The sequence below is a fragment of the Chinchilla lanigera genome, unplaced genomic scaffold, assembly GCF_000276665.1.
Source record: "Chinchilla lanigera isolate Chin_1 unplaced genomic scaffold, ChiLan1.0 scaffold00003, whole genome shotgun sequence".
Lineage (NCBI taxonomy): Eukaryota > Metazoa > Chordata > Mammalia > Rodentia > Chinchillidae > Chinchilla > Chinchilla lanigera.
In genome coordinates, this window is record NW_004955404.1 from 33228687 (window position 1) to 33300775 (window position 72089).

Below are 72089 nucleotides of genomic sequence, written 5' to 3' on the forward strand. Positions count from 1 at the left end.
CCTAACACAGACAACATGTCACATGCTGAGTTAGAGACTAAAACTTGGAGCAGGCCAGTGCTTGGGAAGCCAGGCTGAACATCAAGTCCTGTGTAGGAAGCCAGAGGTGGAGTAGTGCAGCAAGGCCAGAATCAGTTTCTGAATATTAGAATGGGGACAGGCCAAGAGCAGAATTATCTGGAAGATTCCAGAACCATAGTCTGAGGAAAAACATGAGGCACCAGTGAGAAGATGGAGGAAATGGAGAAAAGAACTGCAGAAGGTAAGGGCAATACACTTAGTTGCTGTGGATGGGTCTGAATGTCTCAGGCAACTTCAAAGAATCCAGTCATGGGCCCCCTGGGCAATGCTGGGCCTTATGCCCCGGGTTGGATGAATAGACAGCACATAGAAAGGAATGCTGCCCATTCTCCCCCTGACCAATCGGTGCTTATTAAGAGTCAAGGTTCATTAATCTCTTCACCTAATTTCAAGAGTTCAAAGATAATTTGGGGGGCAAGTAAAAGAGAGGTGCTGAAAAACACAAAATGCAGCAGGATTTGTCTATGTCCCACCCACTTTCAGATGGGCCTACAGGGGGAAAAAGGTGCTTAAGGAAAAAAAAAAAAACTCTAAATTGAACATCAGACCTAGATTATTTTCCATCTCCACCCAGTCTTTTTATATATAACCTTTGGCTGGTCCAACCTTTGGTTCCCCTGTGGATCAATTTCCTTACAATTTTCAAGGACTTTCAATGTTCAAGCAAACTCATTGAATAAAGACAGATATTTTCCTACCCTTGTATGATGACTATTTATTATTGTGATTCTCAAAATTATCCCATGAACTTATTAAAAGTTAACATTCACTGTGCACATATCTGAAGACTAAGGTTAATCCAAAGGACAAAACAAAATGAACTTTAATAAATCATTTAACTACTTCAAATAAATCAATTCCTTGACTATGAAATGCTAAAGGGCAAATTTCCTCCTTTTCTCACACCTGTCATCCTGAGAAAACTGTGGTAGTCTCTGTGGGGCAGGAGGGCACCAGAGCCCTAGAGCACATGACAGGCTCAGCAGACATGGGGAATGGCCCCATTCGTTCTGCAGTAAGGGAACATTATAAATACAGTAGTGAAGAAACACCCAGAGTCCTTTTGTTCTGGGAGCTTACAGTCTAATGTGGAATAAGGGAGCTTATATTTTAATGTGAAATAAAGTAGTAAATACAAATGAAACAGGATGGAGAGACCCATGAGAAGTTATAGGAAGGTAACAACAGTAACACTGATATATAATGAAAGAGTTAGAGAGGAAATGCTCCAGAATGGGGAACAATTTTTTAAAAGTGTGCAGATATATACACATGATTTATTACATGTCAGTGCCAGCTTATGCTTTTGTCCACAGTCAGCGATGTGGTGCTCATACTGTAGCCTCCAGCCAAGAAAGAAGAGTGATCCAGGCATCTTCCCAGGGCTCTGCCTTGACCCTTCTTCCTCCCTCCTTGCCTAAGGTCCCCTTTTCTTGTCCCCTTTGCCTTTGTTTTCTATTTCTGCTGTAGCAAAGTACCACAAATGAATTGGTTTGAAACAACACATTTATTACTTCACTGTTCCAGAATTCCAATACAGTCTCACTAGGGTAAAATCACGGGTCAGCATAGCTACATCCCTTCCAAGGCCCTGGGGAAGAACTCATTTCCTTGTGTTTTCCAGCTTCTGTGGACTCTGATTCTCTGGCTCATGGCTGCCTTCCTCTATCCTTAAAACCAGGGTTGTGGCAGTTCCTTCGTCCCATTTAGTCAGTATGCCTCTTTCTGATCACAAATGAAAAAGAAAATCTTCATTTTTAAAGATTCAAGTGAATTAGACTGGTTCTATCTACATAATCTAGGCTAACCGCCCCATCTCAAAATCGTGTCTGCAAAATCACCGTTCCTGCGTAGGGTCACATGTGCCTGGGCTTGGACGTGGACGTGGTTGAGGACCATTATTTTGCCTACCACACTAAGGTAACTAGGACTTTTGTGTGCTGTACCAGAGCATTAAAGCCTTTTAGAGACAGTGCATCATCCCTTGCTGTAGCTCTCTCAACTCCTTCTCTACATAATTGAGAATATTCTAAAAGCCCTAAGCTACAACAGAAAATATGATCAAAATTGTTTCTATTCTTTCTCTATTTTGACATTCATTTTGAAATATCAGTTCCATTGGTTTATTGGTACATGTTCGGGATACGCACTGAATTTACTGTGGGAGTTTGTACATGGTCATAGTCCATCAATTTAAGAAAATAATTTTTGGGCTTCTCCTTTGCTGTTACTCCTAGCACGTGCCAACAGCGCCTGCTAGGTCATCCCACGGTGAGCTCTGCTGTTAAGTTGCTATACCTGTAGTGCCTGAAAGGGAGCTGGGAGGAAGCCAGGTACTCAAGTGAATTGTGCAAACCCAGGGACCCCTTGAGTCCACCTATGGTTGCTTTACTATTATTTTCCTACCCATACCATTCTTTCACATTCCTTATTACAGAAGTGAGGTTTGTAGTATACGTCACAAGAAACCATTTTCCCCTTATTTCTTTAATGCTTATATTTGTACCTGTGTTTTCGTCCTTGCATTTGCCATCAGTATATTCATGAAGGTTCCTTTTTCCATGGAGTTTTTATAATGAATAGCCAGTTCATAAAAACTCCCAAGTGGCTTGCAAATGCCAAGCAATAATTCAGTCATGCTAATCTTTTGTGTGTAATTTTTGTATTTTATTGCAGGAGTGGACATAGAGAATGATAGGAACACTTCTGGTTTTGCATTTAAGCATCTCAGGAAGATACACTGGATGAAAACCAGTCTTCACTTCAATAAGCACTTACTGAAGTGATCTTAGACACCAGGAGCCGTATTAGGCCCAAAGAACACAAAAATGTTCTCCAAACTGATCAAGATTCTGGTTTCCTCTGAAATCAACAAATCATTGGCTCTCAATTTCTTGAGGCACATACAAATAATTATAATTTCATACATACACAAAATATCTCATTGTTTTTGTAATGTTCTTGTTGATAAAATAACTGAGATATAGAGTCTTAGAGTTTTTGTATACTCAGCCAAGCCAATATTTAACTATAAAATAATAAAAAACATAGCAGCAAAAATTGAATCAGGCTAATTCATGATGATTAATCCCTGGGGTGTTAGCTGAAATGTTATCTGCCCATGCAAAAAAAGAAAATAAAAAACACATTTGCTGAGAGAAGGGGAGGTCTGGAGACCAATGGACAACAGACCCCCCTAGCTGAATGGTATTTGTGACCTGTTCATGTCCATCTGCTACCCCGGGTGCTTTGTTGTGCCTTTGTGCTGTAACGATGGCCTATGTGTCACCGCGAGGTGAGATGAGGAAAAGTCTCACAAGAGTGAATGCTAGAAGTGCTAGTAACTTAGTTACTTCTGTGAGGCTGGGACACAATACAGGACACAGACAGCTTCAAGCAGGGAAGGCTCATTGCGGCTCACGGTTGTCCCACATTGACCAGCTCCAGAATGGCATAACAGAGAGGTAGAGCCGAGGAAAGCTGCTGACCTCGCTGTGCCAGGAAGCAGACAGCGAAAGGAGGGAGATACCCCCTTCCAGGGAACCCGCACTTCCAGCCAGGCCTCACTTGGTGACAGCACACTCAGCGGCTGAACTCAATATGGATGAATCCAGCATGAGTACAGCACGCCATGATCCAGCCACCATCATCACCCCATGATCCTTCCAGAAGCCCTGCCTCTGAGTGCATGAGGCGTTGCAGGGACATCTCAGAGCTGAACTACAACAGCTAGGAAAAGGGTCAGGGAGGAGGTGTGCCTATTGGTGGAGGTGCAAGACTCTATCCAGACACTGGAGAAAAGGGTAAGAGAGGATGGAAAAAGAGCCAATGAGTACAAGAAGGAGGGAGAAGTGAGCCAAAAGGAAGGCGTGACAATGACAGGAAAGATATTACACGCATGAGAATGAGAGGGGAAAGGGAAGTAGGTGAGGGGAAAAAGGAAAGATGTTTGAAAGTGGAAGACCGGCATCAGTGAGAGAGACAGAGTGACAGGTTCCCACGTTCTCTCCTCGCGCTGGATTCTGGGAGCAAAGGTCCACTGTTGCTACAGTCAGCTGACAACCTAGTTGTGGGCGTTCATGAAGGGGCAAGTCCCAGTCCTTCACAAGAGCAGTGCCCTCAGCTCTTCCTGCGAGTCATTTCCCTAGCCGTCCAGGAAGCAGAGCTGTCCTTAGGCACAGGGCAGTGCTCTCTCGGCCTACCGGGTTGAAGGCAAGGTGGATCATGCCCGGCTAGAAGCACATCTACTCCTCGCCAGGTAGAAATCCATCCTCATGCCAAGGAGTGGATAATGGTCAGCTTCCCCAGTGATTGTAACAAAACAAAACTTCCTCTGCCTCTTACCTTGAGAACAGTGAGTACTCAGCAAATCAGTGCAAGAGAAAAAGCCAAAGGAGAGGTTGTTTTGTAGTTCTGTTTGACCAACAAGCCTCTCCTCTGACTCAAAAATTCCCCAAGAAAACAGCCTAGGAATAAACCGAGGAGTGTTGTGTATTGTTCTGGAGGGCCAGTTGGTGTGAGAAATAAATAAGTAAATAAAAGACCCTCATTGTGTCTGTTTAAAAATTGGCACAATTTAAACTAGGCGTGGTGGCCCATGCCTGTAATCCCAGTACCTGGGAAGGTGAGATGTGAGTTTGAGGTCAGATTGGGTTACATAGTGAGTTCAAGGCCAGCCTGAACTACATAGCAAGACCCTGTCTCAAGAAAGAAAAAATGGGCATGATTTGATCTGGCTCTTATGAATATTATTGTAAAAGTGTGTAGATAAGATCAAAGTAAGTTTTTAGCACATTGGTTATAATATAATAAATCATGACATGGGTCAGGCTCTACATAAGATTGTGGCTGCATTATAAAAGAATTGACATCATTTTTAATATTGATTCTTCTCACCACTGGACATTGTGTCTCTCCATGTAGTTAGAGTTTCTGTAGTATCTTTTCATAATTTTATAATGATTTTAATGGTCCTGTACATTTTTGTTAGTTTTTTTCTATGTATCTTAAATTATTGTTGTTAACATTATCTTTTGTAAAGTTACATTTTCTCTTTTGGAATAATGTATGGTCCAGTTATTTCATTTCTTTTGAGTAATGATTGTTTATCCTGTAGCCGCTCCAAAATCCCTTTTTTATTGTATAGTTTTCTGCAGGTTATCTTTTATTCTGTGTATTTATTCCCCACCATCAGTAATCATGACAGATGTTTTTTCTTATTAATTTATTATTGGTCTTATTGTGCTAGATGAGACTCCAGCATGAGTGGTTATGTTGGGTATCTTTTCCTTGTTCCCTATTTCCCTATTTTCACACTGTATTGGAGCACTTTATTCCTGTAATGCATGTTTACTATGAGTTTTTGAAAGACATTTATTATAAAGATGAAGAAATCACTCTTAATAGTAGTTTTCTAAGAGTATTTGTCAAATCAAAAGTTGCTACATATTGCCCATTTTTCTTGTACCCATTTGGATAATCATACTATTTTTAATTTTTTAAAAAATCTGTATTGTACAAAACACATATAAACAAGTGCATTGCTATGTTTGGCCTCCTCTGTTCAAGAGAGAATTGATGTTTATGAAGATAAAGGTGCTTAATATATAATTTTTCTTTTTCATCATACACTTTTCTGACTTAGGGGTCAAGTTGTATATGAATCTACAATTAAGGGTTAAGGAGTTCTCTTGTAGAGTTTTCTAGAGTAAACTACATATGAAACAAATGATCTAATTCATGAATATTTGGTAGAATCTATACAATAATGTAGGCAGTGTCTACTGTGTATGAGTGTGTGTGTGTGTGTCTGTGTGAGTTAAGAGTAATAGTCATATACACTGTATTATATTTTTCGTAAGTCAATTTTGGTGAGTTATATTTTTCCAGGAAATTATTCATTCACTCAGGCATATAAAGTTATTAATACAAAATTATTGATAGTATTTCCCTATTATTTTATATCTAGGCTACATCTGCCAACATGGTCCTCTTTCTATACTTAGAATATTGTGTATTGTTTTCAGTGTTTTTTCCTTGAGGAATCTTACACAAGATTTAGCGATTTTATTAGCTTTTAAAAGTAAGTTATTAATTAGGTATTTTTCTGTAAGGTCATAGATTATTTTAAGTAATTTTTGCTCTTTTTTCTCTGTTGTTTTTCTTTAGCTATCTTTTTTTGCTAACTCCTTGAGGTGGCTGCATACCTCACTTTCATCCAAATATAACATTTAAAACTAAAACTTTCACTACTGCTTCGGTTGCTTCCCATACATTTTGTTACATGGTATTTCCTTATATATTTAATATTCAGAATAGATTCTGATGTACATTTTTCCATAAATGTACATGTATATATATTTCCATGTATTGATTTTGAAGTGTATGACTTTTAAAATTCAGATATATTTCCATTTCCAACTTTTAAGCCGTAATCAGAAAACGTAGTTGCTTAGAATATGTCATGATTTCTAATTTGGATGAGGTTGAAATGTTGGCTAGTGTGATTCTAGTTCAAACTTTGTACTGTGCAAACTGCTACATTTCTGAAATGAGAAGACTCCTGCATTATCCTACAATATATAGAAGGATCAAGGATATTGAAAGGACCTGCCTGTAACCTTCTCTATAGTAAAATGGCTCCCTGTGTCACCTGCCATACAAATTCTCCCTCTTTTCCCTTCTTGCACGGGTCCGAACTTTGCTCATCAGGGTTGGCCATTGACTGGTTATAAATTTTAAAATTTTCATTTTTGCACACTAGCTTCAGAGTAGTAAATGTTCTTGGATTTTTCTTCTCCAGGTAAAAACTCCTTTTCCTTTATAGAAAGCAGAAGACTTTTTCTTCAAGTTGTGAGCCAGATTGTTAGTGTTGATAGTAAGGTCAGTTAGTGAGAAAAAAAATGAATATCCCTCAATTTTTCAGTAACTTTTGGGAAGAGGGGTTGAACTAGGGATTGAATTTGGGGCCTTCAAGGTGAACTAGATCCACTGCCCTTTTTTAGTTCTTATTTTGAGGTAGGGTCTCGCTAAGTCACTAAGTTGCTCAGGTTGAGCTTGAACTTGTGATCCTCCCATCCCAGTCTCACAGAGTGCTGGGATTACAAGTGTGCATCACCACACCAGACGTCAGTAACTATTTTAAATTGAGCATAACTGCATTTGTAGGCAAATGAAGGCCTTAATGACACTTCATTTCAAAAAGCCCAAAAACCTACTTTATTTCCCCTCCCTGTGAAGGAAGTATTCTATAGTCAGCTAGTGGGGCAGGAGTTTGAAATGAAATTGTCAAATTTCTTGTTTTGTTCTTTGGTTTTAGTACTGGAAGTGATTTAAGAGATTAGTAAAGGGTTTTATTTAATAGATGAGGAAAATAAGTCTCAGAAAGATTAGCCAAGGCTGGCATTTAACAAATGAGGAAAGTGAGTCTCAGAGAAAGACTTAAGAATTTGTCTCTGATCAATACGCCTTATTCCTGGAAAAGCTTGAGATGAAATCCCACGGATTCCCTCCCTTACCACCACACTGCCTAATATGAATGCTCTTTGTAAAACTACTAACTAAAGATGTGAAGATTTCTTTTTTCCACAGTTCAAAATTTAGCTTGTAAATGTCCTGATGAGCTTCAAACTTGGCAGAGTTACAAAGTCTAAAGAAGAGTAGGGTGGGAGTGAATTTTCCATACTTCTTGAACTATCAAAAGCTGAAATTAATGGCATATGGTATTGCTAGAGATCCTCAGATCCTAACAATATGATGGTAAATGCTTCTATTTTTGTGAGAATATGGAACAGGCTTCTTTACTCATGGGAGCAAATATCAGGTATGATGTGAGATCAACAAATGGATCCTCAACAGCTAGTGTAAATAAAAATAGAAGACTTTCAAAAGAATAATCCATAATGACAAGATTTGACACAATATGTAAATCAAAGTGCATGCTGATAGAGGTAAATGAAATATCAAACTTAATTATTCTTAGCCACCTGAAACTATCGTTTAAGATGTGGTAAAAGCCTGAAGCATCCTTCAGTTGAGTTGTTCCATTCATGACTTTCTGCTGGGCCGAGGATGAATCACATCCTGTAAGAAGAAGAGATATGGGAGTCAGGTAGAGGGTGGGCTAAACAGGCCACCACAGCATGTTAGGGGCATCCGGTGTCCATGAAGAGGTTCAAAGTAGAGAAATAGTTAGATTTAGTTAGATTTGAAACTGTCATTCTGGCTAAAGTGTGGATAATCAATTAGCAGTATGCAGGAATAGTGGCAGGAAAGCCAGCAGGGAAAATATTATGATTCTCCCAAATAAAAAGATGAAGAGGCTCTATTTGAGGCCTAGAAATGGGGATAGATTTGAGAAGACAAGATTGGGAAACAGCAAGGTGATAAAGGTTTGAATATGATAAATGAAAGAAAAGGTGAATCTAAGAAACTCTGAACTGTCCAAGTACTGTTTTATTAGTTACCCAAATCACCATTATCTCATGTTTAACATGTCACAGCACAATGAAGTTATTTACTGGCTAGACCGAGCAATGTGCAGATTCCACCAGGAACTCAGTTTCACTGTATTGCTCACTTTGGGTTGCTGTACTTAGAACAGATCATCCAGCTGTTGTTCGTCTAGGGCGGTCATCCCAGGATCTTGGCATCAAATTTTGGGGTTGTCCTCTATGTAGTTTCTGGCCAGTGTGTCTGAACAGGAACCTCCCTTGAGGGTGAGGGGTGCAATCAAACGGGGGGAGCACCTTGTATCACAGGCACAACTAAGTCACACCTGGGTGGGTGCAGGGCAAGTCAGGAGGGAGCTTTCTGTCCTCCCTCAGGTGTCCATTTCTCCTTTCTGCTTACCTTTGATCTTTCTTCTCTTCTGTCTAATTCTCTCCATCTTTTGTTCGTTTCTCACTCACTCTTCCTTTTCAACCCTATCTTTGCCTACCTGTGATATTTTGTGTGGCAAAAAGACATCTAGACTCATCATCTTATGGAACAGCTACAATCTTTTCTCTTTGATGATGAATTTTCTTCCCAGGCTCACTGAGATGAACTTCGTAGTAAGAATTTAACATCCTTTTACTTCATGTGCTCATTGGAAGTGTGAAACTTTTTGGACTGTTCAGGCAGCACTCCCGTATGTAACCCTCTCATGATGACCCTGTTTCCTTCACTGAGTTTTCACCGCTTCTACCACAGAAAGACACCAGGCTCTGTGCACACAGAATTGCCATGCGGGGGTCAATTCTGAGTTGGGAAGAAGGTCTCAATGCTCATTACATGATGAAAAGCTTTTTTTATGAAGGGAAAGTCATCAAGCCATCAAAAAATATTTATGATAAACTGTATAAATTTTGGCTCATGTAAAGTTCTGGAACATAACAGACACTCAAAAGATATTTGTAAGATGGTTGAATAAAGGATTATTTTGGATCACTATTATTAGAAATATTAAAAACATATTAAGGTTGTCTTACCGAGCACATAAGTTCTCCAAAAATATTTATTGCATCTTTTCAGATAATCTTAAAGCAAACTGCATACTTTGTGGGATGATTTGTTGCTTTTAATTCTTTTTAGAAATGTTAAAGATATTAATTTTGTGCCTTAAACTTGTGAATAGCTCTTAGCTAAACAGGGGAGTAGCTTGGAATTTCAGTTTATTACACCAAGTCCTCAGCTGTGGCTCCCCTCTTACCTCTAACATGCAACCCCAAAGTCACATAACCTCATCATTTATCCCCAGGACACAGCTTAGAGTGTGTTTGTTTATGAATTGATCTGTAATAGGCCCAGAGGAGCTCAGCAGTATGAAATTTGGACTAGATTACACCCATGGTCAAGAGTTGTCCACAAAATGAACTTCACTCTGCTGTTTTCATAAACCTCCAGCCCCCACCTGCTGATCTCAGATCTTTTTCGCCTTCAGGAGAGCCAGATGTTCTACACCCTGTGTACCGCAAACCACCACTTTGAGCCCCAGGACAGTGAAGAGGGAACATGCCTCAGTGTTCACCGCCAAGGGCTTTCCACCAGGATCCAGAAGCCTGGGAATTCCACCCTGGGGAAAGAAAGCAGGAGCTTTCCTGCCAGATTCACCTCCCACCACGGGAGGCTGTTTATAATTGTTCTTTGAAGAGCCTGTCCAAGTATTTAGAACTCTTTCCACCCACGCAGGCCAGGCTTGGCTGGACTGGGGAGCCATCATCATTTCTTTCCTGCTCCCGATCACAGGGGTGCTAAAGCTGTGGGCAGAGCCTTTTCTTTCCACTTTGTCTTCTAGGGACAAGACCCAACCTACTCCAGATGTGGTGGTGACAGCTGAGATGTTTTCCATGGCAAGGTTTTAGCTTCGATTCACTTATCATTTTCAAAACATCCCTGGGGAATTCGTGCACATGGCATGGTTTCCCTTTTGTGCTAGTAGCAAGCATGAGTTGAGCAGCTTCTGAGTAAACATGTCCACTTAAATGGGTTGACATATCCACCCAAGCGGTTATTTGACAAAAAGTGGTGACTTGTCCACAAGACTATCTTTCCTCACCTTTTTATTTAAATTTGATTATAGCACAAAATCTGCAACCTATACCTACCACTGTGGTTCTCTTACTTATGACCTTTTTTTAATGAGGAAATTGAGGTTCACATAGGTAGGAAATGAGAGGGCTGAAGTTTAAAATCTTCTCTATCCAAATCCAAAACCTGTCATTTTATTTCCCCAGAATTCAGAAGAGCTTAGTAGAAATATTAGTGGGTTCATATCCAAATCTAGTGTAATGTGTCCTTTAGCCAAACAAATGGCCTCTTTATTTAGATTAGTAGTTGAAATTAAACTTATTTAAAATCATCCTTGAGGAGAAATATTGTGTGTGCCACAAGAGAAAACATTTGCTATTTTCACTTTTATTCTCAAGCCATTTCAGTCTTGCAAAAAACTTGTAAGGAGACTATACAGAGCTTTTCCTGTATATCATTTCCACAGCTTCCTCAGAAGTTAACATCTTATATGATTCCAGCACAATTAACAAATTCACAGAATTAACATTGACCATGATATTGTTAATCTACAGATCTTATTCAAGTTTCACCAGTTGTTCTATTAGTGTCCTTCTCAGAGGACGGAATTCAGGACCCCAAACTGAACGCAGTCATCATGGTTCCTTAGTTTCCTACCTTCTGAGCAATTCTTCCATCTTTTTGTCTTTTATAGCCTTAACACTTTTGAGTAGTACTAGTAAATTATTTAACAGGAGACCTTTTGCCTTGGGTTTGTCTAATGCTCCCCCCTGATCCAGGCTATGTACCCTCGGCAGCAATTGTACAGAAGTGACTTTTGCTTATCCAGTGCATATCAGGAGACACATGATGGTGCGTTTCCTTATTGGTGAAGCTACACTTGACTACTTAATAAAATAGTGTCTACCCATTTCTCCCCTGTAAAAGGACTTGTTTCCCTTTGTAGTTAATCAGTATCTGTTCTTTCAATTGAATCTATCTGGTAATCATTTGTAATTATATCACTTGATCTCTTTGAACCCCCGTGTCCTCATATTTTAATAACATAATCACTATTCTACATACCCATCAGAGCTGCTGTGAGACACAAATAACATACAAAAATACTTTGCAACTATGAAGTTGTATAGCACACCGTATATCCTTCATATTGAATCGAATGTAAAACAAGAAGCCACTAATTGACAGATTACACAACAATGATTTTTTTTTAAACTTCCACTTAGAAGAGAAATTTAAAAATTAGTCTCTAGGCAGCCGTACAAGGTAATTTCTGTGCTGTCTTACTCTCACAGACCTCCCAGAAGGACCAAATCTTATTTGAAGATTCCAGAGTGTCTGCTAATCTGAGGTTCCCTGGACTTCTCATTCAAATTAATAAACATAAAGGAGAGATCACTGTGTGTATTGTGATTTGGGATTAGACTATACAGTGTAACATTGTGATTTCTCTTTAATTTCACAAATGTAATAAGCATATCCTGGTTCATTAACACAGAGGCACAAAGCAGTCATATTCTTTCCTATTTCCAGCATGCATCCATATGACTTGTTAGTGGGAAGTCTAGCAGCTTACTCTTGAGACCTCCCCAGGAAAGCCTTCCCCTCCCACACACGTTCAGAGCCTTTGTTAAGTTGCAGAAGCCCAAGCCTTCCTCAGCCTCATGGGGAAAGATGTTTGATCCTTACTGCTCTTCTGCTTCTTTTTTGCACGCACTGAATTTCGTCGCTAAAACTAGCTCTGCACTGAGCTGCAAAGGCAGCAATGACCCCTCATTCCTAAACCAAAGTGCACCCCATGTCCAAATGCTGTCTTTGCTCTCAAACTACAATAGGCTAAGAGAACTAGATCAAAGGGGAATTCCTATCTCAGCCATTACCACCCTTACACACACACACACACACACACACACACACACACACACACAGCCTCCCCCTTGTATAGACCAACAATCACCACATCACATATTGCATTCCTGTTGGTATAATTCTCTTGGAAGCCCTTAATGTCTTCTCTGCAAATTTTTTTTTTTTTCTCTGCAAAATTTTGTCTCCTCATCCGAGTTCACTATAAGATGTGAGAAGGATCTGGATTCATTTTCTCTCAAAGGTTTCTAGATTCCTTATACTAATTCATCAGGCTCCTCTTTAGAGACCAGTCATGCTGATTAAGAGGTGTGATGAAGAGGTCGTCTTGGTTAGGACACAGAATATCCCCATCATATTCTTCCCCCAGGCAAAGATTACCCAATAGTCACCCTGTACTTATTTAGCTAAGGAAATTATTCTTGAAATTCTGGAAAATGATCTGTTGCATGATAATTTACTATGTTCACCAGTAGAAAGAAAGAAAGAAAGAAGGAAAAAAGAAGGAAAAGAACAGTCTCTGGTACTTATTACACAAATATGTATAACTAAGTGTTCAAACCTCAGATATATGTGAGTCTAAAACAAGATCTCATTTTCTTTTAAAGTTCTGAAATGATAGCTTGGATCCTACCTACTTGTTTTCCATAAATCAATCAACTTAAAAATGTCTCTGGGCTATTTTTGAGACATGATCATGGTGTTCTCTCACACTTTCTTGGGTCTGTCTTTTCCTTCTCCATGTGTTTACTCATCACTGTCACTTTGTTGCTTTAGGGCTGATAACCCATCAGACGCTCTCTGGATGAGGCACAACTCTTTCCTACTGAGGACCAGTACGTTGGGCCCTGCTACCTCTGAGAGAAGACACTGCTTGTTCCCTCCAGCAGTGCCCAGCTTTATTGACAGTTTCTGGGGAATAGCAGGGACAATCCACTCCCAGAATAAATCACAAATTACAGTGGAGGGCCCTCTGCACTAAGACCAGAACAACATTCTTCAGGGAGACCCTGAATAGTACTTCTTTATCTTCTTCCCAGCCTGACACCATCTGGAAAAAGAGCCAACCGCCATTCAACAGGTGTGCGTTCCAGCTTGTCTGCTTTACTTGGACCTTATCAAGTTCCAGAGAAAGAAGAAAGATCCCTCCCCCTTGCCCCTCAGACCTAATAGTCTAAAATTTACAATCATGAGTTGTTACTTATAGTCTCAAGATTCACCTCTTCTCAGGAGAATGGACAGAGGATCCTCCACTATTTTAGGAGAAACCACAATTCCCACATAGAGAAGTGTGGTCTTGTTCTACAGCCTCAGCCTGACCCTTATATGGCACACAAACTTTAATGTATTTCTCCAAATCTAGTTATGGCTTTAAATAGACCACAATCTTTCAGTCCAGACTGCCCACCATGAAATTTCTTGTGTTCTCCAGGATAAGGTAAAAATCAAGTCTGCACTGAAATGGCTCCAACTTTCCTGGAGGAGAGAGGTGGGAGAGAACCTAACACAAAAAGAAAAAAAACTACTCTTTAAGGTCGTGCAATAAGAAACCTGCCACAAGAATCCAATTCAGTATAGAGAAAAGAAATATTAGCCCCATGATAGCAACTGCTAAAACATACATTAAATTTGCATTAACAAACAGAATTTTTACCTCTTAGTTTGAAACATCTGAATCTAATTTAGTTCACTGTATTTAAGTTTCCCCTTAAGAACTATGATGAACTTCTGTGTTATCTTTTACATGTCAAACATGCCTATTATTAGGGCTTTACTCTGTTTGCTTTACAAGTTTGATTCTCCACCTCTAAAGGCAGAATATGGATTGCAGTTTTTGCATACTAGCTTTCCCACATCTGTTTTAATAAAGAAATGTTTTGATCAGGGGGAAAGAGTGAAACTAGGCCTTCCTTTGGCCTCACACCAACGACAATTACCTTTATTCACACATTTACTCACACAGATCCCTCCCTAGTGGGCCAGCTGGAAACCCTGTGGTCTACATTTTATCAGTGTTCTTAGGCACAGAAAAAGCTCCCAAGAAAACCTGTCACACCTTGACCAGACTCAGAAGCCCTCCAAGTGTTAGGATGCAGGTGGAAAAACGTCTGCCATAGAGGAGTTTCAGAAGCAGTCCGTAAGGTCAGACTCTACACAGAGCACAGCAGAGAAGAGGGTGTGTTTCTCTACTTTTATCACTGTAATTGGAAGGGTTTGGATGATGATCTCAATGGTTCCCTCAAAGTCCAAAACTCTATGACACTGAAATGTCCTCAAGGACATCTCATGGATCATTGCCACCCTGAAAACATTTAAGGAAGCTTGTTTGCTTCTTTTGGAGCCACTCTTTTGCAAAAGACTGGTTTCTAGCTAAAGTATGCTTTGCCACCCTGCAAGGGTGTGCTTCCATGTGAGCACATGGGTGAGTGATGGGCTGTGAAGCTACCTAGTTGAATTACATACATCATAATTATCTTCCTGCATCTTTAGAGCCCTCAAACCTTTAAGGTCCTTTTAAAATAGTTTATTTTCCCAGGTGTGAATGTGCATGCCTGTAATCATAGCACTTGGGAAACTGAGGCAGGAGTATTTCCATGAGTTCAAGGCCAGCCTGCGCTACATAGTAAGTGCAAGGCCCGCCTAAACTACATAGCAAGACCTTACTTCAAAACAAAACAAAACTTCATTTTGGTATAGTAATAAAAAGCATTTTTTTTCCTTTTTTCACTGTGGTACTTAAAATACCATAGAGTATTATAGTGATCCAATAGGCTATAAAGTATTGGGTTGTGTTTGTTAACATTACAGCCCACAAATCTCACTCTGCTTAATAACACTAAAAAAGAAGTTTAACATGCAGTATTTAACATATAAGCTTTCTGGCCTTCAAGAAAAAAGTGTCAAAAGGAAAAAAAAAAAGTCATTCACATTCCAGAAAAGCTGAGGAAACAAGTTTCTCTTTCAGGTGCTCCTTTTTTATATCCAAGATAATGTACTGCCTTAGAGGGAAATTACATGGTTAAGACAATTATGTGAGGGGAAACATTTTTACTTGTCATTCATATCTATAAATGTGAAACAGGTCTCGCCTCTTCTCCATTTTGCGATGCATCTGTGAAATGCTGTTGCCTCCTCCTAGACGTCTACCCCACGCTGCTTGCTGAGACCATCCTTCAGTAAGAAGTTGCAGTATGGATTCACTCCTTGAACCTTTCCCAACTGGGCTGTAACACTTCTTTTCATTCTTCAGTCAACTTATATTATGTTAAACTCAATACAAGGTAAATTTGGGGGGCTTTTATTAATTTGATCCTGTCAACTGAACTGTAAACCTGCAATTGACGATTGAATCTTCTGCCTCTTCGTATAATCCATAACACCTCGCATGGTGCTTAGCAGTAGAAGGTGCTCAGTAAAAATATTTGACCAGCTCATGCAGAAAGAAAATAAAGCTATTTATACAGATAGACTAAGACACACGTAACATTTTTTTACACTATCGCAGACCAGTTTAGCATGTTGGAGAAGAACGCGTGGTAACAGAAAATTCCCTATCAACAAACTGAAAGCTAATTAGTTGGCAAAGTACTTTATCAACCGATTAATTCCAGAGAGTTCTCATACTACTGCTTAAGTGAGACAAGACCTACTCAGAAAATTAGGTCTAATTTGGAGGATATAATTTTACTTGAAAACCTCCAGGTCAACTCTTGAAATGTGTCTTTAAGCCTCATTCAAAAGACTTTCTTTTCAGGCATAAAACAACTTTGGGGATAGAGAGCCCAGGAGGAGGTAAGGGGCATTAAAATTTCTGAAAGATATATTAGGCTTAGAGGACTTGCTGGGGTAACTGTGGGTGTTATGACTGAGCTTGGTCCTAAAGCTTTGAAGGATGACTGGAATCCAGAGAACAGGGTGTGGCCAGTAAATGCAAATATAGATGAATCTGAAACAAGGGGGTGGGGGTTAGTGGAATTTGAGAATGGAAGGCTCTGATGAACTATGGGCCTTCCTCAGATGGCATTTCCGTATGAACACCAGTGTACTTTAAGGCAGTGCTAAAGTAACAAGGCCCTCTAAGAAATTATACATACTGATAGCTACATATGAGCAGCAAAAATCTTACAGATAATGGAGTCTGTATATCTCTATAATAAGTTTTCGAGTATTCTGCAATATTTGGAAAATATTGCACTGGGAGATGCCATGAAAAACACGTCATAATTGGGTTGCAACCCCATTCCTAAAATTATCACCGTGTGCCTGGTACAATTTACTGCCACATTCTCTGAACTCTACAGAGGTAAAACTTGAAAATTATTTCAGCCATCTACTTCATACAGCACTGCTTTCAATAAGATCATTTTTGTGTTTCCAGTGTAAATGATTCAAGCCAAAAGATCTTTCTTTCAGAAGATTTCCATACAGCACTGGTAGTTTGTTCCTGCTTCATGTTTTAAACATGAGGCTGCCGCATAAGAAATTTTCTGTCAACTGAAAAAGTTCAATAGAAAATTAAAGACTTATTTTCTCTACAGAGAAAAGTGTGTGACAGTTGTTATAAATAAATATGCAAATGCACTTCCCATTGCCAAGATTTTCCAAAGAAAGCTGCAGTTTGCTCAAACAATAGGCTATCTCCTAAATCTTCCACATACAGGAACTTGTGATCTTTCATAAATACTAGCAGAACAGACCTGTTCACAAAGGCTGCACACCTGACCATCTGATCTGAAACACACAGTGTGCCCTCGTCTCTTCTGGGAAGAGCAGCCTGAATTTTTTTACATGTTGGACATAGTGAAAATTAACAGAGCTTGCACTTGTGTTTGCCCACATTTCCCTCAATGATTCATTTAGTAAACTCCGTTCATTAACAATGTGTGGCATAACCACTAAAAGAAAAGAAATTTTAAAATGTATGTTTGTCAAATTATTATTATTTGCAATAACAGGGATTGAATCCATGGCTTTTGCCCTGATCTATATTCCCAGCCTTACCTTTATGTTTTATTTAAAGGCAAGATCTTACAAAATTTCTAAGTTGCCCAGACTGGGCTAATTTTATGAAATAACTTGACAATGTAGATAACAATCCAGCACTAATTATTTCTTTTCTTATTACAAAAGCCATACTTTATCTCTTGCCAGGTGACCAAAATTTACATTTTTATTCAGTTTCTTGCATATTTATTTGTCAGTAATTGGTTCACATATTTGTTCAATATATATGAGAACATTAATAATTATCATCAAAAAGATCTAGAATATGTGCCAAATGTCTCCTAAAGACAAATTATAGTGATTGTAAAACTTTAGTTAATCTTTTTCTGCTTCCTCTTTTGAAACACAACTGATAGCTATTATGAAAATTATTATCCAAGCTATAGAAAAGATAATAAACAGCACTCCTTAGGTACCTACCTGGAGAAACAGGACATATTGCTTTATAAAACATAATATGTTCTCATCCACGCCTTCCAGTAGTTTTCACATAAATATCTTTATGTTTCATTATTTTTCTTAGCCATGTGTGCTTTGTATCCCATCATTTATAAGTGTAGTAGTCAGCTTTCTCATTGTTAATAAATAATACCTGACACCCACAATTTAAAGAAAGAAAGGTTAAATTTGACTCAGCATTCCAAAGGGTTCAGTCCATGGTTTGCTGGCTGTAAGGTAAAAATAGTATGGAAGAAAAGTGTGATGGAAGAAAGGGCCTCAAGGCATGGCTGCCAGGAATAAGAGGAAGAGGAAGGAGCTGGGAACATAAACATACCTGCTGGCAGCTTACACTGTCAGTGACCCACCTCTTCCAACCAGTCCCTACCTACTAACAGCACAGGCAGCTGGGATTAATCCATTGATGAGTAGCACCCCTATGATCCAAACACCTTATAAAAGCTCCATCTGAACACCTGAGACATTTGGGGGGGTGTTACACCTAAACCATAACAATGGGCATTTTTCTAAATTTTTAAAGTGAAGATATTATCTAGGCATAGCTTTTCAGCAATGAAATGAACACAGTGAATATTTGACTGGCTGGCTCATTCGATCATACTCTTGGTAGGCTAAAGCTTCAAATAATACATTCTGTATTCATGAACCATTGAGAGTAGCATAACATCCAGACTTGCTCATAGTTTTTCCTTGGGCTGTCCAAATAAGAAAACAAGCCTGTATCTTCCAGATAGTAAGGCCGAAAATAGGGCAAGGGAGTGTGATTCAGGTCAATGAGGTAATTGGGGAAATGTCATGACAACCAAAATTAAAATGAGCAGCTTCACATTTGTATGTGCCAGCTACTCATCAGGAAATCTTTCTGGTTGCTTTTTGTTCCTATTAGACTGGATAATGTGTCTGCAAATTATATCCAACTGAAAGAGAACTGACTCACCCTCAGCAGGTATTGTGAGAGCAAACCCTGGAAGAACAGAATTCAGAAGAAAACAAGCATAGCACACAGACTTGCATGCAAACGTATGCACATGAATTTTCTCTCCCATTTCTGCTGTGATAATTCTTGGAATTCATTGTAAAATTTTAAAGTGAAAAGTTCCTGTTGATTTCCTATCAGTCTAAGTTGCTTCACCATTTATTTTTATATACTGTGGTGCAAAATAACTCTGAAGGTTTTGGCATTTTCTGCTTGTGATTCATCTTCCACTAGACAATAAAGTGATTAGAGGGTCCCTCTGCTACACCTGGCCATGGGCTTCATGATATTAATGTGGATGCTTGATATCCCTATGACCTTCTTCTTGTGTTAGACCACCAGGTACCATTTTGCAGAGTCCTCTGTAGATGTGATACATCAAAGCAGGTATACTATCCTCTGTCTGCCTGTCTGCCCTACTTTGCCTCACAGATTTGAAAATCCAGTGCAATACACTTTCTGTCACATGTCCCAGTGCACAGGGTAATGGGGAAGTATCTTCTGGAATTTGTACATACAAGTGGTTTCCTAGGTGAATCTTTGGCTTGTGATGGTGTGGAACTTGCTTTCTTCTCTCAGGTGTTAGCATCTCACGTGGCCACCCATCAGCTCAAAACAAACTAAGTCACCACACAGTTGACACAGATCCCTCCTTGCTTGGTGCTGACCTGAGAAGAATGGATTGGCACATTCACCGACTTGATGCCCTGGAGTCCCACAAAAGCAAAACAACTTTTCACCAGTGCAGAAATGTTCCAAAAGATAATCTGTTTAATGCATTTGTGATTTCACTCTAGAATATGAAAGAATATCAAAATAAATCCTCCAATGAAAGATAACTTTCCCATATATAATTTTTAAAAATAAGACAGTTCTCTCAAGTCATAAATGGCAAAATCTCCCAAAAGTCTTTAGAAGTTCTATCTTGTTACATTACTACAGCAATAAAATCTCAACCCACTTAGGCAAATTTTTAAACAGGTCAAAGCTTGAAATGCTATGTTGTAAACCTCCAAATACAAAGAAAACCACAAGTTTCTTTATTACTGTTCAAATTGTAGAAATCTGACAGCTAGGAAGACTTTAAAAAGCCACTGAATCAATTCCTATAAAAGGAAAGCAGCCCTGACAATTTTAATTCATGCTGTATTACAACAGAAGAGACTATTTGGTGATTTATGAAGGGCATGTTTGTGGACTGGGTTTTGGAATTTTTGCATGAAAGGTAAGTTTGTGCTCAGAATGCTCACATCTTCAAAGACCAGTGGGTTTGGCTATAAGTACATGCAGGATTTTGTTTGGAAATATATGAAAGAAACACTGCTATGCCTTAAGAACATGATTTAACTGTCAATTTATTTTGATACACAGAGTTGTTATTTTATATGTGTTATTCACTTATATCTGTAGTACACTCATCCACCTCACTGCTTTAGAAGCTGCCAGAAAGTGAGATTATCTCCATGTACAGAAACACACACCAAGTAATAGATACCAAAGGTGACCAGGCTTATAACTTATTAAAATGCTGAATTGTTGAATTTCATGACCTCACTGTTATTCTATTTAATCTCAAGTGTACTGTGAACTGAATAAAGAAAAGACCAATGAAGTCAATTATGGCATAGGCAATATTTCTAGAAAGGCTCCCTAGTTTATCCTCTTTAAAAAATAGGATCTAAAGAGAAAAAATATGGGTTCTGAAATCAAAAAAGTACAACCTAGTTGGAAAAGACAAATATACACAAGTGATTCATCCAGAGATGAATTACAAAGCAGTCTGTGAGCAAGTATAAGACTGTTTAGGATATAATGTGCAACTGCTAAAGATAGCATGAGCAGCTAACCACCAACCAGAAGCGCACAATGATCGCTCTCTCCACCTCCAGGCTCCTTCTTTGCATTTCCAAACTCCTCTGACCTGGAAAATTACTCTCTTGGAGCACCATTTCCTACTAAACCAATACAAGAGACAGGAATGGATCTTAGACTTTGCCCTGTCTCCCCCTTTGAGTCCTACATGTGTTTTATTTCTTCTCGGTGAAAGTATCAATGCTACCATAATAAGCTAAAGCAGAGATGAGTTTGGCAAGCCAGGTGGCTCAAATCATTGCATAGAAATCAACTTTCTTTCTTGCCTGCTGGCTCCACCTGCTACCAGTGAGACTTCTGAGAACAGATAAGAGGCCCCATTCTTCAGAACCATATTGGTGTGTGAGGCATAGGGAAAAGCTTCATGCTCTAACCTTCAGATTTGTGAGAGCTTGCTCAGCACAAAAATTAGAATGAGCTCCAAAACACAAAATAGTTAAATAAACAGTTTAATGGAATCTTTTTTAAAACAAAAATGTATGCAAACTATCCATGACTAAAGAAAACTAAAATTCTTGGATCAAGTACCAGGATCAATATTCCTGATTTTCCCTCTGCTTCAAGTTCTAATAAGATTTGCATGGCAAGTTTACTAACAATTTTTTAAAAATTGTTTTGGTCACAGTGAATTTTCCAGCACTAATTTTAAGTTAAAAATATCTCATTAAAATGTCATCTATATTAGGTATTGAGACTTCATTGCTCCCTTAAAATTTGAGGGAAGTGATTTACTCAACTCACTCTGGGTCCAGTTCTGCTGTAAGATTATTGCTGATAAAAAGGAAAAGAGGAAAGAGGCCCAGGAGGCGGGCTGCCTGTGCCCGGGAAGCCATGCGGCTGGGAGTGCAGGCTTTTGGCCCAGACCCTCGCCGCGCAGGCACCCAGGAGGCTGGCCCCCAGCACCTGGGAAGTTACATGGTAGAGAACTATCATGGCACAGTGAAGCAATGACACAATTGGCCCACCATGCACCAGTCGTGGAGGCCCACCCGGGGACGTGCATGAATCATCCCAACATGGAGAAACCAGTGGGAATACATGCCACACAATGGGTCACTCTTGCCCCTGCCCTTGAGAACCAGAAAGGTCCAGAGTCAGAGGAGGAGCAGCTGTCAAACAAGAACTCAGATGGAGAACATGAGAATACAGACTACACCCAAAGACTCAGAGGTCTAGTTGACCAGGGTCACAAGAGCTGTTTGGAAGCTGGAAACCAGAGAACCTTGCACAATATCTGGGGAGACCCCCTGGAAGCCAGCTTCTTCCCCTGACAGCACAGGCTGCGGTGGAGGATTGTGTGGAGCTCTGGAGAGATCTGCACTGAGATTCCTGCTGCCTGTGCTGACGGTTGGGGAGAGGACACTAAGTGGTTGTGGGGTCCCAATGTGCTGGGAGGTTGGAGAGAAAAAGCTACAAAAAATGGCTTTTACCCCAGATGGCTCACTTGAGAGGTTAGAATTTGCCTCCTCAGTATTCTATAGCCATGATGAGGAGGAGGCCAAGGAGAGAAAACAAAGAGACTGAGAAAAAGCAGCTGCTTTTGCTGCAGCACTAAGAGAAACAGACCCCAAGTCTGATTCTCAGGGCCCCAAGAAGAACTCGATGACTACATTCATCTGCTACCACTATTAAAAGCCAGGCCACCTCAAGAGGAACTGCCCTAAGAAGCCCACTGGGCCATGCCCTGAATGCAAAGGTAACTACTGAAGATCAGTCTGCCCTCTGAAGCAGAGGCCCCAGAGCTCAAACCTCTCCTACCAGTTAGTCCAACAGGAATGAGGGGGCCCAGGGAATACTCTGCCTTCTCCCTATGGTTATACTGTCATCTCCATGGAGGAGCCCCAGGTAATCATGACTATAGAGGAAAAAGAAAACAGCCTGTTGCTAGACACAGGTGCAAGCCTCTCGATCCTTCTTTTCAATCCTGGCCTTCCTTCCACCCATCATACCTCAGTGAAAGGAGTCACTGGTGAGGAGGTAATATGCTATTTTTCACAACCCTTAGGCTGTAACTACTTGTTAGACCTTTCTTGCATATCTCTGTCTTCCTGAGAAACCACTTTGAAGATACCACCAGGTATTACAGCAGCCATAGATATTTTCCGGCTAATCTGTCCATAACTCTGAAATGCTTGTATTGTTCCTATGCTATTTCATAAATGAATGTATGTTTATTACCATGTGTTTCCTACAACAACCATTGAGAATAGTCAATGATTATTCAATTGGTCACTCATGTATAGCTCTATTTATTTTCTTTAGAAACCACTTTGAAGATACCAAAGTATAGTACAACAATCACTGATAATCTTCTACCACTTTTGTCTGTAACTCACTATTATTTGTCTGTTTGTTTTCCTGAGAAACTATCTTGTAGATAATAATATGTAAAACAACAACCATTGATAATTTCCTACCACTTTGTCTGTAATTTGGTAAGACCCCCTATTACTATGTTATCCTTCTTTTACACTTTAAAATAATAAAAAAAAAGAGGAAAGAAATGATCGTGTGAAAGGACAAGATGTAAATATAGTTTCTAACAATGTCACATCAAGACTGAGTTTTCCTGAAACAATAAAATGATAAAAAAACCTGAAAGAAAATAACAGAGTTAAGGATATAATTTAATTGTACATTTAGGAATTCTTATAGCCACAAGAGGGCATCAATTAAAAGTGTGAACAAATATGCATTCCAAGAGAAAATAGGAAAGGGTATGAAAAGAAAGGTACAGAAAACTAAAGACTTATTCTGTGCAGTTATCTAGAGTTCTAAATCTTTCTCTAGGGGACACCCAAAGCATAAGAGATTCTTGAGCAGTGGTTCTGCAACTTGCCCTAAGAGGGCTTTCTGAAATGAGAATTACTGGGTACATACCAGAACTTTATCTAGGTAGACCTGAGGTAAAACCTGAGAATTTGCATGTTTAACAAGTTTTCAGGACACACAAATACCTCTAGTCAAAAGACCATAGGCCGATTCAGTGAACTAGAATAAATAGCCCCTTCACAAGAGATAATTTAAATCTTTTATAAGATAATTTATGGTAAAATCATGTACTTTTCATCACTTTAAACTGATCAGGAAGAAATAAAAGCAATTATTTCACCTTCCCTCCGAGATCAGAGAGCAACGGCAACAAATGCAGCTGTTGGGAGTAAGATACTAGAGAGTGGTGAGGAGTGTAAACTGGAGATTAGCTGCCAGGCCCAAAGGCATTAGGGTTTGGTTAAAATAGAATCAGTCACTATGTGAGACAAACAGTGTGCACCTTTGAAATTCTGGACCCAAGAATATTAACCTGGATCCCCCGATAAGGAAAGGATTTGGAAGCCTGGTGATTTAAAATGAGGAAACAACCAGCTTCCTGGGAGATTAGTTTGATTCTTAACAACCAAGAAGAAACAGAGATCAGTTTGTACAACTGACACATATCAGAGCCCATTACAAAGCAGTCCATACTGCCGGAAAGACTGAAAACTGTCTCCTGTCTCCTGTGAATCTGTGGTAAGGGTTCCCAGTCATTTGTGGCTAGAAAAACTGGAACCTCCTAAGAGCTGCTCACATCAAGTGAACCATGAAATCTTGGGTACAGAACTCACGAGTCAGCAGAGACTGAGGAATGGTGCCATGCTCCATTTTCCTGTATCACAGGAGTATTACACAAGTCCTGTATCACACAAGTCCTGAGGTCCTTATATCATCCAGGGTTGGGGAGCCCCCAAAATCATTGACTGACTTTTTTTCTCAGCCAATTTAATTTAATTTAATTTAATTTAACCAAGTGAAGAAGTGTGGCATTTCTTGCTTTCCAAGTGTTGTAAAGCAACTGCTGCTTTTTTTTCAATCAGAGAAGAGGAGTTGGAGCAGAGCAACCTAACCTGTAGCCTTAGCTTGGTTTCAGAGTAAAATATGGAACCCAATCTCTCTCCCCCTCCCTGCCCTAAGAATTTGCTAAAAAGCCATCAGTTCCATGCCTCCTGCTTTTGGCATGAGGTGGTACAACCTGTTTCCCATATTGGAAAGGGTGAATCAGCTGAGCATTACGTAAGAGTTTGGAGCATGCTAGCACATGTGTCATGGTTAGACACGGGAGCCTGATTGGATCTCAGCATAAATGAGCTTTCTAGTAAGCTGTGCCAGCTTCATTTCTAGCCTTACACCCTGTGGAACAAGGAGATAATCACAGGATAATGAAATGGCTAATACATGGAAATAATTCAGCAAAAGTAGGGGCTCCAAACTAGAGGTGTGCAAGTCCTGTGATCTGAACGTTTGTACCCCTCATGTTTCACAAGTTGCAACCTACTCCCTAATGCAATTGTATTAGAAAATGAGCCTCTTGGGAGATAATCAGGATTAGTGATCTTATGAAAGAGGCTCCAAAAGGCCTCACCCTTCTACCATGCAAGGACCAGCGAGAAGGCAGCATCTGTTAACCAGCAAGTGAGGTCTCACAGATACAGCACCTACTGGTGCCTTGATCTTGGAATTCCTGACCTCTAGACCTATTCAAAATAAATTTCTAGTGCTTATGAGCTGCCCAGTGTATAGCATCTTGTTATAGAGGCCCAAGTGGACAAAGACAGCAGGTAAGCAGTAAGCATTCCACATTCCGCATTTTGCATGCCACATGCATGGGCCAAGTCTGGCACACCATCTATTTATGTAAATAATGTTTTATGGAGAGTGTGCCACACTCACTTGTTTACATGTGTCCTGTGGCTGTTTTCCTACTTTAATGTCAAGGTTAATGTTGTGACAGAAACTATATGGCCTACAGAGCTGAAAATATTATCTGGTCATTTATTGAAAAAAAAATTCTAGAAAAATAGAGAAATCTCAGAAGGTTTCAATTCATCAAATTCACCTGGATTATGATCCCTTTAAATTTTTATTTACATCTTAAAGGTCAGAGTATCTCAATGACATCTGGTCATGGTGACATCTGTGGACAAATTTGGGAGAAAATGCCAATATCCCTGACTATGTGAAATCTGAACATAGCATCTCATTCATGGTGTCTTTCAATCTGATTTTTTTTTATGTTCAGACTTCAGATCTCCCTAGTTGTCTGAGTTCCTAGGTGAATGAATTACTGCCATGGTCTTCCCACAGTTGCTCCACAAAGCAGCAAGTTGTTCTCAGGCCCTACCTGGCTTTCCTACAGTTGTAAGATGAAAACACTGACACGTTTGTCCTCCCTGTTCTGTACTTTTTTCTCTTTGGGAATTTTTTCAGTTATAATGGCCTAGTGCTCTCATCCTTTCCTTTGACCAGTCTTCCCTATTAAAGAAACACCTGAAACTCACAGTAAAATACAAATAGTATATGAAAGTCCCAGAACCACCAGCATTTAACTATGGTAAATAATTTCTTCCTTCATTCTTTCTCTTATTAAGGTGGAGATTCAAAGATAGAGAAAAAAACCAGCAAGTTGATTAGCAGCTATCTCCCCTAACAGCCAGCTGTCTGATGTTTAATCAATGATGCAGAACCCCTACACCAAAATAAAACAGAATGCTTAATAAAGTGCAGGTCCTCAAGCCCCACCATTCCTTGTTGAGTCAGAATATCTGGCATTAAGAAGCTTTCGTGTTCATCACTGCAGTCCCCTCTTCATGATCCTTACACTGCAAGAAGTTTGAAAACTACTCCACCATACTGTGCGTGACTCTTTGTGGCCCCTCCCACTGGCCTTGTACTTTGGTGAGCAGCAACAGTAGGCTGGCTCTCTTCCAAGATTTCACTTTGCTCGGGCCGGCTGGCGGTTAATGGTCCCCTGAGCTGACACTGAGCTGACAAATTTCCCACAGCTCTCTGATGGAGAATGCTCTGCGTGTAGTGTTTCGGAGCATACAAGGCATGTTTACATTTGTTTTCACACTAACTGCACAGAGCAGTGCTGTGAGGTAATTACTCGTATGTTTCAGGAAAGTCATTTAATTTCCATAATTATAAAATGAGGACTTTAATATAGCCCATATCAAAAGACTGTGAGACTTAATTAATTGATATAATGTACTTAAAGTTTATAGCATGCGGGAAATGGATAATAGATGTTAATTATTATTAATTTCATATAAGAAAGTTAAAGCTCAGAAGCTTTATCCAATATATCAGTTATATATCTGGTAAGATGACGAGAGCAAGGTTTGGAACCCAGTACTTTTTGAAGTAAGTCTTTCCTCTACTCAGAGGTTGATTTACTACAGAACAAAGAGCAAACTTCAGAGCTGCTCATTTGCATGAATCCCTTCCAATGTTGTTACAGGGACTGGGCAACGTGTTTACATGGTTGTACTTTTTATACTATTGGCAGAAGTTAGGTAATTTAATTATACCTGGCACAGAAAAAATCTTTACAGCCCTACTCTGTCACGCATACCCATTTTTTGTTGGCATTTGAATGGCTGCAACATTTTATTTTTTTTTTTGTTTGTTTTTGTTTTTGTTTTTCTCCGGTACCAGGAACCGAACTCACGACCTTGCGCTTGCCAGGCAGGCGCTTTTGCCGCTGAGCTAATCCCCAGCCCCGGCTGCAACATTTTAGGGTTGTAGTTATGGGAAATGGAGCTGGGAGTACTTTTTAATGCAGTTTGAAGTCACTACTGTGTATAGTTACATGATTAATAGCAGTCTCAGGTAGGCACCGACCATTTTCTCCTCCCATGTGGGATAATGACACAAAGATATGCAGACTGGAGTTCACAGTATATAAATATGTGCCATCATGCTCAGCACTGAAAGTGTATGCAATGGGAATGAAACTGGTTGTGAATTGTACGGAACCAAAAGCCATGCCATACAAATTCTTACTGACAGCAAACAAGTAAAATTATAAATAGTAGTTTCGGTTCTCACTAATGCAAAATACTAGTTGTTTCTTGCCAGAAATGTGCATAATCATATGGTACATACAGTGTGCATGATTATAACAGTTCTATAAGGTGATTTTTCCTTTTTTGATAAAAATGACACACAATAGAATTATGAAAATTCCTCAAAGTGTATGTCACAAAAATGTGGTAGCACTGAATTAAAACAAATTATTGGAGGCTATGTGTTAGTCACATGGTTTATACTTCTTCATCTCTAAGAATGGAATATTTAAATAGACCTTGTCACATAGTTTGGATGGTAAATATTCTCCAAATGCCCATATGTATAAGGCTTTTTCCCCAGAGTGGCCCAATTAGGAGGTAGCGGGATCTTTGAGTGGTAAGCCTAGTGGGAGGTTCTTAGGTCTTCCTGCAGGAATTCTACCCCTTCCTCTTGCTCTTTTGTTTCTGGCAATAAGGTGAGTGGTTTTGCTTCACCATGGACTCTTGCCGTGTGCTTCCACTATGATACCCTGCCTCACTACATAACTAAAGTAGTGGGGACAATTAATCATAGACTAGACCCTCTAAAGCTGTGAATGAAAATAAACCTTTTCTCTTTAGAAGTTAATTATTTTCAGGTATTTAATTTTAGTAATGAAAATCTAAAACAGATGTGTGACAAATTCACGTATTGATTTAGTAATAAAATATCTTTCCTCAAAGAAAAGTCCAAGTCCAAATGGTTTCACTAAGTCAAAGTACTCAGATTCATTCAAAAAATAAAGAAAGAGGGAACACTGTCCAACTCATTCTATAAGATCCTTATACTTCAGAAAGGCATATCATAAAATGAAAATTGTAGGTCATGTCTCTCATAAATATAGGTGCAAAACTCTTTAACAAAATAATGGCAAACCAAATCCAGTATTTTTTTTTAAAAGGGAATATATACTTTTACCAAAGAATGCAAGGTTGGTTTAACATCAGAAATTCAATTAATGTAATTCATCATATTAATTGACTAAAGGACAAACCAACATGTTCATTTTAGAAGGTTTGGCAAAAGTATTGACAAAGATCAACACCTGTTCATGATAAAAACTCTCACAGTGCCCACCTGGCCAGCATGAGGTCCTGAGTTCAACTCTAAGTACCCCCCAAAAAAATCCTCATTAAACTAGTAACACAAGGTGTGTTAATCCTTCATTGACCAAATACCTAAAAAAAAATAATAATTTATAGGAGGAAAGATTTATTCTGGCTCCTGATTTCAGAAGGTTCAGTCTGTGGTCACGTGCCTTTATTGCTTCTGGGCCTGTGGAAAGGCAGAAAATCACAACAGAAGAGTAAGGCAGAAGAAAGCTGCTTACCTCTTTGCAGCAGGAAGCAGAGCGCATAGAGGGAGAAAATGTGTGCTAGAAGGCGTCCTTGTTCTTCTACTTTTGTTCCACCTGTACTTCCAGCCTGTTAGGCACTGCCACCCACCCTCAGTCTGGGTGGGTCCTACTCAGTCTGAGGCCCCATGTGCCAGTTGTCTCCATAAACATCCCAGACACACCCAGAAGTGTGCTTTATTAATATCTTAGGTATTTCTCAAACCAATCAAGTTGACAATCAAGATTAACCATCACAGAGGACAACTTCCTCAACCTGTTAATATTTAAAAGACAAAAACACCCAGCTTAACCTTATACTCAATGGTGAAAGACTGAGTCCTTTCTCCTGTGATAAGGAACATTTAAGGATTTCCATTTTCACAACTTCTATGCAACAGTGTATAACAGCTTCTTGACAGCATAGTAATGCAGGCATAAAAAATTAAAGGCATGCAAACAGGAAAAGAGAAGGTAACTCTGTCTTTATTGACAAACTAACATGATTCTACATGTAGAATATCATAAGAAATACTGACAAGAAAACCCAAAACAACTACTAGAACTAATAATTAAGTTTAGCAAGGATACAGGATACAAAAGCAATAAAAAAAAAAAAGGAGTCAATTCTATCTCCAAAGTTAGCAAAACACAGCCAGAAAATAACATTAAAATGATTCTACTTACAATAACATCAAAAGATAAACTAAAACAAAACAAAATATTTAAGAATTAAATTTAGAAAGCAAGCACAAAGAGCCATGACAGAACTTTCTGGGCTGGTAGAAAAGCTTTAAATTAAAACACATCGTGCAACTGTAATAACTTGCTAAGGATCACCAACCTATGTATTATATTTTCTATAATAGGGGGATTGAACCCAAGGCCTTTGCACTGAGCTACAACCCCAGCTCCTCTTGTATTTTAAATTTTGAGACAGGGTCTCACTAAGTCACTGAATTGTCCAGGCTGGGCTCAGAGTTGAATCCTCCTGCCTCAGCCTCTCAGTATACTGGTGCTACAGGCATGTGCCATGACTTCCAGCTTGCAGTGGTAAATTTTATGGTATGTTAATTACATGTCAAGAATGCTTGCTACAAGTATACAGAGGAAAAATGAATTATCTTTCTATTTTCACAATTTAAAAGGATATGAAATTACTGGCACATGGAGGCAATCAAAAATTATGTAGCCAAAGTGTGGGAGAAGTACTTTTGAAGCTTATTAATTAATTAGTAAATAAAAATAATTTATCTTTTCTGCACTATGTAGCATCAGTAAACACTAAAATATTTTCTTTCTAAATAAATGCTTGCCTTAGTTTTGCTTATAATTTGTCTTTTTTAAAAAAGAGAGAGAGAGATCTTTAAAATTGTAGAGCTGGGCGTCATGTTGCACACCTGCAATCCCAGCACTCGGGAGGCTGAGGCAGAAGGATCATTGAAAGTTCGAGACCAGCCTGAGCTACAAAGTGAGCTCAAGGCCAGCCTAAACTGCATAGCAAGACCCTGTCTCAATATATATAAAATAAAACTGTATAAATTTGAATCTCACAAAAGCCACCTCTGCTCTGAGCCCGTTCCTTAGTCTCTGTTTCTAGAGGGAACCACTTTCACTGGTTTATTAGATAGCTTTCCAGAAGTAATCTAAGTAAATAACAACACAATCTGAATTAATAATAACATAACAGTTAATGTAGCCTTTCTAAGGACAAAGAAGTGCTCTAAGGACTTTTCACTTATTAAGTAACTTAATCCGTACAGCAACACTGTGAGATGGGTACGTTTTTATCCCATTTTATAGATGAGAGCACTGAAGCACTGTAATGTAACTTGCTCAGAGCAAGTTTCAAATGTAGGCAGTCTAGTGGCAGCATCTGTACTCTTAATGGCTGCAAAACACTACTTGTCACAATGGAGTCCTTTTGTACCATAAAGAAGGGTAAACTAGTGTCATTTGTAGGAAAATGGATAGACCTTGCGACCATAATGTTAAATGAAATAAATCAGAAATGCGAGTTTAAATAGCTCATGACTTCTCTTATATGAAAAACCCAAAATATATATAAAGAACAAAATAAAAGGCAGATATAGAAAGTAGGCAGATAGATCTTTTAGTTTTATTTATTTATTTATTTATTTGGTACCAGGAATCAAACTCAGGACCTTGTGCTTGCCAGGCAGGTGCTGTGCTACTGAGCTACATCCCCAGCCCTACATCTCTTATAAATGTGAGGGGGAACAAGAGCGGGAGGGAGGGGAGTGGGGAAAAGGGAAGAAAAAGAATGCAGATGTGTTACATACATGTATCAGCTTCTCGGGAAGAATGTAATCATTCTGTGCTACAAACACATACTAATAAAGAAGAAAATTATAAAGAAAAAATAAAATAAAATAATCACCTCTCAACAAAGACACGGGTGTGGGGTGTGTGTTGTGGTGGGGTGGGGAGCTGTTACAGTGTACAGCTCTGGTTTTGTACACCTAGCATGTACAGCTTTCCGTACTGTGTTTTCATGCTTAATGGTACATCTGGATTCAGACTATATAACTTTGAGTGTAAAGCAAAAGTGTGAAATTCTTTGTTCAAAATATGTTATGGACATCTAAGGGATAACCTCAAATTATTAAACCAAACATAAAGCTTTTAAACATAGGCCCTGTCCAAAGACAATCCTATGCAGAGTGCCCCTGGTCGCAGGCTTACAAAGTCAGTCCTTCAGGGAGATCACAAAACTCAGAATTTTTGCCTCTACTCATGTTTATAACTGCTGCTTCCTATTGATTATCATTAACTCAGCATAGAATCAGATGTCATCCTCATGCCACAAGTGAAGGACGTGCCAGCTTTTCTGTTAGGGTTGTCAGCTGAGCCAAGGGAAGGCAACAAGCACACCCACACAGTTCCTGATATTGACTAAGAGAAAAGAACCGAAGCCTGGCTGCCTAAATACATAGGCAGAGATCTGGAGATTAGAAATCTTTCATTTATAGCTGCCTTGCCTCTTATCTTCCACTTTATTTTTAGCAGGGTAATTGAGGTCATCAATATTGATGAGATCAACGAAACAAGTCAATCCCTCCCCCAACCAAAACCCATTTTTTCCTAACCACAGTTGTACTATGCTCCCAAATAACATTTCTTAAACTATTTTACTCAAATTATATGGAGAAAAATTGGAGGGGGACTCTCGGCAGCGTTTCATATCATTTGGGCTTTTTCTTGCCTTTGTACAGGAGGCAGGAACCATATCAGGAGCTCCGGCTCAGCGAAGATCAGAAGCGAAGTCCTCCCTGCACATTTCTGACTGTTGATGGAGGATTTGCTTTGTTCGCACCCCGTCTGCATTTTCCTGCTGATGACCTATATATAGTGACTTGAGGAAGTCAATTTGACAACTTATCCACAAGCCGATTGAACAACAACTGTCAACCCATAGAGCACAAGACACTAGCCAGACAAAAGCCAATTCCAAGCCATCCAAAAGATTGCAAGCTAGAAAAAAAGGAGCCAAGAGAAAAATTTCCAAAACATTTCCATTTAGAAGCAGGACGAAACTTGTTGACTAAGGTAGCGACATTATCTAGGGCATGCATTTGACAATCTGGCACAGGTGATGAAACTGACAAACATGCAGGAAAAGAGCACAACATTATCTGTAAATTGGTTGTGATTGAACACTTCATGTCATCAAGGGAATAGAGGCAATGAAAGAAAAGCCTTATTTCTCTGCAAAGAAAAGAATTGCTGTCAGAAAGGGACTAGGAAATAAAGGAGAAAAATGTCTTAAGAGGGATCACTGCATTTGGTAAAGTACATATTGTAAAAGGAAAAGGGAAAAGCAGCTTGATTCTGAAGCTCTATTCAGTGTAATTTTGTGTAAGCTGTTCTCTAAGGAGTAAGACTGAACCCTAATCAGCCCGCGTCGTCTTCCAGATGGCTCTAAGTGTGCCTCAATCTGTTTTTAAGAGAGAGTGGGATGATTCCTCACTATGAGGAAAAGCACATATTGAGATTGGATCAAAAGATGCTGCCAATACATATTTATAACCTAAAGAGCCCCCAGGGAATGGTGTGTGAGGGTTTTCCTTTTGCCCATTCTCTGCCTGGCATTTGCTGGCTCCCGACTGTTGAGATGACGGCCTGCTGCAGCAGAATTCTGGCTTTTGAGTGGCTAACTGGCAAGACCACAGCTTTTAAATTTTTTAAAGAAAAGACCCTTACTCTATATTTGTCAAATGAATGATAGTGTAGACCACAACCTTTATCCAAAGGTTCACCAGATGACGAAGGAGAAAATGTGAACTAAAGAGGAAGCCAGGTTGGCTTGAATAAGCCAAAGGAAAAGAGCCAGAGATCCACCTTTGACTACCAAGAGCAGGATGATATAAATGTGGCTGCAAGCTTTGATCCTGTGGCACTTCCAGCTTCACAAGCAAGTTCAGCAGTCTTTCTTATAGCCACAGTAAGGAGGATTTACCTAAAACAATGCTCGTGTGTCAATGATGAGGTTGTAATTGCTGAAGAAATGCTGGGAAAAAAGGATTGTTGAGAAAGGGTTCCTGGTGTTTGCGCTAATCCATTCATTCACTTTTTTTTTCATTATGCTAAAATACTGAGGATATACAGGTGAATCAAATAATGTACCCTGTCCACCAGCTCAAGTTTACAAGTCAGTTGGGATAATTCATTGGTTGAGAACTATGATGCTGTTGTTATAAGAACATAGTTTGAAGGTTATTTAACATTGACTTGGTGTCTTGGTTACTTTTCTCTCATTGCTGAGATAAAATACCCGAAGCCCAAAATGAAGGAAAGGTTTATTTAGCTTACAGTTTGTGGAGGCTTCAGCCCATACTTGGCTGGCTCCAAGGCAGAAGACAGCAAAGCAACAAGAGCAAAGGGGGAATGGCAGCCGAACAGCAAACAGCCAGAGCAAAACCGGAGGAATGGCGGCAAGCAGCTTCTTCCCCTCCCTTACTTTGTAAACAGGCTACCCCCACCTATGGGGCATGTAGCTCTCATATAATCTCCATGCCCTCCTCTTCCACAGGCTCAGGATGTATACAAAGTAAGCACCCTGGCTTCCTGCTGAGTCACTTAGCCAAACCTCTAGGCTCCCCAGGTTGACAAAATGTATCAACCATAACACTTGGGGAGTCATAAGATAGTCCTAAAGAAGAGGCAAAAAACCCCACAAACAACAACAACAAAAAGAAACCCTGTGGATTTGAAAAAGGAGCCAGACAAAAGGCTGGAAAAGATACTCTACTCAAAAAAGGATAGCATTTGCTTAAAGCCAAAACCAAGCCCAGGAAGGATACTGGGAGTTAAGGAGATCTCATGATAATAAGGGTAGACTTAGCCTGAGAGGATACAGGGGAAGAGGGAATGGGGTTAGAACAATTATAAGGACAGCCAGAACTCTCATATCCTCCTTTATACTTGCAAAGGGACCAATGAGATTGTGTTATATGTTATCAGAAATACAAGGATGAGCAAGGAGTTGTCTCTGCCCTCAAGCTGCTTGAGTCAGCAGCAAATTCTCAGGATCCAGGATCTACTGAACAGATAATCCCCAAATTCCTGAGCTGGCTGATGTCCAAAATGATACTGAGTGCTGATTCAGAAATGTCAGCTTGTGAAGGAAGGAAGATCTCGCTCTTCACATATATGATTTTAGCTATGATACTGATATGATGGGCTGTGGATATGTTTAATACACACTGAGAGAGAATCTTGAATTATCTGTAGTCTACCAATATTAAGAAACAAAGATGACCTAAGGAAATTATTAATCAAAATGATATCTTTTGAATTCTGGAAATATTAAGATGGAATCCTGCTGAAGGAAATCTTAAATATCAAACTACTCATCATCATGCATGAAAATGGGCAATATTTAATAATGTTTTCTTCTTAAGATAAATTTGGTGGGATGATAGTCGGCTTTTTGATAAAGTCTTATCCAGACCTCCAGCAGGTAGACTTCATTTCCAACCTTAATCAGAGTTCTGATTTGCTGATCTTTAAAGCATATGTTCTTTGAACAAAAAGCTATAACTAATTACAACTAAACAAATTAACTAATGACAAAAATAACTTTGCAAACCCACTAACTGAGGCTGCAGGTTCCCAATCTCTGATCAAAGGACTACTGGAACTAGTGCAAAAACATTTCAGACAGATGCACTTACCAGCAATGCTTGTGTACTAACCAAATGAGCGAACGCAGATCTCTGTGCTGTCTCTTTAAAATATACTCATTTACTTTTATGTTCTAATAACCAGAAAATATTTAAGGGTTGTTCAATTTATGGTAATTTTCTTCATCCTATGATCTTAAGCAACATATTCCAAGAGTGCGATGAAACATTGTGAACCTAAAAGGAATTCTGATTTTCCAGGGGAAAAGGCCTCTTAAGTTCTTTCTGCAAGTGAATTTTTTTTTCCTGTTGTTTTAATTCACAGGTTACTTTTAAGCATATTCTATACAACTTTGCAAACAAACTCTTTGAGGAGATGATCCACCCTAAAAGGATTTGAATTTGTCTATGTAATGCTATGTGCTGTCTTCTACCTGCACAAAGCCCCAGAAAAACTCAAGGGCTGTTTAAAAAAAAAATCACCTGGTCTGCTAAGAAGTGCAGAGCTATATTTTAATCTCAATTGCAGCAACTTTCCTTGGTCCAATTTATCACAGGATGTTATCGCCCTTCTCCCTTGCATGATGCTTTCATGCTGTTTTTAAAGATGTAATTATTCAGATGACTCATCTCAAGCTATCTCAAATTCTTTTTGGAAGTAGGTGTGGCATGAATAATAACAAACTAATTAACTTGCAATATTGTACAAAAAATAGATTCCATTATAAAGCCAAAGTTCTTAAAAACTTACAGATTTTTTTTTGAATAGTACATTCCACAAGGCCTAAATCCTTATTAGAATAAGAAACAAAGCTTTCAATATCAAGCAAACAAAATTAATTCAACATTTATTGGCCATTTCATGGCTGCTGCTTGGTGCTGGGGAATAAAGATAAATTAGTATCACCTACCATGTCCTTGTTCTACTAGCTCAGAAAATGCTGGGAGTGAGGATGTGGGAGACGTGGCCACATTCACAATTTCAGTACTGCTTTTGTTTGATGTGCTACAAAAGCATAGGACAGAGAGCAATGAAATCTCTATGGTGTTGAAAGAAATGCAAAATGAATCAGGACAGATTGGCTCATGAAGGAGCCATAGGATTAGCAGTATTTTATCATGCAAAGAAGATGGGGAGGATAGTCCAGCAAAAGGAATCATTTCAAACAAAGGCACTGTCCCAATTTGCCTTCTACCTCTGTGGCCATTTTATTAGCTCTTTTTCCTTGACCCAGCCCTAAAAATTATGGGTTACTCAGTACTTTAGCTGGGACCCACTTCTTCTCTCACATGACAAACAAGTCTTAAGCAATCCCCTCCACACCCATGAATGGCTTGGTTCCCATCTTTATGTTGATGACAACTAAATATGTATCTGCAGCCCCAATCTCTTTGCATAACTCAAGACAAATATAATCAAACCCTTTACAACATCTCTGGTATCTCTCAGATACCTCAAACCCAACATGTTCAGAACTGAATCTTGCCCTTCTCATATTATTTTTCTAGTTTTTGTTTTGGCTACTGGCACTCTGGTGTCCCAGGTGCTCACATGAAAACCCTGGGACTCATCTATTACTCCTCCTTTCATTTCACCCACAGGCCCTATGACTCTCCAGGTTCTGTTATGATAGTCTCTGAAGTGGTTTATGAATTTATCCATTCTCCCTATTGTCCCTATTGCTTCCGCCTTACTCTCAGCCACAATCTCAGGCTCCTCAATTGCTAAGCAGTCCTTAGCCAGCAAGTGAGAAGGAGGGGTGAACCAAAAGTAATGAGGCACAAGGAAACGGTCTACAGCCAAAGGGAGGCCCAGAGATTAAAGATGGTACCAGGTTCCACTGGCAGTTACAGGCGAGTCTGCCAGTGACTGCAAGTTGCAGATGAAGCAAGCACAACACGTGATGCCCTTATGCAGTGGGGAGGAGTCACCATGCTCCTGGCAAGTCCATTCATTTAGAACAAAGAGTTGTTCTCTTTGGTCACAGACCAAGAGTAATGATGGAGATTTCTGTGCAGGAGGTGCAGTGCTGTCCTCATTTCAGCACTAATCGGTCTCACATATGGACCCTCTGTCAAACATGTAATGTCTTGGTCTCGAGGATTCCATTTGTTCATTTTGCTTAGCATGTGTTGAATTTGTAAGTTTGTTTATAATAAAAAAGTGAATTCTATGTGTGTCACTTTTATTACAAAGAGACTTTTCTAGTCTCGTAAGTATGTACATTTGCACAAACAATTTTGACTACATCATACATGGTCACCTTTTCTATTTCAGACATTGCAATCTTTCCTGAGTTTGCATATGCCCTAAACCCTTGACAGTCTCTAAATGGACCAGGGCAATGGAGTCCAGACCGGAAGGACAGCTTGTGTCATAGGAAGACCAGGGCTCAAAACTAAATGCTGTAATTCAGGCAGAGCTCTTCACATGAGCATAAAACAGTTCCACATTTGAAAAAGTTAAACGAGTGACAGGAATATGTTTTCAGTATAAGCCATTTCACTTGAGGATGTCTATTTTCAGAATGGCCATTGTGCCAAGGACAAGTTGATCAAGTGACTTCCCCTAAGTGTTTGGCAGTCTACCCCCGTGACACGCTGCCAGTTATCAAAAGCACAATCAAGTTCCACAGGACTGAAACCTAAGCCTGCAGGGCCGAGCCCACAGTGCTTTAAAAACAGGCCCCCTGTGTGCTGAGCCCCTCTAGATCTCCATCTGGATTCTCTCCAACACACTTAAAACAGTTATTTATTAATATTATTAAGCTAATTGTGATAAAGAATGCTAGTGCTGTAAAAAAGGTGGGAATCAAAACTAACTCCTTTCTCCAGTCCCAGAGACACATGTCACACAAACTTTTATCCAAATAACAAAATGCTGCACCATGTCCTGCTTTTTTCACTTAATGCTTTATGTGTCTATGATATACAGCAATAATCTGCATATATGAACTAATTTTATATGAATAAACACTACAATTGATTGGTGAGCCTTGAACAAATATATTAAGAAGAGATTTTACATGAAATCAAGGAAATAGTGACGTGTCCGGTAACCACAGAAAATGTAAAGAATTGTAATTTTGGAGGATCTATCACCATAAAAGTAAAATTGAAAGCTAAAATAAGTGGATGATTTTCCAAGAGTCTTTCAAGTCATTTATAAGGTTGTCATGGGATCGGGTATGCAGAGATCATCTTAAATTCAGTGTATACTAAATCCAGCTGATCCACTTGCCAGAATTACCACACTTGCCCAGTGAGATATTGCACCTCCGATGAACTCACTACACTGTGTCTAATAAGCGCCTAGCACCCCATAAATATCTGTGGCCCAAAGGAATCCACTATGCAAAATGAACCCATAACTAATCTTGAGAGCTTGATTTCTGAAGTGTTTTCTTTTATGGGAATGCCATCCCTGGTTCCTACAACAGCAGCCACCTTCAAGTTAGATGATAGAAATGTCTTCTTTTGTTTAGCCCTACCATCCATTAGACTTAGACACAGGTTCTGATGTAGTAGGAGCTTGATTCCAGAGCCATTCTTACTCACATTAACTGAAGGCAGTCAAATTCATCCTGCTTAATATCGGGTGCCCACGGGTTATCAATTTTCTCCCTGATGAGTAAAATCAGTATCTTTGGGGAGAAGGAGCGGTATAAAGAGAGTGAAGCCCTAAGACTTTAATTTGGGATTAGGTCATTGAATGAATCTTTTCTTTGTGTATCTCCTCATTATCTAACAAGTTCAGAAGAGATGTTGTTGCTGCTTTGTTAAGATGTTTAACATCACTACAGGCTCAGTCTGAGGCTTGGTTCAGTAGGAAGGGGAGTGGGGACTGTGGAATCAATCTAACAAAAGCACCTCTTGTTTATTTGGGGGTGTGAATAGACAAGAATGAAAATAGAAATTAGATTTCATTACAGGAAAAGGATTTTATCAGATGAAGCAGGAAAAACATGTTATTAAAACTGGTCAGAGATCTTCCTCAGTAAAGAAAGGAAAAATATACACATCTCACTACTTCAAGGAGAGGAGTAGTTCTCTCTGTTTTATTATGTGTTTTAATTAATAGAGAGGACTGGAAATCAAGACAGTTTAGTTCTCTTCCCAGCATTTGAATGCTTTCACACTGCTCTTTCTGACTTTGGCTTTTTAAAACAATTGACTGCAACTTGATCAAAATATCCTCTGTGTGCAGTGGTGTAAAGCACAGCTCTGTAACCACCATTAGAGAACAAGCAATCTTAAGTAAGTCATTACATTCTAAGTACTTCTTAATTCAGAAAGCAGGGAACTAAATGTAGGCAGGAGATTTAAAAGTCCATAATGATATCAGCTTAAATGAGCTTTCTGGAGTTATGTTGTAAAAAATCTGCAGAATTCTGTTATTCAACAGCTACAAGGAAAATTGAAACCTGTGGGCAGGCAAGGAAAAGTGTTTATTGCTGCCCAGGACTTGCTCCAGGTGGAGCTAATTTTATTCTTTTGGAAGATAGGTTATCACTCCACTCCCATCCTTCTGCTCTTGTCTCAGTGACTGAAGCACTGGGTGTTTGGGGGTTTCAGTATTAGGCCACCAGATACTTCTGCAATGTCCAGAGCGTGGATCTCAGCTCCAGCAGGACATTGGGATCAACTGAGGCATTTAAAAAATTAGTGTTGTCAGATGTAACTAGAACCATTTCAATCAGAATCTCTGGGATAGAGCCTTGTTATCAGTACTTTAAAAAAAAAATGCCGTATGAAATTCTAACATGCACCAGGGATAGAGATTGAGTCCTGAAGAGAGAGAACAAACAGAAACATTCTAAGATTGGTATTGACTCAGGCTTTGCTAGGTGCTCAATGTGGTATAATCAGCCCTGTAGAGATTTTTGGCTCCCGAGGGAAACCTACCCTAATATTACAATAAATCTTGGATAATATGAAATGTATGTCCAAAGTGGGGGTGAAAAACATGCATTCAGCTCTCCTAATCAAAATCCAAAACCATATGCCAGGGTAGACAGGTCTAAGAAATGTCTTAAAGAAACTTGAAACGAGCACTATCCACTTAACTTGAGACAACCATAGATGCAATTCTATGTGCTCATCCACTTTTCTATCTCATTTCACTGACACATTAGCATATTTGCTTTGGGTTAATAGCCCATTTTACAGACAAGAAGGCAGAGACAGTTCAGAGAACTTCAGAAATCAGGACAAAATCACTCACATGGGAAGTGGCCAAAATAAGATTCAAACTCTTAGTCTGGTTTTTCTGTTCTCATGATACCATTTCTGGGCTGCTGTATCAGTGTGCAATCAAGAGTCAGCTGCAAACAGGAGCTAAACTGGTTCATCCTCATGATATCATGAACATTGTCTCTATTCTTGAACATGAAGCTGAAGTGTCAGATTTTTGTTTTGTTTTTAGCCCAAAACTAAACCTCTGAAGATGAATTAGTATGAGATAAAAGAAATATTCCTTGTCAAATTTAGATTTAAGTTTTCAAAACTGAGCTACCTGTACCAATATACACTCTCCCAAACTGGTGGTTCTTTTCTTCCTAAACTTGGGAAGAATGAAAATTCCAAGGAGGAAGAGGGAGGACAGCATAGGACTCTTTGGCACAGAGATATCACTTCCCTATACCCGATCTCTAAAAAATGAGATAAAGAAAAAGAGAAAGTCTTAGAGACTTGGTAAGAAAATTAAGAATGCCTGCTGCTTCAGTGTGCTTCCAATAATTGAAGATTGATTTAGAGTCAAAAACTCTTTTAAATGGATAGAGCTAAGCTTCTTTCCCCTCTTAACCTGAAATGCTTTAATTAATTATTTGAGAATGAAAGTTTTTACTGGGGCTAAGAAAGTAATGATTTTGGAATGGTGGCAATCTCATGTAAGATATGTAGACAGCCAGCATGTAGATAAAGTAATTGGAGGTAAGGATGAAGAATAATCCATTTTTTCCTTTGGTAAATGTTGAAATAATAGTAATAAGCCCAGATATGCAACTGTCAGATTTTTGTTTCATGTACTCGATAGCTATGATCATCACATGTAGGGCACTGTAGAACCCAGTGGCTGTGTGTTTTAGATTTTTATTAAATATTTATGATATTGAATGAAACTGATGCAGATAGGGATAAAAGACAAAATTTTGCCCACTCTGTGAACTCCTTAGCAGGATTTCTGAACTAGTTTGAATTTCCACTCATGTGCTATGGTTAGCTAGGTGGGATCAGATATGACAGAAGTCCTTGAGCAAGTCACTTCTGGCACAGAGTATCCTCAACTATATTACAAATTTAAATTTTTTTTTCTTGGTGTTACCACTGACCTATACTCCAAATACCCTGAAGTTTACTTCAGTGTATGATTTATTTATTTAGTTAGTTATTGTAGTATTATGCATCAAATCCAAGGGTGCTGTACCCCCTGAGCTATAACCCCAGACTTTTTTTTTTTTTTTTTACAGAATCTTGCTAAATTTCCCAGGCAAAACATGAACTTGTGATGCTCCTGTTTCAGCCTCCCTCAATGCTAGGAATATTTTCATTTTCTGAATTAACATCCCATGAAAAAAATGTTGGGAAGTCCTTTAGATGCAAAGCAACAAGTAATACAAAATCAAACATTTCTAGTTCTGATAACCCAACCTACAGTTAAAAGTATCTGTATTGGTTAGGAGAGCCTAATCCTAGGTTCCCCCTTGTTCAATCTAAGCAACATGCCTCAGAGTAGGGAAAATCTGCCTCTCTTGCAACCAGACATTCCCCAATAGAAGAAATATGCACATATGTCTCTATCTTTCTCCAGTATACCTACAGGCAAGCAAAACAGAGCTGCCATACAGTCCATGGAATTTCAATACCATATTCCCGGGATATTCAACATTCATACAATTATATTTAATTAGCAAATAATAAGTAAATGATGATATCTCATATTTGAGATTAGATCTAAAAGAGAACATGAGAAAAATCTTGAGTTTTTTGAAAGCAGAATGTGTTATGAGGAATATATATGGTAATTAAATATATGTATTTGGCAGCTAAATGTATGTATTTGTCTACTAAATATTTATGAATATTTGGCAATTAAAGTAACTGCAAATGTTAGAGATTTTCAGACATTAGCTCTTTGAAGAAAGGGAATGCCTTAGAATATTCACCCCACTGCATAATCTGGCAAATAAACATAAAGGCAACTATTTAAGAATAAGCCTTCATGGCCTGCGCTGAGTAGAAAGCATGGCATTCTAGGATTACAATTATAATTCTACTTTAACAAAACGGAGCCGTACAGCATTGTTAGGTCTAATGCGTTTCCCTTGGAGGTTAGATGAAAGAATGACAGTATATTGAATGACCTTTAATTATTCAGTTTCCTTCTAAGGATAGTGATCTGTATTCTTGCTCCAACTCTGGGTCAGAGACTAAATAAGAGGAACTCAAAGAGAACAGCAGCCAAGGGGGAAATAAATTGAAAAACATAAGCACCTGATCACTTCCTTTGGCCAAATCCTTTTACTCCTTAGAGCCTACATATATATTCATTGACTCCTCTTCCCGCCCCACTTTTGAAATAAACAAGTCTAATAACAGCAGATGTGGATGGCAAATCTGAATTTTAAATCTCAGAGTGCACTGAACATTGTAGGTAAGAAGCAGGCAGCAACTAGAGAGCAGAGTATCACCTTTCTAAAACAGAGCCCAGCTCCTACGCTAGGAACTGGGCCCTGGTAACAGAGGAGCAGCTGTTTCCCTGCGGCTTTCTAGCAGGGCGCAGACTCCTGTGTACGCAGCTCGTCCTTCCAGAAACCGCAGCCTGCACCTCGGCCTCCTTCCCTCACACAGAGGGAAAGATTCCCTCTGGACCACAAGTGTGATCTGTAGGTCACCCTCATAAAAACACCTTAACATGAGGATGATAAGATGGTCTTCGGTTTGCCTTACCCAGTGTTTTAATGAATTATTCACCTAACAGTTACGTCCTGACATTTTTAGGTTTGACCTAAAGGTTACACCACACGGAGTGTACTGCAACCTAACTTGATAGGTAAACAATCTATAAGGTATTCGCGTAACAAATAGCTGACCAATCATAAACGGCCAACAATTCAAACTGGGAGCTGCAACCAATCAGGCTGCGTCTGTCCCTCACTTCCGTTTTTTTCCAAACAGCACTTCCTTTTCCCAGGCTATAAATATAACCTCGGTAAAGCCTTTGGAATCATTTTTGGTGGAGAGCGGGGCTCTGTTCTAGAATTACAAGTAAGTCAGGATCTGCCGAAGTAGATTTGTGGTAGTTTTCTGACACCAGCGTGCAGCACCACGACCTAGTAAGAAATAACAGGTTTGTTAAAGGACAGGAAACGTGCTGTACTCATACGTTCCCCACTTTACACATTGGCATTTACACCAGAGGGTCTTCTACCCTCCATCCCACAAAATAAAAATGTGTTCTTTAAAGTGAGAAGTATTTAGGAGATGATGTTTCTAAAACCACAGACCGATGGTAAGGAAAGACAAGTTTGGAATGTATAAAGAGGCTGTACTAGAACAATGTTTTCAAGTTCAACCTAAGGTCAATAGTTTGCTCGATATGAGAAACATGGAAATAAATGTTCTTTCTCCTTTCCAAGTGATTTGAGGAAAATATTCACTCTAAGAAAGCATTTCCTTATGCTTCTCAAGATGAAAAGAAGGTTTCTATTTATGTAGCATCCAAATGTCCTGGTGAGAAGCAAAACTTATTTGTCAAACACACTGAACCTACCCACCCATATTGACTCATCCACTGTCTCAGATGCGCTCTGCAATCCAGAATCTTTAAAAAGGAAAGGCACATATTTTGTTGGTGTTTCTTCCCAGATAGTTACTTATTCTGACTTTTGTAGCTTAGCATTTCTTTTTCTACTTCAATATGCTACTTTTAAAAGCTTTTTGGTTTATTGCTAATTTTCCCCTGTTCAGGCTCAGTTGTACAATATGTTATGTGTGTTGGTTTATAATTTTGGAGCTGAATTTATGGGCCTACTATAGTTCAAATGATATTCTATTTTTGCTTGTTTTATTTTTGCCTGGGCTTGATATGTTTTACGAGGTTCTTTCCTATAGTACTGGCATTCATTATCTGGCATAACCAAAATTTTCTGCCTCCTACTTAAAATTCCTGCTAAGTTTCAAATCTAAGTATTTTTCTTTGTGTGTGATGTTGAAGCTTGTGATTTTCTAAAAGTTTTAATATCTGGAAACGTTTCCTTCCACATCAGAAACTCAAGTTTGCAAGAATCCCTTTGGGAGTCTTTAAATGTGTATTTGGAGGGCAGAAAGGAAAGACAGCCAACAGTGGACCTCCTGGCCACTGAGTCTCTCTGTATGTCTGCGGGGAAGGGACGAGGTTGCAGTGGGGAGAGAGGGTCTGGTTCTCCATCCCTACCCTCCAAACCCTTTACCTACCTGCTTTCTCCTTTCTACTCTCCAGCACTACCTCTTTCCTCCCATTGGTAAGCAGACTACTCTTTTCTAGCATTCCCACTTTCACTGTCAAAATAAGCCAGCTGCTAGTACTGAGATATCTTACACAGGCTGACTTGACCTTCCAAGGAAAACTGGAAAACAAAGGACAAAACTGTAAAGAGTTTTGGGGAAACAAGGCAGCTCAGAAAGATGGGCGCCTGCATTAGGCCACAGAATAAACTTTTTCACAAATCACTCCACCCAAAGGAAGCTATAAAAATCTTAATGATTCCCCTAGAGATCCTCCATCTAGCCTGGCCCTGCCTCTTAACTAGCTAAATGACTGCATAAGTAACTTCTCCAAGACTAATTTTCAGGTAGGAGATGAAAGGTACAATGAAATCTTCAAGTCCAGCTCTTGTTCTTTCTAGAGGAACAGAAGGCTGGAGCAAACCACTGACCTGTCAGGTCATGGAGACAGATAACCTGGCTCTTAATAAAATCCTTTATTTCCTTATTTTTCCTTCATCACATCATACAGTTTCTCTCACCTGTAAAACTTGGTGGAGGAGGGAGGGCTTGGGAGGACTATTTCTAAAGTTTCTTGATGTTTTCTTTACAATCCTTTATCTCCCTTCTATTCATGATTCTGACCTTGGAAATACCTTATCAGGAGTTTGAGCTTGTTTTATATCATTTATTTCCTTTGGAGGAAAAGTACTAGAGATAACAAATTGGTAAATAAAAATCATGTCCCTTCAAAGAGAAAGTGTTTCCAAAAAATAATATTTTCTTGAGAAATCAAATTTAGAGGAAAAAAAGGATATTGTTTTATATTTTCGGCTTCAGAATTTTAACCATTTCTATAAAAGGATACTAGAAGGAAAAGTTAGGAGGAATTTGCTTCTGGAAAATGCAGTGTTCTAATTCAAGTGTTGTTGGAGAAGATAAAGCAGAGAGTACTCATTGTACTAATGTGAAAAAGATGAATGACACCTAAATGGGTTTTCTTTGCATCACAAACTACGGTTAAGTGTTTTATATGCATTTGTCACTGCTATTAATGTAATCACATGAAACTTTCTCTTGTTCTCAAGTGCTTTTAAAGTGAGCTATTTGAGCTTTCGATTCTGCACGTTTTCTTTCTCTTTCAAAATTAGCAAAGGTAATATGTAAGCCCTGAACTTTTTTTTTAAATGTGAGAGCAGAAGTAAAGAAAAAAGAATATGGTAGTTGCTTGGGTAAATTGAGAGCTGTGGGTGTATCTTTCAAGGGCTGTTGCTCGTAATTGTAATAAAAATATCCTGAGAGATCATAAAGAAGCCTGCAAGCATTTTCTGTATTATATATTAATGCCAGATCATCTACACAGGTCTTCCAGATAAGTGTTCTTCCCCCACTGTATTTTCCCTCTGACTCAGGAACTTATAGCTACCTAAAGGAGAAACCCCAAATCCCAGGGGCACCCTGCCCAGCAGGAAAATTTGAGATGGAGACAGGAGAATCACTGGCTTTTTCTCGGTGCTGGTTTCTGGCACCCGCAGAGTTATAACAAGGGTGGGGTCTTTCCAAGAGAGAGAAAAGCTTCCCTTTAACCTTAACTGTACCCCTGCCTCCACTCTGAGTAGACAGGGGACTTGTTTACTTTCTGCCTTCCACCAGAAAGACTTGACTCGGAATATGGCTCTACCATTTCCTGGCGTTATACTTAATCTTGGGCAAATTACTCAATCTTTCTTAACCTCAGTAACTCATATAATACCAACCTTAAAGGGCTCCACTGAGGTACTGCATGGAAAGTACCCAGCAAGGAGCTGACACAGAAGATCATGTCCTCTGATACACGTTCACTCTGCCCCCATCCAACTGAAGGGCCAGGAAATTACCAAAAGTGTCTTTGAAAGCCACTCTGTTACTCTGTTGTAGTTGAGAAGTAAGCTCACTTCTGTTTTATTTTAAATTAAAAAGCTTTACACTTTAGTTTAAGGTTCACAGAAAAATTGAGCAAAAAGTATAGAGAGATCCCATATATCCTCTGTCCTGCCTCAACTTTCCCCTCACTAAATTTCTCATACTCTTAGTATTTTGCAATATTATGGTACATTTGTGACAACTGAGTAATAATGAGATATTATTTTTAACTGAAGTCCAAATTTCACATTAGAATTCGCTCTTTTGATTGTATCTTCTGTATTTTTGGGCTAATGAATAACATGTATCTAGCATTGCAGAATCATACAGAATACTTTCACTACCCTAAAAATCCTGTGTTCCAACTTTTACTTTTTTTCTCAACTCATGCCCCTTGGCAACAAGGAATCTTTTACTGTCTCTATAGTTTTTTGCCTTTTCCAGAATGCTGTATGCATGGAGTCAAACAGTATGTAGGCTTTTCAGATTGACTTATTTCACTTAATAATGTGCATTTTCTTCCCCAACGTATTTTTTTATCTTGATAGATCACTTTTAAAAACATTTAATATTCCATTTTCTGGAGATACCACAGATTGTTTTCTCCATGCACCTATTGCAGGACATCTTAGTTGTTTCCAAATTTTGGCAATAGTGAATAAATCTATCAATATTTGTGTGGAAGTTTTTGCATGGACATGCAGTAGTTTTCGATTCACTTGTGGATATAGTTTTCAGTTTTTCAAGAGCAAAATTGCTACACGGTATAACAGTGTGCTTGGTTTAAAAAAAAAAAAAAAAAAAAAAAAAAACAGCCTTCCAAATGTCTTCCAAAGTGACTGTGCCATTTTGCATTCTCACCAGTACTTTTCAAACACTGAAAAATTCCTTGGACGAAAGGTCACATTTCTATTACTAGGCACAAGCATTTGCAAGTCCCTACATTTTGCTTGTATTCAGAAGTCAGGGTTATTTGAATTTCTAAAAGATTCAGACTTACATCCCAAGAGCTCCCTACATCTGAAAGTTATTTCTTCCTATTACAAAGAGTATAATGGCCCATGTGGGAAAAAATTATTACAGGCATGAAAAGGCCAAAAATGTATTAAAAAAGCAGTTTAGATGATTTTTTTTATTTTAAAAAATTTGGAAAAAACATACACTAAGAAAATGGCAAGACATTTACAAATGTGAGAACCATAAAACTGATGAAAAACTAATTATTTCAACTAAAATGGTGCTATACTATGCATAACTCTAAAGAGAAACTTTAAAAAGCTAAAATATTATTTATGTAGCTAAAGTTACATTTTGCTTGTTCAAATTACTTTCAGGTCTTTTGCTTACATGTGCATTGTTATAGCTTCCTGAGAACCTTAAAGCCAGAAGTCAATCATAATTTAGTAATATAACATCTAACTTTTCACAGCCTTCTCATGACACAGGTTAAAATAAGAAGAATCAGCAAGAAGAGGGAGAGGAGTGGACTTGTGTATTGGTCAGCGTTCTGCCACTGTGACAAAATACCTGACACATGCAATTTAAAGGTGGAGGGGTTTATTTTGACTGAGGGTTTCAGATCATGGTTGGTGGCTGCAAGGCAGAAACATCATGGCAGAAGGACACAGTGGTGGAAAACTGCTCAGCTCATGGCATCAAAAGCAGAAAGCCAGGGAATAGTGCCAGACAGGAAGGGGCTGGGGATGTAATATAAGCTCCAGTGTCACATCTCTCACTGTCCACAGCATACCCAGAAGTGTGCTTTACACATCTTCTAGGCAATCTCTCAAGCCAATCAAAGTGAAAATTATGATTAGCCATCAAAAATCATGAAAATGTGGGAGATTTATCCTTGATGGGAGGGTTTACCTTTGAGAGATTTCTACATGAGTTAGCTGAGTTGATAAGTTGCAGTGGAATGGTTTTGTGTAAAGTTTTATGGCTGCTTATTCAAAACTTTGGCTAGAAAAATAACAATTTATGGTTGATCAAGCAAGGCCTAGGCCAACCTTTTGAAAATATCCAGTTAGCCAACAGCTCTATAATTTGGCAACAGTAATGAGTTACTGATTTTTATTTTTTTTAAATCATGTACTCTGTGAGTCAGACAGTGAGGCTATGTACTTTCTGTGGCCCTGGAACCAAATGTATTGCGGTAAGATCAGAAGGAGTCAAGCACATCAGTGGTTAAAGTGGCTAGTACTTAAGGCAGACTCCAGAAAGAGCAGAAAGGCCTGGAAGATCCCAGGACAGCAACCAAAGGGCCGAGAAAAGCACCCCAAGAGCATGGCTCCTCCACTATCTGCCTTCTGATAGCTTTTCATGCTCCCCACTAGCTTCTCCCAACCTGACAAGTCTTCTGAAGTCCACAGATGCCATTCCCATTAGCACAGCTAGGCATAAACTGGGAGATGGCAAATTTAAGAAGCAGCAGGTTTGACAGAAAAATATGTTGGGATGAAAAGAAGCTAAGGCTAAAATTCCAAGGAGTACCTGATTTGAGAAGGTAGAGATGCAAGAATTAAGGGAAAAGCAAGGAAATTAGATGGATTGAATCTGTTCACACCTCCCTGATGATTAAAATAAGATTCCTAGTCTCAAAAGCACCACAAACATTGATTGGTAAAAATGGAATTGTAAATTTTTAATCCTATATACTTAAGATAATGTTTCCAGGTAGTTAGAGAAAGGGAATAAAAGCCAGGCTTGCTGGGTCTGTTCCCACTTTTGGGACTTGGCAGCTTTTTTTGAGTTTCACTCACTTTCTTAGGTCAAAGGAATCAAGTAGAAGAGGTGTTCATGTAAACACGCTGTGCTTTTCTGTGAGTAGCAAACCTACTCCAGTTATTTATTTTAGACTTGCAAAAATGTTCTCATCCCAGTAGCTCCAGGCTATGCATCACCATATACAAATTGAGACTGATTAGAGAAAATTTCTATGCATTTTGGTTTTGTACAATAGCTTCCTCCAGGTTCCTTGAAAATGTTAAGAATTCTTGTGGATGTCTTTTGTATTGTGCCCTACTTGCCAGTTAATTTTAAAAAATGCTTTAGGACGCATTTACCATTGATGAAAAACCTCATCAGATGATTTTTTTTTAAATGACTCATTGCAGCTTTAATGCAGAATCTAAAAAACTCTGCATTTTTAACATATTTTCAAGGGTTGTGGTACCTCATTCTTTCCATAGTTTTGGTGTTTCCTCTGCAAGCATGTGCTCTTTCAACAAAGCTTATCATTCATGGCATCTATTGATGAGTTAGACCTGGGAAATCTAATCCAAGACACTGGATTTTTAGGAGAGCTGCACTTTGTTTTGCTGCATTTGCAAGGAAGGACCTCTGTGGTTAGTCACCCAGATACATTATGCATAAAGAATTTGCATTAGAACTCTGACACTGCTTCTCATTTAGAAATGGAAATCTACAGTGAAGTAATTCACCACAGGTAAACTTTAAATAGTTAACATTCGGCCTTTCCAGGTGTCATTACTATCTTTCTTTAAGGCAGTAGTTTTAAAATATTTGCTTCTAGTAACAAAAAATTGGGATTTCTGCAGCTTGCCAGAATGTGTTAGAGATACTTAACCTATTATGGGACGCAGAGGATATGCAAAACACAGTACTGGGGCTATTTAAAGTAAAATTGTAAATTATGCAGTAAAATATTATTCTGTCAAATAATTCATTTTCTCTTTGGAGGAAAAACTGTAAATAAATAAAGCAACTTCAGAGTGACTGTTAGGCAACATGTAAATACATGCAAAACAACAGTCTCAGAACTATGGAGAAATGATAAAAACAGAAGTAAAAAGAAATCAGAATGGGTTGGGTTCAATTTTGATGGCTTCCTGGAACTTAAGTCTTGGCCTGGATTTTGGTGGTTAGGTAGAAAGGAGAGATACCACAGCAGAAGGATTGGCGCGCTAATACAAGAAAGACATCTTGCAAGTCCAGGTCATGAATTACCCACTAGTGTACACAACATGGCGTGGATGCAGGTAATGCACATCTACTTTAACTGTATTTGAAAGTATGTTTTAGGATTATTTTTTCTTGTATTAGTTAAGGCTTGATTTCAAACAATATAAATTAATTTGAGGTAGCTAAAGTAGTGAACAGAAGAAAAAAGAAAAGAAAGGGGGAAAAAGGATTTTTTACATAGACATTGGGAAACCCAAGGAACTCTAAGGGGTCTGAGGAAAGTTTTGAAAACACACAACGGCATTCACTGTAACAGTCGTCATTCACCAGGGTCCCCCTCACTCCTTGCCCATACTTTCTACACATCTATCTGCTTCTTTTTAACATGTTTTTCTTTTCTTCATTTTTCAGGACTACTTTCTCAGCTCCCTGATCCTTTAGTCGGAAAACATGATCCAAGTGTTACATTGTCCTTCATTAGCTCAGAATGAGATTTCAGTGTCTTCTTTCCCCTCACTTCACATTTCAGGTGCTTGCCCCTGGATAGATAAGATGAGTCTGCTGGACATTGCTACACTGTATAAAGAGGACTGTTAAAAACGTGCTCCTGGGACTAGGTGGATGGGAGTCAAGGATGAATGTCAGAGAAAGAGATGCTGGAGAACTCTTGAATCCACTATACTTAGGTATTGAAGTTATTCCTTTGAAAAAACTCTCATAAATTCCACTGGAATAGTACTTGTGACAGCTCTGAACTATTTTATGAGTTGGATTGTTCTAATGAATTATTAGGAAGCTTAGAAGTATAGTCTTCCAGTCTTAGGATGGCGTGTCCCATAGCCTCAGTCATGGTAGTAAGTTAGCCTGAGCTCTAGAATTGGAGAGTGAGGGGTTGAGGTTCCCTACAGCTTTTCACAGTAGAGGCTTCTCTCTCATAGTCAGCTGCCTTTACTGAAAGCATATTTACAGTTTGGTGAAGTCCAGCTGATTTATATCAAGTTGATTTTTTTTAAAAAAGGATCCTAGATGTAAAGGAGAAAATAAAGTCCACCCCTAAAGAGAAATTAAACTGCCCTTGTCTGAGCTAAGAGTCAGAAGATGTTCAGTGTTCCACTTCCATAAACTTTATTCTGGAGTTTGTTCTTGATTTATAGCAAAGCCACCTTTTTAAAAAAGAGACTGAGGGTAAAATGTAATTTTTTCATTCTTATAAGAATGAAATTTTATATTCTTATAATAATTTGTAAATCTTTTTCTTGGCACATCCACTATTGCTTAGAATACTTTTGACAGACTTTGTTAAGATTTTTGGACCCAACTGACATAGTTACAAGTTGTGCCATGATAACTTCTTTGCTACTACTGTAATAATAATAAGTCCATTGAATAGGTTGTTATACTCTCTCCATGAACATTATATGAATCCACATTATTGCTATGCCTGGAAGGCCATGACAGAAGTACTGGAATGCCTAGAATTGTGGATGTCAGATAAAACTAATGTCTGAAAGTCAAGCCAGCGATAAACAGAGCTCATAAGTCACCATTCTACTTTGAGCATTGGACTACAGACTCATACCTTCTCGGGACTCTGTACACAGAGGCCACTGATGCACCAAAATACCAGGAGATAAGGTACTTCTGATAACTTCTGCTTCTTTGCGAGCTAACGTGTTAGTGTCACGTGGTACCACATAAAAACAGTAATACAGAGTCAAGACAGTTTTATTTTGATGCACTGGAGATCAAACCCAGGATCTTGCTCTTATGCTGTATATTCAGCTATATCCCCAGCCCCAAAATATAATTTAATTTTTCTCATGACAGAGAACATTAAGATTTATTATAAGATTACTTATTTTCCTATTACAAGTGCAATAAAATGATAAAAGTGCATGATGGAGCTCTGGTTGATGCTTTATTTCAACAAACACGATAACCAAAAAGATGAAGCTCTCAATTAATAGACTGAAGAAAAAGTGTGTTGTGAATTATGTACACCATAAAAATAAACCCTTACAAAATAGAATCTATTGATCAATATCTTCAGTGGTTCATTTAAGGTGAAAAAGGTTAATTTCCAGCTTATTTTACCCAGCATCTAACCAGATGTAGAGCATGGGTCCCATATAGGATGCTGAGATTTACTCAGATTGCTTTTTGAGCAGGCTGAGATATCAAAAGAGCAGCTCTCAGAGCAGAAAGTATTGTGCAGAAGTTCTCCATGCTTGTATGAAACTAAGAAGAGACAAAAAGGTAGGAACACTGAGGTTTCAAACTGGAACAGGACAGGCTGTGTATCAATCTGTAAGAATAAGGATGGACCGCAAGGCTCTGTCCTCAGGGAGGAAGAGAGTGTGTAAGGAGTAAGCCCAAGAAAGAAGGCTCCATGTTGGGAGAAACTCACCATCTAGTTGGCCACTGTAGTCCCAGTGCCTACAATAATGCCTGACACATTGTAGATTCTCAAGGTGTACTTGTTTGAACAACAAATGACGGACTGAATAAATGAATGAAAAATGAATATGTACAACTCATTGCACAAAATAGATGTCCCTTTTATATCAGCTTTGGTGTGAACTGTATAAAATAGCTTTCAGAGAGACCTATCCCAGAGCAGAATTATGCAGGGGTTAATGTGAAAAGTTACACAATGTTCAAGGACTTTCTCTTCATATTTCACCATATCTCCTTTATTGTTGTAGTAACTGAATGCCCCTTAAGAGGGGAATCTGTCTCCAACATTGTTCTCTGCTGCTTGTGTATGCTGTTTTAAGAAAAATTTCCCCCCCCAAAATAAGTAAAATATATAATATAACATAACAAATGTGCCATCCCATTAAACATATTTCTTGAAACATACTAGTTTCCCTTTACTATTTTCTAAACTGAAAAAAATGATCTACTGGCAGGATCAAACTCTCTCCCCCGCATTTGACTGTCTCCACCTTACCTGATCCAACCCACCTAACCCAACCTGTATCCGTCCACATATACACCACCCCAAGCAAACTGACCTTCTCTTTGGTCTCCAGGGTGCACAATTTTATTTCCCAGATTTGATTTTATCCCCATATCTGGCTACCATTTCTCTTTTCTATTAGTTGTTATTTTTAATTTCCAAGTCCTAACTCTAGTCAGTGCATCCCAAAACTTTTGTCTAGTCATTCTCCGGTTTCTGCTGTCTAGTTTTTAGAACCCAGGTAGTGTTTCAGGTGCTCCATGTAGCTTCTTCCAAGTTTGGCATTTGATAAATATTTATTGATTGGGTTTTTTTTCCTCACTGTGGTTTAGTGAGCCAGTCTGTATTTTCAAAGTAGTGCTTAAAAGCTGCTATAGCTTCAAACATGAAACAGAAAGCCGTGGGTGGGCAGTGTCACACATTTTACATGCACACATTGAGGCACAGTTTTCTCTGTATGCGTAAAGGAGAAGCATATGAACTGGTCTTCAGCCAATGAGTTTAATTGATTTCAATGTAAAAATTAATTCTGAATTTCTTAAATCTTATATTCTTTGATTTCTTATTTCTGTTTCTGCCAAAGTATTAGCCTGGTGGTCACATCAGCTCAGGACCAAAGTCTTTGCTCTGAGTTTATGAACTTCGCAGGGACTTTTTCAGAAGTAACATCTGGCTATAAGGAAGACTTCACAAACAGCTGCTGTGGACTCTGCACAAGTGACAGCCGGTTATCATGAGTCAAAACCGCTGTGCAGCTCTGTACTGTGATTTTATTTTCTATATTTTTCTCTTACTCTGTAGCTGTCTTTCTGATAAGCTCTCAGTCATTCCTCTAATGATGATGGCTTTTAATTAAAAAGCACTTTCTATGCCAAATGCAGTCCTATGCCAGCAACTTAACATTCATAGCACCTCATTGATAAAAATGATTAATATTTATAACATAATTTATTGAGAATGTACACTTCTGGCAGAGTGACATATGCCAGAACAATCTGGCCATTAGCAACTGAACTCTGGGCTAAATAAAAATACACAACTGTCTGTGTTACTGAAGAGCATAAACAAGTTGGCAGAATATGGGGGTGATGTGATCCTTGCAAAAGGGAAACTGGATGAGATATCCCTTTACCTGCTTGGTTTTTTAGGGCAGTCCCTAGTCTAGGGAGCCTACAAGCTCCAGAGTTCAATCAGAGCAGCAATCCTTCTATGCTGAGAAGCTAAGAGGTCAGCATTCAGAGCAGCAGAGCACCTGGAAATGGAGGGAAGAAACTCTGCAAAAGAAGCATCGCCAATGGGAGGAGATCCTCAGATCTGCACATCAGCTGCATTCAGATTCTTAGCTACATTCTGAACTGTACAAATAGGAAGACTACAGCGTCTTTGGTGGGAGTCAAATGTGCAAGACTTAAAGAGCTACCCAGAGATTCCTACATCTTCCCCCAGTCCCAAGAAGACAGAATTTGACATTCAAGTTCTACCAAGTTAACAGGGGTTCATGAACATCTTGGACTCTTCACTAAAACCCCAGAGGGCCACACCTTAAGAATAAGGATCACATCCCAGAACAAAGATCAAAACTGAAATAGACTCACACTAATAAAATTCCAAACTAAAGCCAGATAGTGACAGGCTCAAGGTAATCCACCAGTAATTCAACCGCTTGCTTTTAAAAAAAATCCTCATTACTCTTCAAAGGACACTGCAGAGTACAGAGCCTTGTTTGTGTATCATCACGAACAATCCCAGTGCAAATATCTTTCACAAAAATTATTACATATGCCAAAAACAGGAAAATGTGACCCATAGTAAAGAATAGCTCAATCAATAGAAACAGACTCGTGGATCTCTCAGATGTTGGAAATGGTAGCCAGAGGCATTAAAATAACTCAGAAACATCTTAAAAGATCTTCTGGAAGATTGATGAGATAGGTCACTTCAGGAGAGACAGAGAAACTCTAAAAAATAAATCATATACCTAGAATTATAAAACACAATATCTGAAGTTTAAAAATCATTTTTGGGCCAGATCTAACAATGTAAAATAAAAGATCAGTAAAGTAGATAGGTCATTAGAAATTACTGAAAATGAAGCACAGGCAAAAAATGGATTGAAAAAATTGAGCAGAATTCTATAACTATACATTTTATCAAGTGTTCAGAAGTACTTGTATGTACTTTAAGTCCCAGAAGAGGAGAGAAATGAGGGAGAAAAAGTTCTGAAAGAAATACTGGACAAATGTTTTGCAAAGTTTGATAACAAACATTAAAACACAGATTCAAAAGCACATCAAAGCTAAAATATAATAGATTAAATACCTAACACATTCACTAAGAACCAAAGATCAAGTCTTAAAAGTAGCCCAAGGGGCAGAAAAGACAACAAAAAGAATACATTTGATTCATTTTCAGAAATGAAGAAAGCTGAAAGGTGACATTATCAAAGTGAGGAAATTTTAGAAACATGCAAACTTAGAATTCTACACTGAGCAAAAATATCTTTCAAAATTAAAAACAAAACAAGAAAAATTTCAGGTAAGGAAAAGTAAAGGTAATTTATTGCCAGAAAATTCATCCCATAAAATAAAGCTAAAAGGAGTTGTTCAGGCTGAAGAGAAATACCACCATATGGAAGTTTAAAATTACAAGATGAAATGAAAGATACATGAAATATAAATACATAGATAAGTACAAAAAGTTACTTTTCCATTTTTTCCAGTTGTCTAACATAAAATTGACTCTTCAAAGCAAAAATAATAACACCAGTTTGGAGATCATAGTTTATTGAAAATTTCTATCAAGCGCTGTTACGGTTTAGGTCTGGAAAGGCCTCCAGAAGCTCTTATGGTAAAGGGTTGGTCCCTGATGCAACCATGTTCAGAGGTGGAGCTTTGGGGAAGTGATTGAATTGAGAGCAGTCTGACCTCATCCATGGATCAGCCCACTGATACATTCACAATTTGATGGGCTATAGAGAGGTGATGGAAACGTAGGTGGCAGGACCTCATTGAAGGGCGTGGGTCCTTGGGTCATGCTCTTAAGGATGACATATCCCTGGCCCCTTCCTCTTCCTTTCTGGCTCTCTCCCACTCTCGCTTTGATTTCTGGCTGCCATGAAGTGAAAGCCTCCTCTGCCACCTGTCCCCAAAGCTGCAGTGCTCTGCTTCACCTCCAAACCCAAGGAACGGAGCTAGCAGACCTTGGACCAAAACCCTCAAACAAGATAAGTCTGTCCTCCTTATAAGTTGTTTACATCAGGTATTTCATCACAGCAATGGAATACTAACATAGGAACTGGCCCAAATATTTTACAAATATTAATACATATAATCCTGGCAATAAGAGGAGAAAATGCAGAAGTGTCTAGGTGCATGTCCAAGGTTCATAGGCAACAAAGAATGTAGTGATTAAAATGTGAATTCTGGAATTAAAAAGACCTAGACTCAAATCCTGTCTTTTCATTGATTGCCTATTCTTGGCAAATTTATTTAATGATTTAAGCATTAATTTCCTTGTGTGGTGCATGTACACAGTCATATTTCTTAAATAATAATATTTTATAAACCAAAAGAAATAATTTATACAAAGAAAATGATCTCAAACATGGGCACCTTATAAGATCGCCACACACATTAGTCTTACCTCTGACTGTTCAAGCTGGACAGTACCGAGTTCCAGTATAGGAAATCAGTGCCTCATACCACCTGTGTCTCCTAAAGGGCAACTCTAAACCACGAAAAAATGCAAGAGAAAGAAAAGCAAACTCCCTTCCTATCAGGGAACTGAGAACATAGAAAATGCAAATGTTTCTGCCAAGTTGAGGAAGAAAAAAAGCATTTGCTACTTTCTTTGATAGAAGACATCTGTCTTGAAAATTGCTAAACTCAAGGGTGGAAATATTTATTTTAAATACCTTTAGATCCTCCAGATTCCATCTCATGTAGCCTTTTATGGTTTTGTTACAGCAGCACATTTCCTCAACCAATAAAAACAAACAAGCCATCAACAAAGACATGCATCTTGAACACGAGCAACTGCATCAAGAGTTTGAAATTGTGCCGCAGAAGTACTTTTCTTGTTCTGGCTAGTTACATCGTCAATCTGATGCCCGAATGAAACTCCTGTCATGATTTACAGGTTATTATTTGGCTTTCTTTTTGGCTTTTTAAAGGGATCAGAAACAGCAAGGCAGCTTTCTGTCTATGAAAATGCTAATCTCTATCTAGTGCTCAGTAAATTATAGTAGATACTTCTGAATTTCATAGAGGCTATTAAAGTTTTGTTTTTGTTTTAGTGCTTGTAGGATTTTAAGATTCAGTTCAGTTCCAGGCCCTTAAATAACGAAGGCGTCATTAGGTGATTTATTTGTTGAGTGAAACATTTTAGCAAACCCCTTCCCCGTGCCAGGCAGTGTGTAAGGCGTTATGTGGTACACACAAAGAATAGGCATCCGAAAGAGCCAATCCGGAGACGTGTAGTCAGAAAGTCTCAAAGTTATGCTTTGTATGCAGTGTGGTGTTTGTTATATAATGATTAGGTGAAAGGGAAATTGATGAATAGAGAAGAATTCTGGAATGGCTTCAAGGTGAATTGAATATGAAAGGATGCAGACAAGTTAATCAGATCTTTGTAAAAACACTAAGATCTGTAAGGACCACAAGTGACATACTATTTTGAAAGTAAAGCAACATTATCTTAGGTATTATACATGCCAGTCTTAAAATTTAGCATATCTGGAGCCATATTAGTTTGCTATGTTATAATATTTTATAGATAAATAACACAAGAATAATATTGATATCTTTAAAGTATAATGTCTATCTGAATTTCTTCCAACATTAGAAAGAAACAGAGTACATCATGAAGTAGATTTTGGCATGAACTCAGTGACACACATTTTATAAGATGAGATTAAATGAACAACTTTAGGTGAATAGAGATAACTAGAATTAATGACACAAGGCAATCAGTAGACAAGTTTGTCCCACATTTCTGGTTTTATTTGGCTTAATTTAGGAGGTACTCTCTGGTTTTACCTTGGCACAAATTATAAAATGATTGTATGTCCTTTCTATTTATATTGAATTTGCTTCTCACACAGGACACACTGCTAAAGAAAATAGAAGTTTCAGCAACAGTCCATAGCAACAGTCCCGCAGAGGCATTGTTTTGGCTTAAAGTGATTTCTTAAAGAATTATCTAAAGTATGAACACCTTGTTTTGACACAAGTTAGTAAGTGATATTTGAGTTTAAATGATGATTTGTCATAAAAAATATCCATGACTCTTACAATCATATGTTTAAACTTGTCAACTCTTTGAAACCACTGATGATGTCAGACTTCGTGCTTTAGAGTAGGAGGACTTCAGTAATATAGAACAATGTAACAAAAAATCATTTTACCACTTTAGCCCATCAGTGGAGCTCTTAGTGAGTTTAATCTCGTTTCTCAAATGATAACTGTTACAGCTTGGATTTGGGATGGCCTTTAAAATCTCACATGTAGACTTAGTTCCACAGCAGCTATGTTCAGAGGAGGATCTTGGAGGAAAGGTTGGGGTCATGAGGGCTCTGACTTCGTCAATGGTTTAATCCACTGATAGGGTTAGAATTTGATGGGTTACTAAGAGATGACGGAAACCTAGGAGGTGGGATGTAGTGGAGGAGATTGGGTCCTCTTGGGCCAATATCTTGTTCCCAGTGCCCCTCTTCCTCCTGATCATCCTTCTCCCTCTCTCTCCCCTTCCCTCTCACTTCTTTCCTCCCTTTCTCTGTTCTGCTTGCCAGGAGATGACCAGATTTTTTTCCCACATGACATTTCTGCTTCACCATTGGCCAAAAATCAATGGGACCAGCTGGCCATAGCTTAAACTTCTGAAACCATCGGTGAAAATAAACCTTTCTTTACATTGTCTTACTGAGATATCACTGTGACAGAAAAATACTAACACAGTAACAGTAACATTCTGAATGTTTTTGTTGTTTGTTTTGGCAGAGCTGGGAATCAAACCCAGAGACCTGTGCATGCGAGACACACACTCTATCACTAATCTACACCCCCAGGACTGAACAGCTTTATGTTTTGTTGTTTTCTTAAGGAAGAATGAGAAGGAAAGAGAAAGCAACATCTTGGCATCTTTTTTTTTGTTTTCTCCCTTCTAAAGGGACTGGAAAACATCAAATTACTGATCTGATACCGTGTGCAAGTCTGAATGTTCTACTCAATTCTTCTTGCCCTGAGCAAGAATGAGAAAACTCCAGACATGCAGAGTCCTTTAGCTTTCTGGATCAGCCAGGACGGAGTGCACTTAGGGTGAAACCTAAGAGGAATGGATCCTCCTTGACCTTTTTTTTAGCTAATAAAGAAAAAATCAAGCAACTTCCTGGGATTAGAGTTAAATGCTAGGTAACAGCTTAACAGAGATTTGAAACTTGGTGGACAGATCACGGCAAGTTCAGGCTGCCTCTGGCTCACACCTGTGGTGGAAGACTGCTCACGCTGCGTCTCTGTTTCTCAGTAGGAGAGGAAGTGCTAAGCTAGACTGTAAATTCTGATGACTTGAAAAATCATGCTCCTCTTCAGACATCTTCCCAGCCATTGTGATTAACCCTGAAGTAGACCCTCTAATGCAGGACAAGACCACCTTACAACCTCTGTCTTTAGTCCACACTTTGATTTGAGGAGCTGCAGGAAGAATGCTCTATCTTGATATATTCTCATTTCTGAGAAGACCTAGTGACCTTCGAAGTACATCTAATTAGTTGTCCCATTTACTGTCAAACTTTGTTCTCTTCTTTAGTTGGATTTTTTACCAAAGTTAAGACCTTTAAAAATATATGTCCAAGTGCCAAGAAATATATTAAGCTGTTGGATGCAGTCTCACAAACATAATGGGTATTAGTAATGATGATCGGTCTGCAAAGGAAAATGTAAAATAATTTTTATTTGCTCTGAGTAGAACTGTCTGATGTTAGGAATTGGCATTTCTTTGGGAGAAACCTATTATGAGGATGTTCTGCCAAGATAAAGGAAGGAGGAAAGAAACACCACACCCCAGAAGGACTATATAGAGGTTTTAGAAAACACTTTTAAAAATAGCTTGTCTGATGATAGAATCCATTGACCTTAAGGAATATTTCCTAATCTTTCTGCCATGAGGTGTTAGTTTCCAAATTTATATGGCCATCATTCTTACAGTAGTCTCAGTCCTCTCTTCTAGGATTTCGCAAATTCTGTTCCGAGCTCTGCTCTGGAGGGGAGAATTTTTCCATGCTTTCCACCCAAGGTGCTTGGAATCAGGATCACAATTATATAAAGAACACCAATCCGTGCTTTTCTACACCTCACAAAAGGATAGAAAAGTGTGTCTTATTTGGGGCTCATAATTTTTCTCCAGTACACTATTATCACTGTGACAAGAAGAGATTGTTCTTTTGCAGAAGCATCACTTATAATTTTAAAATGATTTGCCAGTTACAGTCATAATTTATTACTCTCTAAATTGCCAGAGAAGTAGATCCTGAATCTCAACTGATAATAACCCATCTTGTAACACAGTTGAATCACAGAGAAAGGGCAAAGGAAAAATTGATTTCTGACCTTTACCAGTTTCCACTGATGTATATACATGGACCAAAATGTATTCTGAAATACTGGAAGATCTCTGCCTCAGTCTATTTGGGCTGCTGTATAAAAATACCATAGGATGAATAGTTCAAAGAACAGAATTCTATTTTTCAGTTCCAGAGTCTAAGAAATTGAAGGTCAAGATGCTGGCAGGTTTGATGAGGTCCTATTTTCTGGTTCACAGACAGCAGTCGCTTGCATTGTAGAATAGAGAACAGTTCTAGTTTCTTAACCCCCTTACAAGGGCACTAATGCCTTTCATGAGAGTTCCACCTGTATGATCTAACCACTCTCTGAAAATCACATCCACAACTGCATTTCAACACATAAATTTTGAGGAGACACAAATATTTAGACCACAGAAGTCTCCAAGCATTGTTGTGTAGTGCTCTGTTATGGTTTGTGTCTGTATGTCCCCCCAAAGCTTCATGCGGTCATGGGGCAGGCTTTTAGAGTTTGATTGACCATGGGTATGAGAGCTACCCCCGCCCTGGGGTGGATAGTTTGCATATGTAAGGGAGAGAAAGAGGTTGCTTGGAGCCATTCCTCCCTTTTAGTGGTTGTTGCTTTTGCTGCGTTCTGCCGCCATGAGCTGTAGCCCTCTGCCATGTGCCACTCTGCCTTGTAACCTGCCAAGTATGGACTGAAACCTCCACAAACTGTAAGTGAAATAAACCTTTCCTTCCTTAATTTTGGGCATCAGGTATTTTGTCCCAGTAACGAGAGAAAGTAACCAAGACATGCTCTATTCTCAGATGCACACCTCTGTAACTGTAACAGATCTGAAAGTACTAGGTAGTTTGAATGAATGCTGGGGAAGTCACCCAAACAAATCACACACATATTTTCAAATAAAACTTTGCCACAATTCTCTATAAATAGAATGAGAAAAGATATATCACATAGTTTTGGTAAGATGAGAGAGAGGTGAGAGAAAGTGGTTAACTATTTCTAAGTAAAAATGAAAGTCTGTCTTACGTATTGGGCCTTGATAGTGAGTCATTGCACAGGAACCTGTTTTCCTTACTTGGACCCAACATCTAGGTCAGCGCAGAGCCTTTCTGTGGTGGATTTGTGCATGAGCTTACTTAATAGGTGCTTTGAACACACACTCTGTGTTTAGCTGTGTGACTTCTCTAGGAATAATACAAAGATCCTTCTTCCAATAATAACTTTAAAATCTGTCAAAACTGTGTACAGTAAATAATGATAATAAGACTTCTAATACAATGCAGCACAAAGTCTGTGCTCCTGCTTTAATTTTTGTCAGTTAATCCTTTATAAAAATAAATACATTAACTAGGGAAAATCGTTTAGATATAGAGTATTATTACATCAGTCATCTAGATGAGAAGACTTAATTTTGCATGTGAAATAAACAGGAGTTAGTTCAGCTTCTTGTGCATAGGTGCAAATGCTAAAAATAGTTTCAAAGCAGGGTAAATTCTAGAGTTCTACAAGGTCCTCCATAACATAATAATGGATTCTGCAATATGCTTTTTCTAATAATATAAAATTACCTGAAATATATCACTTTATTTCTGCTGTGTAATGTAGACATCTATGGTCTTTTTTTGTTACACATTCATTGATGAGGATTATTCATGGGAAAATTTTTATGTCATATCAACAATTCTGTTTTTATTTTATAGAAAAAGATAAAACAAAATTTCATAATGAAATAATAGGGGAATAATAATAGTTAATACATTACCAGTTGTTATTTTTAAAGTAGTTGCTCAGGGTACAAGATAAGGGCATAAAAGTTTCTCCAATTGATATTAGCACACACCTTCCTTTTTAATAATTTAAAGGACACTAATAGTATAACTGACTTGCATTTTCCCCTTTTCCCTGCTGTCCTTTTCCCTTTCACCTATCCTGGCTGCTTTTGAATAATTTCTTTCCATTTCACAGTATCTATTGAACATTTTAGACATTATTTACTCTTTCAAATTCTCACACAAGTGAGTCTGATTTATTTCACTTATGAGTATGGTCTTGAGTTGCATCCATTTACCTATAAAAGTCTTGAGTTTATTTTTCTTTATGGTTGAGTAGTACTCCCTTGTATAAAAATACCATATCTTTTTAATCCATTGCTCAGCTGATGGTTACTTGGGCTGTTTCCAATATCTAGCTATTATAAATTGTGCTGCTATAAACATGGGTGCACATATATGTCGGGAGTGGTTGAAGCTGGAGATTGGTCACACCTGTAGTAGTAAGGCAAGGCAGGTCTGAGAACGAAGAACACCTGAGGCAATACAAGCTGCTTCCATCCAGAGAGCAATCAGTTGCTAAGTAGGGCTGCACCACATGACACCAACTTTGTCAAATGTATAAATAAATGCCCCTTCAGTGGTTGAGAAGCTCCTTTCCTCCCATCAGGAGAGAGGGGGCTTTGCCTGACCTCAGCTTTTGTCTCTTATCTTTATTTTTCCCATCCTCTCCTTGTCTTTTCCCCAGGGAACTCCAAGAGCCACACTGAGACAGGGCATATATATCACTGTGGTATGATGTTTTTAATTTTTCTGGGAAGATGCCCAGAAAGGGGAATAGATGAGTCAGATGGGACCTCTAACCCTAGTTTTTTGAGGACTCTCCACCCTAATTTCCACAGTGGTTGCACCAGTCTACAGTCCCACCAACAGTGAAGAAGGGCTCCTTTTTCCCCACAGCCCTGCTAGCATTTGTTATTTCTGATTTCTTGATAATAGCCATTCTTTCTGGAGTGAGATGGAATCTCAGTGCCGTTTTAGTCTGCATTTCTTGAATGACCAATACATATCAACAATTCTGCTCATATGATGTGTAGGTGTGGCAGGAGATTGAAAGACAAATAAAATATACTCTTTTACATCTAAAACTGAGACAAGCGCAGGACAGGCCAGCCCTGCAAAAGATTCCAATAGGGATGGACACTTTAGAGGAGAAAATTTTTGAAAGAGAAACTGATTTTTGGATGAGGTTTCTGCATTCAAAGCTAAAGGTACAGGACCCTGAACTTTAGTGGAGGCTTGGAGGCAGGATGAGGGTAGTGTCGCATTTTGTTAAAATTAAGACTTTTGGAAACTTAGATCCACTTGTAATTATCAAAAAGATTGTGTCCCACCCAGCATGGTAGTTATTATTCCTTTAGTAGCCTTATGTATTTTTTTTACTTTTTTGAGACAGAGTCTCACTATGCAGTTCATTCAGGCTGGCCCTGAGCTCACTTTGCAGCCTCGGCTGGTCTTGAACTCACAATGATCCTCCTGCCTCAGCCTCCCAAGTGATGGGATTACAGGCGTGCACCACCACACCCAGGTGCCTTATGTAATCTTGCATAGAAAATATACATGAGGACCAAGTTATTCTGAATTCACTTTGGAATAAGTTTACAACATCATCAATATGAATTTGAGCATATACAGATGAAATACACAAGGTGTTTATTCCATTTAATATCTAGTTATATATGGATTCATGGATCCACTGGCATAATAGTTTGGCTCCCCAGATGAGTTCTTCGGCCCACTGCTTAGGTACAACTGATGAGATGCAGAGCAGTCAGTGGAGGGCAAGGCTGGCAAGACCTTGTCATTATAGAAGGATGCTGAATGAAAGATTGTACACTTTGTTCTTAACTAAGAAGAAGGCATTACAACTATGTGAGCACAAAGGGGCATGATCCTCAGTATTGTTTAAGGAAAGTAATTTGGTTTGTTGTTAGCCTCCTACACAGGGTCAAAGAGCATGTCTGCCGTACCACTGGATGCACTATGCCAACCCAGGTGATAACAAGTACTCCGTAAATAAATATTTGTTCAATAAACAAAGACAAATGGATACATCCAATTATGAGGATAGAGCTTCAAATAATATAGGGCAGCTTAAAATGACAAATGATAAAGAATCCAAGGAGTTTCAGAATAGACAATAAGGGACATCAGCTTGTGGACAGAATGGAGTCTGATGCGGTTTTCCCAGGGATTCTTCTTGTAGAGACAGGAATAAGGGCCAGTAATTGGGGTTAAAGGAAAATTCACTGATAAACAAGGTGGAGACCACAGGGTTGTTTCAGAAGTTGTGATAGTCACTGTGGAGAATTCTTGACAATATCTGATAAAGTTGATGTGTATCTGCTTTCTCAGCTTGGTGCAGGAGACTGAGACAAGAATCCCAGGGACAAAGTCAGCGAAACCAGTTTCAGCAGTGAAGTTCTCGCTGTTAGGTATAATCAATGGCTTTTTTTTTTCTCACCAGTGTGTCATTACCACTTGGCAGCTTTGCGTTCCTAGGCTAGGAACGGTTTCCACAGCAGTCGGGGGCCTGTTACTGCTTGTTATCTAAATACAGCTCGGGGAGATGGGTGGCTGAGGCTGTTGAGTACAGCTGACCGGAAGACATAAAGTCACTGAAACTGGTTATCAAGTCAGATAGCCATCTTGGGAGATTAAGTGAGCAGGGCTGCATTCCATTTTAGGAAAAGATTATTTTTTAGTCCATTAGAACATTCAAAACTTTATGACTGAGTAAATAACATCAGCCTTGTGTCTGGCGTAGAAGGCTGTTGTAATGCTGTTTGGTTAAACATTTGGGAAAACAAACATAGCAGGTAGACTAGGTACCTGTTCCACAGGCAATGTAAATAACAGATTTATTTTTGCTGGAAAAGACATATTAATTATAGATCTGTAGTTGTCCCAGAGAAAACCTGAGATAGGGATGGAGATTAGACAAGGATGATCTCCAAGTCTTTTCTTAAAAGAGAGACAACATGTATAGTGGACATCAGGGATTTGGATTTAGACAGTGGTCCTATTTCATCCCAAATGTGTGATCTTCATCAAGCCAGTAAACCTCATTCTTTTCACCTCTAAAATGGGGATAATGGTACATTATAGAATTTTTTTTTTAAATAAGGATTGAAGATAATCTATAAGAATGGCTGGGCTGGGGGTGTAGCTCAGTGGCACAGTGCCTGCCTGGTAAGTGCAAGGCCCTGAGTTCAATTCCGGGCACCAAAAAAAGAAAAAGGAAAAGGAAAAGAAAAAAAAGAATAGCTATTATTATTTCTGCTTACTCAGATCCTGGCATACTGCTCACTAATTATTACTGCTTTTTATATTTACTGTGCACAAACAACATTCTAATCCAGTAAATCTCTAACTAAAGGCTTACTAACATTTCGCAATGATCAAAAACAAGAAAACATACAGATTTTTTTAAAATATAGGTTTTAAAAGCCTTTCAAGTAGAGGTATATTCCTATTAATATTCCATGTTTTCCTTTAGCTATCCATTTCTCAACTTTATGGAGAGAGAGAGAGAGAGAGAGAGAGAGAGAGAGAGAGAAAGAGAGAGAGAGAGAGATTTCATCTTAGCAAGCCCTTAACTAATTGAAAGAAAGTCAGATCAAAGAGTTAGATATAACATCTGTGATCCCTACTTCTTAGAGCTATCAGAGCATTTAAAAGGGATTTATCTAAATAAGCAATCTAGAAAAAGTTTATATTTAATTATGACGATACCCCTACCTAATATTTTTAAATCTTTCTCTAAACAGTGTGATCTTATGACCTGGTTTGCTTGGGAAGTTACAGTTTATCTTGTTATTCTGGTGTAATTAAGTAGTACACTTTACCATTCTTTTGCTTTCAAAAATAGCCTGGCTTGGACAATAAACACAGCACCCACTCTACCTAAAGCATTTTACACTTATCTTGTCCTGAGAACACAGGTTAGATGCAATGCAGCAGAGATATTGAGTGTTTCACATGCAACTTGAGTAAATTACATAGATTGGCACCTGACTATGAAATGTTTGCACTGAAAATTTTCAAGTTAAGAATTTATGAATGGGTCGTCTTACGGTTTGGATCTAGACTATCCCCTTAAGACTCATGTGTTGAGTGCTTGGTCCCCAGCTGGTGGTGCTACTGGGAAATGATGAAAACTTCAAGAGATGAGATCCAAATACAAGAAGTAGGTGCTTAAAGGGTGTGGTGAGCAGTTTTTGTTGAACACATATCTGTCTAAAACCCACTACACCAAGTGACCATGCTGCTCCTTCTCTTCCATAACATGGCTCCTCCCCTTCTTTTTTTTTTTTTTTTGGTACCAGAAATCAAACTTAGGACCTCGCACCTGCCAGGCAGGCGCTGTGCCACTGAGCTACATCCCCAGCCCTCTCCCCTCCTACTCTTCTCCACAAAGTACCTGTACAATTTAAAATATTTCCAAGAAAGAGAGAGAAACAAGGATTATGCTTTCTACCAATGAAAAAATGTTTCCTGGATTAATTCTAGCTTGTGAAGAATTTCAAAACTATTACTATTGTATCCTATGAAAGTTATAGAAATAATAAAGTTATTTTAAAAATTTTTAGCTTATGAAGTATAAATACACTTATTTTTGTTATTATGTCACTGTACCACTTTAATGAGAGCTACAAGCAGGCACTGTGCTTTTTAGTACTACTTACTTATTCAATCTTACCTCCATTGAACTTATTACTCACTAAGAAAAACAAAACATCTTGGCCTAAAATACAGATAGAAAGACTAGATAGCTGTCAGTGACAAATAGTAGAATGAGGATTGTTTTAAGTCTTATGAGTTCTAGGAAATAATGGTCACAAAATCATTGTGAATCATAGATATGTTTATTTCATAGACTTGTCATAATAAATTCTCATTAATAAAAACTGTCATTTCTGGTTCAATAATCTTTAGCTGGAAACCCTCTAGTAGTCTAGAGGCTCTTTCTCATTAATCCATTAATGTTTTCTCTTACGAAGTATTCAAGAAGGTTTGCGCCTACCTCTAAAGATTAGTTTGGAGAACCTTTCTGAGCATTTCACCCAAAGACAAAAATCATTGTGGAAAAGATTTTTAGATTTTACTACATAAGAATGAACTCTTCTGTAAGAAAAACCCCTCTGTAAACAAAATCTAGAAAGAGAATATGTAAAATACATGATGGACTTAACACTGTACATACTCATGTATCCATTTTTTTAAATTAGGATATGTTATAGCACAGAATGGTGAGGCTTATTTTGGGAAATTTCTACAACATGTAGCATATCTTGATCATTTTGCATCCTAATCCTTTCCTCCCCCAGCTAATCACCTTCCCCCTCTCTAAAGTTTACCCACTATTTTCCTGTCATTTCTTCTATTTTTATTTATTTATTTGTTTGTATACTTATTTATTAATCTTTTAGGATTCTTAAATAAGACAAAGCATATTATGTTTAACTTTCTGGCTTACTTTACTTAGCCTGATGGTTTCTACTTGTATCCATTTTCCTCCAAATGACATGATTTCATTCTTCTTCATGGATGAATAATATTCCACTGTGTGTGTGTGTGTGTGTGTGTGTGTGTGTGTGTGTGTGTGTATCACATTTCTTTATCCATTTATCTGTTGATGAGTACCTAGGCTATTTTTACAACTTAACTATTATGAATTACATTGCTATAAATATGGATATTCATGTACTGCTATCATACTTTAATTCTTTTGGAAATATACCCAGGAGAAGTATAGTTGGACTATGGTATTTCTAGTTTTAATTTTCCACAAGTTATTTTTTTAAAAATCTCCCATAGGAAAAATAGGCACAGGAGGACGGGGCGTCTGGCTGTGGCTCAGAGGTAGAGTGCTTGCCTAGCATGCCTAAATCCCTGGGTTCAATCCTCAGCACTGCAAAAAAAGAAAAGGAAAGGAAAGAAGAAAAGAAAAGGCAAAAGTTTTAAAAAGAGAGTTTACCTTGTAAGATATACAAATAAGAAAAGATATTCAACCTCATTAATAATCAAAGAAACTTAAATATCATGGTAATGTCCAATTTTTGGTTAGGTAGATTTGAAATTCAGACAGCAGCCATCTTTATGTACACTTAGGAAAAGCCTGAACAGACAGTGTACACAGTCCTGAAACTCTCATACAAGGGCGATGGGAAGCTTCTGCATATGGATGTGCTATGTGTCTCTGTGAAGAGAAAGCTGCTCAAAATTAGGAGCCACCTATGTTATGCTATGAAACCGCTTCACAGACTGGCGATTCATTTGGAGGGGAAGCTTACCTTTTTTTGTTCAGTGCTGGAATCTAACCCAGAGCCTCACACATGCCAGGCAAGCTTCCTACTACCAAGTAAACCTCCGCCTCGAAGGGAATTTTTCAACCTCATGTCATTGTCATTGTATGTCAGGTTGGCTCCTCTTGATTTTTTTTCCTAAGCCCAATTCTTCTCACTCACCACAACAAAGTAAGTCAGTTCTAGGAAACCAGGAGAAAGAGTAATTGGGAGGAATTGGGAAAGAAGGAAATGGTGACAATCCCAGAAAACCTTCTCAGCCACAGCTGGGAGAACAATGCCCGAGCCCATAAATTTGGTGCTAATTTTAATCTGTGGAAAATCACAAAAAATGAACCTTAGATGCCTCTCCTCCTGCTCCATGTACAAATATTTAAGTAAAAATTTAACCCAGAGGGGAAAAAAGGGGCCAGATAAATAAATGCAGTTGGCTAAGTTCTTCACAAAGGGGCCTTCAGTGTTTTCCTCAGTGCAAGAGCAGAACTCCTGGCTTTTCTACTGAAATGACTCATGAAAAAAAGCCAAATATGTTTTCTTAAGAAGCAAGTCAATGTGTCAGAAAAATATGATTGTCCTAATCCAGTTTAACTTTTAACCTCAATAAATAAGCAAAAGAAGTTTGCAACCTGAACCTTCTTAGCAGTGAATGTTTCTCTTCCTTCTTGCTCCTGGAGTTTTTCTTTTTTATCCTGGGGATAAAGAGATATTATAATTCATCACAATTTCATCCCTACAGGAATCTGGGTACCCCAAAAAGCACGAGCTCGTGGAGGAAACTTTGCAATTTACTTTTGCAAATATTTCTTGTAAAAGAGGCAGGCACCCATCTCAATTCAGCCTGGGGTGAGACCGAAGACTGTCAGGGCCTCTGTAAGACCTTCTCTCCAGAGAGCAGAGCAAATGGGGTCAGGACACAGCGCTTCCCCCTGCGTTGTCCACCTGCACAACAGGGAGCAAGTCCCTGCACGGCTGTGGGAGACAGGGAATCTTCACAAGTGAGTTCATTTGTGCTGCATTCAGTAGTTCTAAAGACGGATTGTAATATACAACTGGAGGTGGGGGGTGAGAAAGGGTGCAAACCAACATGTATGATGCCGTCCTATCTTTTGAAAAACAGCAGAAACACAGTAATAAAATAGAAACAAATATGTAAGGTAAAACCTAGAATGAAACCCAACACAAGTCATATTGATTATAATTTTTATATCCCCCTTACAAGCCCTTTGTTAGTATGATGTTGCAAGTGTGCCTTCTCCCAATTTGTGACTTGAGCTTTCCTTCTCAGAAGAGTGTTGTTTGAGACGGGGTGTGATGATACACACCTGTAATCCCAGCACTCTGGAGGCTGAGGCAGGAGGATCACTGTAAGTTAAAGGACAATCTGGGCTACATAGTGAGTTCAAGGCCAACCTGAACTACATAAAGAGACCCTTTCTCCAAAAAAAGTATCTTTTGATGAATGGGTACCAATTTTAATGTAAATTAATCATTTATTTCTCTTTTTTAGTACTATTTCTGTCCTGCTTAAGAAATTTGTGCTATACCAAGACATGAAGCTGTCAATGGTTTATTTCTGACTTACTTCTTTGTATCAAGCCATCAACCTCTGGAGCAAGGAAAATACTGTTCTCAAGGGAAAGCTCAGAGGAACCATGTCTTCTTGCTGCCTTGCTTTAAAATAGACCTTTTTCCAAGAAAACCAAAGAGAAGCCTAAGAGATCTGTGTTCTACTTTTCCTCTATAAATGGTAACCCCTCTTCCCCCAGAAGGGTGATTCCTTTTATCTTCCTAGTATGCCTGAGTCTCACCAGGAAATTTCTCTACTTGGTTGACCTTTTGTCTGAACTGCTCTTTATCTGTTAAAGTAACGGAAATTATCTCCATTTCCACCCAACCCAGCCCTCCAGACAAAGGTGGTTGGGATGCGGGAGGTTGTCCTGAGATGTATATAGTATGGAGAGCCCTTGTAAAGAAAAGAAAAGAAATACAATAACAAAATTCAATAGGCCTCGGGCAATAGCAGCAAATACAAATGAACAAGTAATCATATGACAACTGTACAATGTCCCAGGCATGCTACGGGGGCCAGTGCAAGTGAGGGCTCCTATCCTCAGATCACAGTACAGCCCTGCAGTGTTGTGCAGCCTTCTCTGAGAGTGTTTTGTCCTCCTGCTTCTCAGTGACCACCAGCCTGGGCTTGGCTGCATGACTATTTTAAAGTCATTTCTTTTCCTTTCTCCACCAAAAGCCGCATTCCCTTGACACGTCACGTACTACACACTCACTCTTTCTCCTGGTTTTTATTACTCACCTCCCCTTGCCCACCTCCCTTCTGTGTTAAGTTTCTGGCTCACTCAGGGCTACTCTTTACCCACCCTTGACACTTAACACCTACTGGGATGCTGCATGCAATGCCGCTGTCCCCTGTCTTTTACTTGGATCCATGTCTACCTCTAGCCGTGCTTCTACCGTTGACGGCCTTCACAGCAACTCATCTAATGAGTGCTTCCGTAGTTGTGTCCTTACTTCCTCAGCTCTGGTTCTATACCCTACCCTCTGTAACCAGCAAAGAGGAGTATTTTCAAAACAATAATTTCTAAAAGTAGCCATCCTTCTGTCTTCATGTTGGTTATCATCCCAGCAGCTTTTCTTAATCTCCACGAATCCATACTCTCCTGGCTTCCTTCCACCACCCCTTAGCTGTGTATTCTGTCCCCTTGGGGGAGGGGGTCTCTTTCCTCTGTGCTCAATCTCTAAAACAGAAGCAGCCTGGTTTCAGTGCTGATCCTTGAACCTTACCCTCTTCTCCGGCCTTAGTCACTATTGAGGCGATTTCCTTCATTCATATGGCTCTAAATGCCACTAGCATGCACAAGCTTCTAAAATATGTGTCTCCACCCATTCTTCTTCCCAAACCTCCGAGACACAAGTTGATCCACATTAGTCAGTTTCCTGGAGTTACAGTAACAAAATGCTGCAAACTAGTATGCTTTAACAGAAATTTAC

The 72089-nt window shown here is 38.8% G+C and overlaps 1 long non-coding RNA gene across 1 annotated transcript; it reads right to left on the reverse strand.

Annotated features, from left to right (window-relative positions):
- Window positions 1–1594: 1594 nt before the first annotated feature.
- LOC106149139 lies at window positions 1595–29022 on the reverse strand. The gene is made up of 3 exons (XR_001235109.1): window positions 28965–29022; window positions 8067–8163; window positions 1595–1806 (listed from the first exon to the last, which is right to left on the reverse strand). It is a non-coding gene; the product is annotated as an uncharacterized LOC106149139 (long non-coding RNA).
- Between the last annotated feature and the right edge of the window lie 43067 nt (window positions 29023–72089).